At 39.1% G+C, this 72,089-nt stretch overlaps 5 non-coding genes across 5 annotated transcripts; all 5 read left to right on the plus strand.

Annotated features, from left to right (window-relative positions):
• The first annotated feature begins 18,373 nt into the window (after positions 1 to 18,373).
• Positions 18,374 to 18,445, plus strand: TRNAC-ACA (transfer RNA cysteine (anticodon ACA)). The gene has a single exon. It is a non-coding gene; the product is annotated as a tRNA-Cys (tRNA).
• Positions 18,446 to 20,272: 1,827 nt separating this feature from the next.
• Positions 20,273 to 20,344, plus strand: TRNAY-AUA (transfer RNA tyrosine (anticodon AUA)). The gene has a single exon. It is a non-coding gene; the product is annotated as a tRNA-Tyr (tRNA).
• Positions 20,345 to 24,085: 3,741 nt separating this feature from the next.
• On the plus strand, positions 24,086 to 24,157 carry TRNAC-GCA (transfer RNA cysteine (anticodon GCA)). The gene has a single exon. It is a non-coding gene; the product is annotated as a tRNA-Cys (tRNA).
• Positions 24,158 to 35,145: 10,988 nt separating this feature from the next.
• Positions 35,146 to 35,218, plus strand: TRNAC-GCA (transfer RNA cysteine (anticodon GCA)). Its single transcript has one exon. It is a non-coding gene; the product is annotated as a tRNA-Cys (tRNA).
• A 1,834-nt stretch (positions 35,219 to 37,052) lies between these two features.
• Positions 37,053 to 37,124, plus strand: TRNAC-GCA (transfer RNA cysteine (anticodon GCA)). Its single transcript has one exon. It is a non-coding gene; the product is annotated as a tRNA-Cys (tRNA).
• The last annotated feature ends 34,965 nt before the right edge of the window (positions 37,125 to 72,089 follow it).

Below are 72,089 nucleotides of genomic sequence, written 5' to 3' on the forward strand. Positions count from 1 at the left end.
ATATACAAAACAATGAACAATTTGTTTTAACTATGCTCTTAGCACAAAATCAACAAACTGCAGTAGAGAAGCAGTTACATTTTGCGTAATTTGTGCATTTGACAAAGGTTTTTTTTCCATGTTCCAAGATTTACATGTGATACGAAATGTATGAATTCTTGCAATGGAAACCTCACTATATTTTACCAAGGCAGATAAAGGACATCGTGTGTACCCCTTATAGTTATAAGGAGGGTTTGGTGGCTGAAAATGCATTGCTTTGATGGTGATTGCATGTTGCTTCCACTTTGTACATATTACTGAATTAATATAGGTGAACATTTTGGAATGGAGGGTATAGCTCAGTGGTAGAGCATTTGACTGCAGATCAACAGGTCCCTAGTTCAAATCTGGGTGCTCCCTTGTCCAACTGTTTTACCTGTAGAAATCTTTTTTTTAATTAAATAAATTGAAGTAAACATTTACAATCTTAGCATTTTATGTAATGAGCAACACATTTCTACATTTGAAATACTCCTGATCATCACCTGAAACATAGGGTAAACAACATTAAGCTGTTTAGGATTTCTACGTATGATACAAGCTTTGTTTTACATTCACCCACGTTCTACTGGTGTTATTATCAGTTTGAAATAGTCCATTGGAAGCTCATATGAATGTTATAAAACTATGGTGGAAATCAACAATATGCCCTGAAGGAAATGTATTAATTTGTACAGCTGACCAGAAGTGCACTGATGTCATTAGTTCTACAAGTTCCATACAGTCACCCAATCTATCACCTTTTTAAAAAAGGGCAGTTTTCAGCATTCAAGGGTTTATGTCAGTGGTAGAGCGTAGAGGTGCAGTTCAAGAAGTCCCTGTTTCATAACCATATACCCTTTTCAATAGATCCTGTTAAAATGTTTTTCAACCCAATGCACTGTAAGAAACAATAAGATATATCATCATTTCATATACAAAACAATGAACAATTGGGTTTAACCATGCTCTTAGCACAAAATCAACAAACTGCAGTAGAGAAGCAGTTACATTTTGCAGAATTTGTGCATTCGACAAAGGTTTTTTTTCCATGTTCCAAGATCTACATGTGATACGAAATTTATGAATTCTTGCAATGGAAACCTCACTGTATTTTACCAAGGCAGAAAACGGACATCTTGTGTACCCCTTATAGTTATAAGGAGGGTTTGGTGGCTGAAAATGCATTGCTTTGATGGTGATTGCATGTTGCTTCCACTTTGTACATATTACTGAATTAATATAGGTGAACATTTTGGAATGGAGGGTATAGCTCAGTGGTAGAGCATTTGACTGCAGATCAACAGGTTCCTAGTTCAAATCTGGGTGCTCCCTTGTCCAACTGTTTTACCTGTAGAAATCTTTTTTTTAATTAAATAAATTGAAGTAAACATTTACAATCTTAGCATTTTATGTAATGAGCAACACATTTCTACATTTGAAATACTCCTGATCATCACCTGAAACATAGGGTAAACAACATTAAGCTGTTTAGGATTTCTACGTATGATACAAGCTTTGTTTTACATTCACCCACGTTCTACTGGTGTTATTATCAGTTTGAAATAGTCCATTGAAAGCTCATATGAATGTTATAAAACTATGGTGGAAACCAACAATATGCCCTCAAGGAAATGTATTAATTTGTACAGCTGACCAGAAGTGCACTGATGTCATTAGTTCTACAAGTTCCATACAGTCACCCACTCTATCACCTTTTTAATAAAGGGCAGTTTTCAGCATTCAAGGGTTTATGTCAGTGGTAGAGCGTAGGGGTGCAGTTCAAGAAGTCCCTGTTTCATAACCATATACCCTTTTCAATTGATCCTGTTAAAATGTTTTTCAACCCAATGCACTGTAAGAAACAATAAGATATATAATCATTTCATATACAAAACAATGAACAATTGGGTTTAACCATGCTCTTAGCACAAAATCAACAAACTGCAGTAGAGAAGCAGTTACATTTTGCAGAATTTGTGCATTCGACAAAGGTTTTTTTTCCATGTTCCAAGATCTACATGTGATACAAAATTTATGAATTCTTGCAATGGAAACCTCACTGTATTTTACCAAGGCAGAAAACAGACATCTTGTGTACCCCTTATAGTTATAAGGAGGTTTTGGTGGCTGAAAATGCATTGCTTTGATGGTGATTGCATGTTGCTTCCACTTTGTACATATTACTGAATTAATATAGGTGAACATTTTGGAATGGAGGGTATAGCTCAGTGGTAGAGCATTTGACTGCAGATCAACAGGTCCCTAGTTCAAATCTGGGTGCTCCCTTGTCCAACTGTTTTACCTGTAGAAATCTTTTTTTTAATTAAATAAATTGAAGTAAACATTTACAATCTTAGCATTTTATGTAATGAGCAACACATTTCTACATTTGAAATACTCCTGATCATCACCTGAAACATAGGGTAAACAACATTAAGCTGTTTAGGATTTCTACGTATGATACAAGCTTTGTTTTACATTCACCCACGTTCTACTGGTGTTATTATCAGTTTGAAATAGTCCATTGGAAGCTCATATGAATGTTATAAAACTATGGTGGAAATCAACAATATGCCCTGAAGGAAATGTATTAATTTGTACAGCTGACCAGAAGTGCACTGATGTCATTAGTTCTACAAGTTCCATACAGTCACCCAATCTATCACCTTTTTAAAAAAGGGCAGTTTTCAGCATTCAAGGGTTTATGTCAGTGGTAGAGCGTAGAGGTGCAGTTCAAGAAGTCCCTGTTTCATAACCATATACCCTTTTCAATAGATCCTGTTAAAATGTTTTTCAACCCAATGCACTGTAAGAAACAATAAGATATATCATCATTTCATATACAAAACAATGAACAATTGGGTTTAACCATGCTCTTAGCACAAAATCAACAAACTGCAGTAGAGAAGCAGTTACATTTTGCAGAATTTGTGCATTCGACAAAGGTTTTTTTTCCATGTTCCAAGATCTACATGTGATACGAAATTTATGAATTCTTGCAATGGAAACCTCACTGTATTTTACCAAGGCAGAAAACGGACATCTTGTGTACCCCTTATAGTTATAAGGAGGGTTTGGTGGCTGAAAATGCATTGCTTTGATGGTGATTGCATGTTGCTTCCACTTTGTACATATTACTGAATTAATATAGGTGAACATTTTGGAATGGAGGGTATAGCTCAGTGGTAGAGCATTTGACTGCAGATCAACAGGTTCCTAGTTCAAATCTGGGTGCTCCCTTGTCCAACTGTTTTACCTGTAGAAATCTTTTTTTTAATTAAATAAATTGAAGTAAACATTTACAATCTTAGCATTTTATGTAATGAGCAACACATTTCTACATTTGAAATACTCCTGATCATCACCTGAAACATAGGGTAAACAACATTAAGCTGTTTAGGATTTCTACGTATGATACAAGCTTTGTTTTACATTCACCCACGTTCTACTGGTGTTATTATCAGTTTGAAATAGTCCATTGAAAGCTCATATGAATGTTATAAAACTATGGTGGAAACCAACAATATGCCCTCAAGGAAATGTATTAATTTGTACAGCTGACCAGAAGTGCACTGATGTCATTAGTTCTACAAGTTCCATACAGTCACCCAATCTATCACCTTTTTAAAAAAGGGCAGTTTTCAGCATTCAAGGGTTTATGTCAGTGGTAGAGCGTAGGAGTGCAGTTCAAGAAGTCCCTGTTTCATAACCATGTACCCTCTTCAATAGATCCTGTTAAAATGTTTTTCAACCCAATGCACTGTAAGAAACAATAGGATATATCATCATTTCATATGAAAAAACAATGAACAATTGGGTTTAACTATGCTCTTAGGACAAAATCAACAAACTGCATTAGAGAAGCAGTTACGTTTTGCAGAATTTGTGCATTTGACAAACGTTTTTTTTCCATGTTCCAATATCTACATGTGATACGAAATGTATGAATTATTGCAATGGAAACCTCACTGTATTTTACCAAGGCAGATAAAGGACATTGTGTGTACCCCTTATAGTTATAAGGAGGGTTTGGTGGCTGAAAATGCATTGCTTTGATGGTGATTGCATGTTGCTTCAACTTTGTACATATTACTGAATTAATAAAGTTGAACATTTCAGAATTGGGGGTATAGTTCAGTGGTAGAGCATTTGACTGCAGATCAAGAGGTGCTTAGTTCAAATCTGTGTGCCCCCTTGTCCATCTGTTTCACCGTAAAAATATTTTTTTAAATAAATTGAAGAAAACATTCACAATCTTAGCATTTTATGTAATGAGCAACACATTTCTACATTTGAAATACTCCTGATCATCACCTGAAACATAGGGTAAACACCATTAAGCTGTTTAGGATTTCTTCGTATGATACAAGCTGTATTTTACATTCACCCAAGTTCTACTGGTGATATTATCAGTTTGAAATAGTCCATTGGAAGCTCATATGAATGTTATAAAACTGTGGTGGAAACCAATAATATGCCCTTAATGAAATGTATTAATTTGTACAGCTGACCAGAAGTGCACTGATGTCATTAGTTCTACAAGTTCCATACAGTCACCCACTCTATCACCTTTTTAAAAAAGGGCAGTTTTCAGCATTTAAGGGTTTATGTCAGTGGTAGAGCGTAGGAGTGTAGTTCAAGAGATCCCTGTTTCATAACCATATACCCTCTTCAATAGATCCTGTTAAAATGTTTTTCAACCCAATGCACTGTAAGAAACAATAGGATATATCATCATTTCATATACAAAACAATGCACAATTGGGTGTAACTATGCTCTTAGCACAAAATCCAAAAACTGCAGCAGAGAAGCAGTTACGTTTTGCAGAATTTGTGCATTTGACAAAAGTTTTTTTTCCATGTTCCAAGATCTACATGTGATACGAAATGTATGAATTCTTGCACTGGAAACCTCACTGTATTTTACCAAGGCAGATAAAGGACATCGTGTGTACCCCTTATAGTTATGTGGAGGGTTTGGTGGCTGAAAATGCATTGCTTTGATGGTGATTGAATGTTGCTTCCACTTTGTACATATTACTGAATTAATAAAGGTGAACATTTCAGAACTGGGGGTATAGCTCAGTGGTGGAGCACTTAACTACAGATCAAGAAGTCCCTAGTTCAAATCTGGTTGCCCCCTTGTCCAACTGTTTTACCTGTAGAAATATTTTTTTAATTAAATCAATTGAAGAAAACATTTACAATCTTAGCATTTTATGTAATGAGCAACACATTTCTACATTTGAAATACTCCTGATCATCTCCTGAAACATAGGGTAAACACCATGAAGCTGTTTTTGATTTGTTCGTATGATACAAGCTGTGTTTTACATTCACCCAAGTTCTACTGGTGATATTATCAGTTTGAAATAGTCCATTGGAAGCTCATATGAATGTTATAAAACTGTGGTGGAAACCAATAATATGCCCTCAATGAAATGTATTAATTTGTACAGCTGCCCAGAAGTGCACTGATGTCATTAGTTCTACAAGTTCCATACAGTCACCCACTCTATCACCTTTTTTAAAAAGGGCAGTTTTCAGCATTCAAGGGTTTAACTCAGTGGTAGAGCATAGGAGTGCAGTTCAAGAAGTCCCTGTTTCATAACCATGTACCCTCTTCAATAGATCCTGTTAAAATGTTTTTCAACCAAATGCACTGTAAGAAACAAAAGGATATATCATCATTTCATATAAAAAACAATGAACAATTGGGTTTAACTATGCTCTTAGCACAAAATCAACAAACTGCAGTAGAGAAGCAGTTACGTTTTGCAGAATTTGTGCATTTGACAAAAGTTTTTTTTCCATGTTCCAATATCTACATGTGATACGAAATTTATGAATTATTGCAATGGAAACCTCACTGTATTTTACCAAGGCAGATAAAGGACATCGTGTGTACCCCTTATAGTTATAAGGAGGGTTTGGTGGCTGAAATTGCATTGCTTTGATGGTGATTGTATGTTGCTTCTACGTTGAACATATTACTGAATTAATATAGGTGATCATTTCAGACTTGAGTGTATAGCTCAGCGGTAGAGCATTTGACTGCAGATCAAGAGGTCACAAGTTCAAATCTGGGTGCCCCCATTGTCTAACTGTTTTACCTGTAGAAATATTTTTTTAATTAAATAAATTGAAGTAAACATTTACAATCTTAGCATTTTATGTAATGAGCAACACATTTCTACATTTGAAATACTCCTGATCATCACCTGAAACATAGGGTAAACACCATTAAGCTGTTTAGGATTTCTTTGTATGATACAAGCTTTGTTTTACATTCACCCAAGTTCTACTGGTGTTATTATCAGTTTGAAATAGTCCATTGGAAGATCATATGAATGTTATAAAACTGTGGTGGAAACCAATAATATGCCCTCAATGAAATGTATTAATTTGTACAGCTGCCCAGAAGTGCACTGATGTCATTAGTTCTACAAGTTCCATACAGTCACCCACTCTATCACCTTTTTAAAAAAGGGCAGTTTTCAGCATTCAAGGGTTTATGTCAGTGGTAGAGCGTAGGAGTGCAGTTCAAGAAGTTCCTGTTTCATAACCATATACTCTTTTCAATAGATCCTGTTAAAATGTTTTTCAACCCAATGCACTGTAAGAAACAATAAGATATATCATCATTTCATATACAAAACAATGAACAATTGGGTTTAACTATGCTCTTAGCACAACATCAACAAACTGCAGTAGAGAAGCAGTTACATTTTGCAGAATTTGTGCATTTGACAAAGGTTTTTTCCATGTTCCAAGATCTACATGTGATACGAAATGTATGAATTCTTGCAATGGAAACCTCACTGTATTTTACCAAGGCAGATAAAGGACATCCTTCGCACCCCATATACTTATAAGGAGGGTTTGGTGGCTGAAAATGCATTGCTTTGATGGTGATTGCATGTTGCTTCAACTTTGTACATATTACTGAATTAATAAAGTTGAACATTTCAGAAATGGGGGTATCGCTCAGTGGTAGAGCATTTGACTGCAGATCAAAAGCTCCCTAGTTCAAATCTGGGTGCCCTCTTGTCCAACTGTTTTACCTGTAGAAATATTTTTTAAAATAAATTGAAGAAAACATTTACAATCTTAGCATTTTATGTAATGAGCAACACATTGCTACATTTGAAATACACCTGATCATCTCCTGAAACATAGGGTAAACACCATTAAGCTGTTTAGGATTTCTTCGTATGATACAAGCTGTGTTTTACATTCACCCAGGTTCTACTAGTGATATTATCAGTTTGAAATAGTCCAGTGGAAACTCATATGGATGTTATAAAACTGTGGTGGAAACCAATAATATGCCCTCAATGAAATGTATTAATTTGTACAGCTGACCAGAAGTGCACTGATGTCATTAGTTCTACAAGTTCCATACAGTCACCCACTCTATCACCTTTTTAAAAAAGTGCAGTTTTCAGCATTCAAGGGTTTATGTCAGTGGTAGAGCGTAAGAGTGCAGTTCAAGAAGTCCCTGTTTCATAACCATGTACCCTCTTCAATAGATCCTGTTAAAATGTTTTTCAACCAAATGCACTGTAAGAAACACAAGGATATATCATCATTTCATATAAAAAACAATGAACAATTGGATTTAACTATGCTCTTAGCACAAAATCAACAAACTGCAGTAGAGAAGCAGTAACGTTTTGCAGAATTTGTGCATTTGACAAAAGTTTTTTTTCCATGTTCCAATATCTACATGTGATATGAAATTTATGAATTATTGCAATGGAAACCTCACTGTATTTTGCCAAGGCAGATAAAGGACATCGTGTTTACCCCTTGTAGTTATAAGGAGGGTTTGGTGGCTGAAAATCTATTGCTTTAATGGTGATTGCATGTTGCTTCTACTTTGTACATATTACTGAATTAATATAGGTGAACATTTCAGAATTGGGGGTATAGCTCAGTGGTAGAGCATTTGACTGCAGGTCAAGAAGTCCCTCGTCCAAATCTGGGTGCCCCCTTGTCCAACTGTTTTACCTGTAGAAATATGTTTTTAATTAAATAAATTGAAGAAAACATTTACAATCTTAGCATTTTATGTAATGAGCAACACATTTCTACATTTGAAATACTCCTGATCATCTCCTGAAACATAGGGTAAACACCATGAAGCTGTTTTGGATTTTTTCGTATGATACAAGCTGTGTTTTACATTCACCCAAGTTCTACTGGTGATATTATCAGTTTGAAATAGTCCATTGGTAGCTCATATGAATGTTATAAAACTGTGGTGGAAACCAAAAATATGCCCTCAATGAAATGTGTTAATTTGTACAGCTGGCCAGAAGTGCACTGATGTCATTAGTTCTACAAGTTCCATACAGTCACCCACGCTATCACCTTTTTAAAAAAGGGCAGTTTTCAGCATTCAAGGGTTTATGTCAGTGGTACAGCATAGGAGTGCAGTTCAAGAAGTCCCTGTTTCATAACCATATACCCTTTTGAATAGATCCTGTTAAAATGTTTTTCAACCCAATGCACTGTAAGAAACAAAAGATATATCATCATTTCACATACAAAACAATGAACAATTGGGTTTAACTATGCTATTAGCACAAAATCATCAAACTGCAGTAGAGAAGCAGTTACGTTTTGCAGAATTTGTGCATTTGACAAACGTTTTTTTTCCATGTTCCAATATCTACATGTGATACGAAATGTATGAATTATTGCAATGGAAACCTCACTGTATTTTACCAAGGCAGATAAAGGACATTGTGTGTACCCCTTATAGTTATAAGGAGGGTTTGGTGGCTGAAAATGCATTGCTTTGATGGTGATTGCATGTTGCTTCAACTTTGTACATATTACTGAATTAATAAAGTTGAACATTTCAGAATTAGGGGTATAGTTCAGTGGTAGAGCATTTGACTGCAGATCAAGAAGTGCTTAGTTCAAATCTGTGTGCCCCCTTGTCCATCTGTTTCACCTTAAAAATATTTTTTTAAATAAATTGAAGAAAACATTCACAATCTTAGCATTTTATGTAATGAGCAACACATTTCTACATTTGAAATACTCCTGATCATCACCTGAAACATAGGGTAAACACCATTAAGCTGTTTAGGATTTCTTCATATGATACAAGCTGTGTTTTACATTCACCCAAGTTCTACTGGTGATATTATCAGTTTGAAATAGTCCATTGGAAGCTCATATGAATGTTATAAAACTGTGGTGGAAACCAATAATATGCCCTTAACGAAATGTATTAATTTGTACAGCTGACCAGAAGTGCACTGATGTCATTAGTTCTACAAGTTCCATACAGTCACCCACTCTATCACCTTTTTAAAAAAGGGCAGTTTTCAGCATTTAAGGGTTTATGTCAGTGGTAGAGCGTAGGAGTGTAGTTCAAGAGATCCCTGTTTCATAACCATATACCCTCTTCAATAGATCCTGTTAAAATGTTTTTCAACCCAATGCACTGTAAGAAACAATAGGATATATCATCATTTCATATACAAAACAATGAACAATTGGGTTCATCTATGCTCTTAGCACAAAATCAACAAACTGCAGTAGAGAAGCAGTTACGTTTTGCAGAATTTGTGCATTTGACAAAAGTTTTTTTCCATGTTCCAAGATCTACATGTGATACGAAATGTATGAATTCTTGCAATGGAAACCTCACTGTATTTTACCAAGGCAGATAAAGGACATCTTGTGTACCCCTTATAGTTATGTGTAGGGTTTGGTGGCTGAAAATGCATTGCTTTGATGGTGATTGAATGTTGCTTCCACTTTGTACATATTACTGAATTAATAAAGGTGAACATTTCAGAATTGGGGGTATCGCTCAGTGATAGAGCATTTGACTGTAGATCAAGAGGTCCCTAGTTCAAATCGGGGTGCCCTCTTGTCCAACTGTTTTACCTGTAGAAATATTTTTTTAATTACATAAATTGAAGAAAACATTTACAATCCTAGCATTTTATGTAATGAGCAACACATTTCTACATTTGAAATACTCCTGATCATCTCCTGAAACATAGGGTAAACACCATGAAGTTATTTTTGATTTCTTCGTATGATACAAGCTGTGTTTTACATTCACCGAAGTTCTACTGGTGATATTATCAGTTTGAAATAGTCCATTGGAAACTCATATGAATGTTCTAAAACTGTGGTGGAAACCAATAATATTCCCTCAATGAAATGTGTTAATTTGTAGAGCTGGCCAGAAGTGCACTGATGTCATTAGTTCTACAAGTTCCATACAGTCACCCACTCTATCACCTTTTTAAAAAAGGGCAGTTTTCAGCATTCAAGGGTTTATGTCAGTGGTACAGCATAGGAGTGCAGTTCAAGAAGTCCCTGTTTCATAACCATATACCCTTTTGAATAGATCCTGTTAAAATGTTTTTCAACCGAATGCACTGTAAGAAACAAAAGATATATCATCATTTCACATACAAAACAATGAACAATTGGGTTTAACTATGCTCTTAGCACAAAATCAACAAACTGCAGTAGAGAAGCAGTTACGTTTTGCAGAATTTGTGCATTTGACAAAAGTTGTTTTTCCATGTTCCAAGATCTACATGTGATACGAAATGTATGAATTCCTGCAATGGAAACCTCACTGTATTTTACCAAGGCAGATAAAGGACATCTTGTGTACCCCTTAAAGTTATAAGGAGGGTTTGGTGGCTGAAAATGCATTGCTTTGATGGTGATTGCATGTTGCTTCCACTTTGTACATATTACTGAATTAATAAAGGTGAACATTTCAGAACTGGGGCTATAGCTCAGTGGTGGAGCATTTGACTGCAGATCAAGAGGTCGCCAGTTCAAATCTGGGTGCCCCCTTGTCCAACTGTTTTACCTGTAGAAATCTTTTTTTAATTAAATAAATTGAAGTAAAAATGTACAATCTTAGCATTTTATGTAATGAGCAACACATTTATACATTTGAAATACTCCTGATCATCACCTGAAACATAGGGTAAACACCATTAAGCTGTTTAGGATTTCTTCGTATGATACAAGCTGTGTTTTACATTCACCCAAGTTCTTCTGGTGATATTATCAGTTTGAAATAGTCCATTGGAAGCTCATATGAATGTTATAAAACTGTGGTGGAAACCAATAATATGCCCTTAATGAAATGTATTAATTTGTACAGCTGACCAGAAGTGCACTGATGTCATTAGTTCTACAAGTTCCATACAGTCACCCACTCTATCACCTTTTTAAAAAAGGGCAGTTTTCAGCATTCAAGGGTTTATGTCAGTGGTAGAGCGTAGGAGTGCAGTTCAAGAAGTTCCTGTTTCATAACCATATACCGTTTTCAATAGATCCTGTTAAAATGTTTTTCAACCCAATGCACTCTAAGAAACAATAAGATATATCAACATTTCATATACAAAACAATGCACAATGGTGTTTAACTATGCTCTTAGCACAAAATCAAAAAACTGCAGTAGAGAAGCAGTTACATTTTGTAGAATTTGTGCATTTGACAAATGTTTTTTTTTCCATGTTCCAAGATCTACGTGTGATACGAAATTTATGAATTCTTGCAATGGAAACCTCACTGTATTTTACCAAGGCAGAAAACGGACATCTTGTGTACCCCTTATAGTTATAAGGAGGGTTTGGTGGCTGAAAATGCATTGCTTTGATGGTGATTGCATGTTGCTTCCACTTTGTACATATTACTGAATTAATATAGGTAAACATTTTGGAATGGAGGGTATAGCTCAGTGGTAGAGCATTTGACTGCAGATCAACAGGTCCCTAGTTCAAATCTGGATGCTCCCTTGTCCAACTGTTTTACCTGTAGAAATCTTTTTTTTAATTAAATAAATTGAAGTAAACATTTACAATCTTAGCATTTTATGTAATGAGCAACACATTTCTACATTTGAAATACTCCTGATCATCACCTGAAACATAGGGTAAACAACATTAAGCTGTTTAGGATTTCTTCGTATGATACAAGCTTTGTTTTACATTCACCCACGTTCTACTGGTGTTATTATCAGTTTGAAATAGTCCATTGGAAGCTCATATGAATGTTATAAAACTGTGGTGGAAACCAACAATATGCCCTCAAGGAAATGTATTAATTTGTACAGCTGACCAGAAGTGCACTGATGTCATTAGTTCTACAAGTTCCATACAGTCACCCAATCTATCACCTTTTTAAAAAAGGGCAGTTTTCAGCATTCAAGGGTTTATGTCAGTGGTAGAGCGTAGGAGTGCAGTTCAAGAAGTCCCTGTTTCATAACCATATACCCTCTTCAATAGATCCTGTTAAAATGTTTTTCACCCCAATGCACTGTAAGAAACAATAAGATATATCACCATTTCATATACAAAACAATGAACAATTGGGTTTAACTATGCTCTTAGCACAAAATCAACAAACTGCAGTAGAGAAGCAGTTACGTTTTGCAGAATTTGTGCATTTGACAAAAGTTTTTTTCCATGTTCCAAGATCTACATGTGATACGAAATTTATGAATTCTTGCAATGGAAACCTCACTGTGTTTTACCAAGGCAGATAAATGACATCTTGTGTACCCCTTATAGTTATAAGGAGGGTTTGGTGGCTGAAAATGCATTGCTTTGATGGTGATTGCATGTTGCTTCCACTTTGTACATATTACTGAATTAAGAAAGGTGAACGTTTCAGAACTGGGGGTATAGCTCAGTGGTGGAGCATTTGACTGCAGATCAAGAGGTCGCCAGTTCAAATCTGGTTGCCCCCTTGTCAAACTGTTCTACCTGTAGAAATGTTTTTTTAATTAAATAAATTGAAGTAAAAATGTACAATCTTAGCATCTACATTTGAAATACTCCTGATCATCACCTGAAACATAGGGTAAACACCATTAAGCTGTTTAGGATTTCTTCGTATGATACAAGCTGTGTTTTACATTCACCCAAGTTCTACTGGTGATATTATCAGTTTGAAATAGTCCATTGGAAGCTCATATGAATGTTATAAAACTGTGGTGGAAACCAATAATATGCCCTTAACGAAATGTATTAATTTGTACAGCTGACCAGAAGTGCACTGATGTCATTAGTTCTACAAGTTCCATACAGTCACCCACTCTATCACCTTTTTAAAAAAGGGCAGTTTTCAGCATTTAAGGGTTTATGTCAGTGGTAGAGCGTAGGAGTGTAGTTCAAGAGATCCCTGTTTCATAACCATATACCCTCTTCAATAGATCCTGTTAAAATGTTTTTCAACCCAATGCACTGTAAGAAACAATAGGATATATCATCATTTCATATACAAAACAATGAACAATTGGGTTCATCTATGCTCTTAGCACAAAATCAACAAACTGCAGTAGAGAAGCAGTTACGTTTTGCAGAATTTGTGCATTTGACAAAAGTTTTTTTCCATGTTCCAAGATCTACATGTGATACGAAATGTATGAATTCTTGCAATGGAAACCTCACTGTATTTTACCAAGGCAGATAAAGGACATCTTGTGTACCCCTTATAGTTATGTGTAGGGTTTGGTGGCTGAAAATGCATTGCTTTGATGGTGATTGAATGTTGCTTCCACTTTGTACATATTACTGAATTAATAAAGGTGAACATTTCAGAATTGGGGGTATCGCTCAGTGATAGAGCATTTGACTGTAGATCAAGAGGTCCCTAGTTCAAATCGGGGTGCCCTCTTGTCCAACTGTTTTACCTGTAGAAATATTTTTTTAATTACATAAATTGAAGAAAACATTTACAATCCTAGCATTTTATGTAATGAGCAACACATTTCTACATTTGAAATACTCCTGATCATCTCCTGAAACATAGGGTAAACACCATGAAGTTATTTTTGATTTCTTCGTATGATACAAGCTGTGTTTTACATTCACCGAAGTTCTACTGGTGATATTATCAGTTTGAAATAGTCCATTGGAAACTCATATGAATGTTCTAAAACTGTGGTGGAAACCAATAATATTCCCTCAATGAAATGTGTTAATTTGTAGAGCTGGCCAGAAGTGCACTGATGTCATTAGTTCTACAAGTTCCATACAGTCACCCACTCTATCACCTTTTTAAAAAAGGGCAGTTTTCAGCATTCAAGGGTTTATGTCAGTGGTACAGCATAGGAGTGCAGTTCAAGAAGTCCCTGTTTCATAACCATATACCCTTTTGAATAGATCCTGTTAAAATGTTTTTCAACCGAATGCACTGTAAGAAACAAAAGATATATCATCATTTCACATACAAAACAATGAACAATTGGGTTTAACTATGCTCTTAGCACAAAATCAACAAACTGCAGTAGAGAAGCAGTTACGTTTTGCAGAATTTGTGCATTTGACAAAAGTTGTTTTTCCATGTTCCAAGATCTACATGTGATACGAAATGTATGAATTCCTGCAATGGAAACCTCACTGTATTTTACCAAGGCAGATAAAGGACATCTTGTGTACCCCTTAAAGTTATAAGGAGGGTTTGGTGGCTGAAAATGCATTGCTTTGATGGTGATTGCATGTTGCTTCCACTTTGTACATATTACTGAATTAATAAAGGTGAACATTTCAGAACTGGGGCTATAGCTCAGTGGTGGAGCATTTGACTGCAGATCAAGAGGTCGCCAGTTCAAATCTGGGTGCCCCCTTGTCCAACTGTTTTACCTGTAGAAATCTTTTTTTAATTAAATAAATTGAAGTAAAAATATACAATCTTAGCATTTTATGTAATGAGCAACACATTTATACATTTGAAATACTCCTGATCATCACCTGAAACATAGGGTAAACACCATTAAGCTGTTTAGGATTTCTTCGTATGATACAAGCTGTGTTTTACATTCACCCAAGTTCTTCTGGTGATATTATCAGTTTGAAATAGTCCATTGGAAGCTCATATGAATGTTATAAAACTGTGGTGGAAACCAATAATATGCCCTTAATGAAATGTATTAATTTGTACAGCTGACCAGAAGTGCACTGATGTCATTAGTTCTACAAGTTCCATACAGTCACCCACTCTATCACCTTTTTAAAAAAGGGCAGTTTTCAGCATTCAAGGGTTTATGTCAGTGGTAGAGCGTAGGAGTGCAGTTCAAGAAGTTCCTGTTTCATAACCATATACCGTTTTCAATAGATCCTGTTAAAATGTTTTTCAACCCAATGCACTCTAAGAAACAATAAGATATATCAACATTTCATATACAAAACAATGCACAATGGTGTTTAACTATGCTCTTAGCACAAAATCAAAAAACTGCAGTAGAGAAGCAGTTACATTTTGTAGAATTTGTGCATTTGACAAATGTTTTTTTTTCCATGTTCCAAGATCTACGTGTGATACGAAATTTATGAATTCTTGCAATGGAAACCTCACTGTATTTTACCAAGGCAGAAAACGGACATCTTGTGTACCCCTTATAGTTATAAGGAGGGTTTGGTGGCTGAAAATGCATTGCTTTGATGGTGATTGCATGTTGCTTCCACTTTGTACATATTACTGAATTAATATAGGTAAACATTTTGGAATGGAGGGTATAGCTCAGTGGTAGAGCATTTGACTGCAGATCAACAGGTCCCTAGTTCAAATCTGGATGCTCCCTTGTCCAACTGTTTTACCTGTAGAAATCTTTTTTTTAATTAAATAAATTGAAGTAAACATTTACAATCTTAGCATTTTATGTAATGAGCAACACATTTCTACATTTGAAATACTCCTGATCATCACCTGAAACATAGGGTAAACAACATTAAGCTGTTTAGGATTTCTTCGTATGATACAAGCTTTGTTTTACATTCACCCACGTTCTACTGGTGTTATTATCAGTTTGAAATAGTCCATTGGAAGCTCATATGAATGTTATAAAACTGTGGTGGAAACCAACAATATGCCCTCAAGGAAATGTATTAATTTGTACAGCTGACCAGAAGTGCACTGATGTCATTAGTTCTACAAGTTCCATACAGTCACCCAATCTATCACCTTTTTAAAAAAGGGCAGTTTTCAGCATTCAAGGGTTTATGTCAGTGGTAGAGCGTAGGAGTGCAGTTCAAGAAGTCCCTGTTTCATAACCATATACCCTCTTCAATAGATCCTGTTAAAATGTTTTTCACCCCAATGCACTGTAAGAAACAATAAGATATATCACCATTTCATATACAAAACAATGAACAATTGGGTTTAACTATGCTCTTAGCACAAAATCAACAAACTGCAGTAGAGAAGCAGTTACGTTTTGCAGAATTTGTGCATTTGACAAAAGTTTTTTTCCATGTTCCAAGATCTACATGTGATACGAAATTTATGAATTCTTGCAATGGAAACCTCACTGTGTTTTACCAAGGCAGATAAATGACATCTTGTGTACCCCTTATAGTTATAAGGAGGGTTTGGTGGCTGAAAATGCATTGCTTTGATGGTGATTGCATGTTGCTTCCACTTTGTACATATTACTGAATTAAGAAAGGTGAACGTTTCAGAACTGGGGGTATAGCTCAGTGGTGGAGCATTTGACTGCAGATCAAGAGGTCGCCAGTTCAAATCTGGTTGCCCCCTTGTCAAACTGTTCTACCTGTAGAAATGTTTTTTTAATTAAATAAATTGAAGTAAAAATGTACAATCTTAGCATCTACATTTGAAATACTCCTGATCATCACCTGAAACATAGGGTAAACACCATTAAGCTGTTTAGGATTTCTTCGTATGATACAAGCTGTGTTTTACATTCACCCAAGTTCTACTGGTGATATTATCAGTTTGAAATAGTCCATTGGAAGCTCATATGAATGTTATAAAACTGTGGTGGAAACCAATAATATGCCCTTAATGAAATGTATTAATTTGTACAGCTGACCAGAAGTGCACTGATGTCATTAGTTCTACAAGTTCCATACAGTCACCCACTCTATCACCTTTTTAAAAAAGGGCAGTTTTCAGCATTTAAGGGTTTATGTCAGTGGTAGAGCGTAGGAGTGTAGTTCAAGAGATCCCTGTTTCATAACCATATACCCTCTTCAATAGATCCTGTTAAAATGTTTTTCAACCCAATGCACTGTAAGAAACAATAGGATATATCATCATTTCATATACAAAACAATGCACAATTGGGTTTAACTATGCTCTTAGCACAAAATCAAAAAACTGCAGCAGAGAAGCAGTTACATTTTGCAGAATTTGTGCATTTGACAAAAGTTTTTTTTCCATGTTCCAAGATCTACATGTGATACGAAATTTATGAATTCTTGCAATGGAAACCTCACTGTGTTTTACCAAGGCAGATAAAGGACATCTTGTGTACCCCTTATAGTTATAAGGAGGGTTTGGTGGCTGAAAATGCATTGCTTTGATGGTGATTGCATGTTGCTTGCACTTTGTACATATTACTGAATAAATAAAGGTGAACATTTCAGAATTGGGGGTATCGCTCAGTGGTAGAGCATTTGACTGCATATCAAGAGGTCCCTAGTTCAAATCGGGGTGCCCTCTTGTCCAACTGTTTTACCTGTAGAAATATTTTTTTAAATAAATTGAAGAAAACATTTACAATCTTAGCATTTTATGTAATGAGCAACACATTTCTACATTTGAAATACTCCTGATCATCTCCTGAAACATAGGGTAAACACCATGAAGTTATTTTTGATTTCTTCGTATGATACAAGCTGTGTTTTACATTCACCCAAGTTCTACTAGTGATATTATCAGTTTGAAATAGTCCATTGGAAACTCATATGAATGTTCTAAAACTGTGGTGGAAACCAATAATATGCCCTCAATGAAATGTGTTAATTTGTACAGCTGGCCAGAAGTGCACTGATGTCATTAGTTCTACAAGTTCCATACAGTCACCCACTCTATCACCTTTTTAAAAAAGGGCAGTTTTCAGCATTCAAGGGTTTATGTCAGTGGTACAGCATAGGAGTGCAGTTCAAGAAGTCCCTGTTTCATAACCATATACCCTTTTGAATAGATCCTGTTAAAATGTTTTTCAACCCAATGCACTGTAAGAAACAAAAGATATATCATCATTTCACATACAAAACAATGAACAATTGGGGTTAACTATGCTCTTAGCACAAAATCAACAAACTGCAGTAGAGAAGCAGTTACGTTTTGCAGAATTTGTGCATTTGACAAAAGTTGTTTTTCCATGTTCCAAGATCTACATGTGATACGAAATGTATGAATTCCTGCAATGGAAACCTCACTGTATTTTACCAAGGCAGATAAAGGACATCTTGTGTACCCCTTATACTTATAAGGAGGGTTTGGTGGCTGAACATGCATTGCTTTGATGGTGATTGCATGTTGCTTCCACTTTTTACATATTACTGAATTAATAAAGGTGAACATTTCAGAACTGGGGGTATAGCTCAGTGGTGGAGCACTTGACTACAGATCAAGAAGTCCCTAGTTCAAATCTGGTTGCCCCCTTGTCCAACTGTTTTACCTGTAGAAATATTTTTTTAATTAAATCAATTGAAGAAAACATTTACAATCTTAGCATTTTATGTAATGAGCAACACATTTCTACATGTGAAATACTCCTGATCATCTCCTGAAACATAGGGTAAACACCATTAAGCTGTTTAGGATTTCTTCATATGATACAAGCTGTGTTGTACATTCACCCAAGTTCTACTGGTGTTATTATCAGTTTGAAATAATCCATTGGAAGCTCATATGAATGTTATAAAACTGTGGTGGAAACCAATAATATGCCCTTAATGAAATGTATTAATTTGTACAGCTGACCAGAAGTGCACTGATGTCATTAGTTCTACAAGTTCCATACAGTCACCCACTCTATCACCTTTTTAAAAAAGGGCAGTTTTCAGCATTCAAGGGTTTATGTCAGTGGTAGAGCGTAGGAGTGTAGTTCAAGAAGTTCCTGTTTCATAACCATATACTCTTTTCAATAGATCCTGTTAAAATGTTTTTCAACCCAATGCACTGTAAGAAACAATAAGATATATCATCATTTCATATACAAAACAATGAACAATTTGTTTTAACTATGCTCTTAGCACAAAATCAACAAACTGCAGTAGAGAAGCAGTTACATTTTGCGGAATTTGTGCATTTGACAAAGGTTTTTTTTCCATGTTCCAAGATCTACATGTGATACGAAATGTATGAATTCTTGCAATGGAAACCTCACTGTATTTCAGATAAAGGACATCGTGTGTACCCCTTATAGTTATAAGGAGGGTTTGGTGGCTGAAAATGCATTGCTTTGATGGTGATTGCATGTAGCTTCTACTTTGTACATATTACTGAATTAATATAGGTGAACATTTCAGAATTGGGGGAATAGCTCAGCGGTAGAGAATTTGACTGCAGATCAAGAGGTCCCTAGTTCAAATCTGGGTGCCCCCTTTTCCAACTGTTTTACCTGTAGAAATATTGTTTTAATTTCAATAAATTGAAGTAAACATTTACAATCTTAGCATTTTGTGTAATGAGCAAAACATTTCTACATTTGAAATACTTCTGATCATCACCTGAAACATAGGGTAAACACCATTAAGCTGTTTAGGATTTCTTCGTATGATACAAGCTGTGTTTTACATTCACCCAAGTTCTACTGGTGTTATTATCAGTTTGAAATAGTCCATTGGAAGCTCATATGAATGTTATAAAACTGTGGTGGAAACCAATAATATGCCCTCAATGAAATGTATTAATTTGTACAGCTGCCCAGAAGTGCACTGATGTCATTAGTTCTACAAGTTCCATACAGTCACCCACTCTATCACCTTTTTAAAAAAGGGCAGTTTTCAGCATTCAAGGGTTTATGTCAGTGGTAGAGCGTAGGAGTGCAGTTCAAGAAGTTCCTGTTTCATAACCATATACTCTTTTCAATAGATCCTGTTAAAATGTTTTTCAACCCAATGCACTGTAAGAAACAATAAGATATATCATCATTTCATATACAAAACAATGAACAATTTGTTTTAACTATGCTCTTAGCACAAAATCAACAAACTGCAGTAGAGAAGCAGTTCCTTTTTGCCGAATTTGTGCATTTGACAAAAGTTTTTTTTCCATGTTCCAATATCTACATGTGATACGAAATTTATGAATTATTGCAATGGAAACCTCACTGTATTTTACCAAGGCAGATAAAGGACATCGTGTGTACCCCTTATAGTTATAAGGAGGGTTTGGTGGCTGAAAATGCATTGCTTTGATGGTGATTGTATGTTGCTTCTACGTTGTACATATTACTGAATTAATTTAGGTGAACATTTCAGACTTGAGGGTATCGCTCAGTGGTAGAGCATTTGACTATAGATCAAGAGGTCCCTAGTTCAAATCTGGGTGCCCCCTTGTCTAACCGTTTTACCTGTAGAAATATTTTTTTAATTAAATAAATTGAAGAAAACATTTACAATTTTAGCATTTTATGTAATGAGCAACACATTTCTACATTTAAAATGCTCCTGATCATCACCTGAAACATAGGGTAAACACCATTAAGCTGTTTAGGATTTCTTCGTATGATACAAGCTGTGTTTTACATTCACCCAAGTTCTACTGGTGATATTATCAGTTTGAATTAGTCCATTGGAAGCTCATATGAATGTTATAAAACTGTGGTGGAAACCAATAATATGCCCTTAATGAAATGTATTAATTTGTACAGCTGACCAGAAGTGCACTGATGTCATTACTTCTACAAGTTCCATACAGTCACCCACTCTATCACCTTTTTAAAAAAAGGGCAGTTTTCAGCATTCAAGGGTTTATGTCAGTGGTAGAGCGTAGGAGTGCAGTTCAAGAAGTCCCTGTTTCATAACCATATACCCTGTTCAATAGATCTTGTTAAAATGTTTTTCAACCCAATGCACTGTAAGAAACAATAGGATATATCATCATTTCATATAAAAAACAATGAACAATTGGGTTTAACTATGCTCTTAGCACAAAATCAACAAACTGCAGTAGAGAAGCAGTTACGTTTTGCAGAATTTGTGCATTTGACAAAACTTTTTTTTCCATGTTCCAATATCTACATGTGATATGAAATTTATGAATTCTTGCAATGGAAACCTCACTGTATTTTACAAAGGCAGATAAAGGACATCGTGTTTACCCCTTGTAGTTATAAGGAGGGTTTGGTGGCTGAAAATCTATTGCTTTAATGGTGATTGCATGTTGCTTCTACTTTGTACATATTACTGAATTAATATAGGTGAAGATTTCAGAATTGGGGGTATAGCTCAGTGGTAGAGCGTTTGACTGCAGGTCAAGAGGTCCATAGTTCAAATCTGGGTGCCCCCTTGTCCAACTGTTTTACCTGTAGAAATATGTTTTTAATTAAATAAATTGAAGTAAACATTTACAATCTTAGCATTTTATGTAATAAGCAACACATTTCTACATTTGAAATACTCCTGATAATCACCTGAAACATAGGGTAAACACCATTAAGCTGTTTAGGATTTCTTCATATGATACAAGCTGTGTTGTACATTCACCCAAGTTCTACTGGTGATATGATCAGTTTGAAATAGTCCTTTGGAAGCTCATATGAATGTTATAAAACTGTGGTGGAAACCAATAATATTCCCTTAATGAAATGTATTAATTTGTACAGCTGACCAGAAGTGCACTGATGTCATTAGTTCTACAAGTTCCATACAGTCACCCACTCTATCACCTTTTTAAAAAAGGGCAGTTTTCAGCATTCAAGGGTTTATGTCAGTGGTAGAGCGTAGGAGTGCAGTTCAAGAAGTCCCTGTTTCATAACCATATACCCTTTTCAATAGATCCTGTTAAAATGTTTTTCAACCCAATGCACTCTAAGAAACAATAGGATATATCATCATTTCATATAAAAAACAATGAACAAGTGGGTTTAACTATGCTCTTAGCACAAAATCAACAAACTGCAGTAGAGAAGCAGTTACGTTTTGCAGAATTTGTGCATTTGACATTTTTTTTTTTCCATGTTACAATATCTACATGTGATACGAAATGTATGAATTCTTGCAATGGAAACCTCACTGTATTTTACCAAGGCAGATAAAGGACATCCTTCGCACCCTTTATAGTTATAAGGAGGGTTTGGTGGCTGAAAATGCATTGCTTTGATGGTGATTGCATGTTGCTTCTACTTTGTACATATTACTGAATTAATATAGGTAAACGTTTCAGAATTGGGGGTATAGCTCAGCGGTAGAGCATTTGACTGCAGCTCAAGAGGTCCCTAGTTCAAATTTGGGTGCCCCCTTATCCAACTGTTTTACCTGTAGAAATATTTTTTTAATTAAATAAATTGAAGTAAACATTGACAATCTTAGCATTTTATGTAATGAGAAACACATTTCTACATTTTAAATACTCCTGATCATCACCTGAATCATAGGGTAAACACCATTAAGCTGTTTAGGATTTCTTCGTATGATACAAGCTGTGTTTTACATTCACCCAAGTTCTACTGGTGATATTATCAGTTTGAAATAGTCCATTGGAAGCTGATATGAATGTTATAAAACTGTGGTGGAAACCAATAATATGCCCTTAATGAAATGTATTAATTTGTACAGCTGACCAGAAGTGCACTGATGTCATTAGTTCTACAAGTTCCATACAGTCACCCAATCTATCACCTTTTTAAAAAAGGGCAGTTTTCAGCATTCAAGGGTTTATGTCAGTGGTAGAGCGTAGGAGTGTAGTTCAAGAAGTCCCTGTTTCATAACCATGTACCCTCTTCAATAGATCCTGTTAAAATGTTTTTCAACCCAATGCACTGTAAGAAACAATAGGCTATATCATCATTTCATATAAAAAACAATGAACAATTGGGTTAATCTATGGTCTTAGCACAAAATCAACAAACTGCAGTAGAGAAGCAGTTACGTTTTGCAGAATTTGTGCATTTGACAAAAGTTTTTTTCAATGTTCCAAGATCTACATGTGATACGAAATGTATGAATTCTTGCAATGGAAACCTCACTGTATTTTACCAAGGCAGATAAAGGACATCGTGTGTACCCCTTATAGTTATAAGGAGGGTTTGGTGGCTGAAAATGCATTGCTTTGATGGTGATTGCATGTTGCTTGCACTTTGTACATATTACTGAATTGATAAAGGTGAACACATCAAAACTGGGGGTATAGCTCAGTGGTAGCTCATTTGACTGTAAATAAGAGGTCCCTAGTTCAAATCTGGGTGCCCTCTTGTCCAACTGTTTTACCTGTAGAAATATTTTTTTAATTAAATAAATTGAAGAAAACATTTACAATCTTAGCATTTTATGTAATGAGCAACACATTTCTACATTTGAAATACTCCTGCTCATCTCCTCAAACATAGGGTAAACACCATGAAGCTGTTGTGGATTTTTTCGTATGATACAAGCTGTGTTTTACATTCACCCAAGTTCTACTGGTGATATTATCAGTTTGCAATAGTCCATTGGAAGCTCATATGAATGTTATAAAACTGTGGTGGAAACCAATAATATGCCCTCAATGAAATGTGTTAATTTGTATAGCTGACCAGAAGTGCACTGATGTCATTAGTTCTACAAGTTCCATACAGTCACCCACTCTATCACCTTTTTAAAAAAGGGCAGTTTTCAGCATTCAAGGGTTTATGTCAGTGGTAGAGCGTAGGAGTGCAGTTCAAGAAGTCCCTGTTTCATAACCATATACCCTTTTCAATAGATCCTGTTAAAATGTTTTTCAACCCAATGCACTCTAAGAAACAATAAGATATATCACCATTTCATATACAAAACAATGAGCAATTGGGTTTAACTATGCTCTTAGCACAAAATCAACAAACTGCAGTAGAGAAGCAGTTACATTTTGCAGAATTTGTGCATTTGCCAAAAGTTTTTTTTCCATGTTCCAAGATCTACATGTGATACGAAATTTATGAATTCTTGCAATGGAAACCTCACTGTGTTTTACCAAGGCAGATAAAGGACATCTTGTGTACCCCTTATAGTTGTTATAAGGAGGGTTTGGTGGCTGAAAATGCATTGCTTTGATGGTGATTGCATGTTGCTTGCACTTTGTACATATTACTGAATAAATAAAGGTGAACATTTCAGACCTGGGGGTATAGCTCAGTGGTAGAGCATTTGACTGCAGATCAAGAGGTCCCTAGTTCAAATCTGGGTGCCCCCTTGTCCAACTGTTTTACCTGTAGAAATATTTTTTTTAATTAAATAAATTGAAGAACACATTTACAATCTTAGCATTTTATGAAATGAGCAACACATTTCTACATTTGAAATACTCCTGATCATCTCGTGAAACACAGGGTAAACACCATGAAACTGTTTAGGATTTCTTCGTATGATACATGCTGTGTATTACCTTCACCCAAGTTCTACTGGTGATATTATCAGTTTGAAATAGTCCATTGTAAGCGCATATGAATGTTATAAAACTGTGGCGGAAACCAATAATATGCCCTTAATGAAATATATTAATTTGTACAGCTGCCCAGAAGTGCACTGATGTCATTAGTTCTACAAGTTCCATACAGTCACCCACTCTATCACTTTTTTTTAAAAAAGGGCAGTTTTCAGCATTCAAGGGTTTATGTCAGTGGTAGAGGGTAGGAGTGCAGTTCAAGAAGTCCCTGTTTCATAACCATATACCCTCTTCAATAGATCCTGTTAAAATGTTTTTCAACCCAATGCACTGTAAGAAACAATAGGATATATCTGTCACGCTCACCTGATTCCCACGGAGGCGCAGGTCTGGCTTCGAGTGCTGATGCTTCTTCAATGGTGAAGCGCAGGACTCTGATGATGCACAGGAAGGGCCCCTCTACTCTGGCTTTTCTGGCTCGCAGGAATATTCCCCTGTGCGTGAAAAGGGAGTATTACCTACTGACGGAATAATGCTCAAGCCTCCCACTCCCTTCCAACCCTCCTCGATACCCTTCCACGATTCCCTGTGAAGTCTCACCTTAGGGTCTGGAAGGATGAGTTCTCCATCCTGCTTCTGATGCAGGGGCGCGTTGAAACCCAGTTACTTCACTGGATTGAGGTTTGATGGGAGTTCAAAATAAGCTTGACTATTCAGGTGAGGCGCTGTAAGAGTTCTGTTGCAAATTCAAAAGTTCAAGCTTAATAATAATGTTCATTGTCTTATTGCAGCAAGCGCTAATGCTTATGTCTTTTTCCCCTTAGGGGCCGGGGTTCGGAATGCCGGAGATATGGCGCCGACCCGAAGTGTAAGTTCTGGATGAGCATTCAGGTAATGTCTTTGCATTCGCTCATTCAATGTCTTTGTCTTTTTTCCCCATTGGGGCCGGGGTCCGGAATGCCAGGAAGCGGCAGGACCCGAAATGAAATGGGAATGACCCAACAGGTAAGTCTTAGAAGGAAACTGAGCTTTTCCTATTTCCCTTCCTTCTCACACCTTGTTTTCTTGTCTTTTCTCTCTAGGCTCTGCGAAGTGGGTGCGAATCCGGATGATCGCTGCTGAAGATGGAGGCGCCCAGGAAAGGTGAGTGAAATGCAGCGCTGCAGCGATCGAAGCGAAATGCTTTTAAAATGATGTCTTCCCTTTCAGGATCGTCGGCGTGATGTCCCCGTGATGCAGCTTTAGCAGGTAAGGTCTTCTTTCTCTCCAATTCTCTCTTATCTCCCTTTGCAGGCAACCCAGGATGCTGACAGGCGTGGCTGAAGTCCAGATGCAGGAGCTGACACGGTGAGCATCCAGTTGCGAGGAGCAGAACAACGCGAAGCGTGAGTTGCTGATCGGGCGTGGTTTAAATAGCTTTGGAAGAAGTTTCAGGCATGTATCCTTCCACCGATCAGGTATGTATCCTTCCCCGACCACACCCAGGTGGAAAGTAGTCCCACAGGTAAAGTAGTTCCATTCAGGCCTCAAAAGGGCCTGGATGTAGCAGCATGGTCTGCATCAGGTAAGTGCACATTAAAACACTTGAACACATGTCTAGCTTTATGAGCCTGGCGCCTAAGGCGCCAGGACAGGGGACCAACATGAGCCTGGCGCCTAAGGCGCCAGGACTGTGTCCAAAGGGCCCCAGCTTGGGCCCGCTGGCACTTCCCTGGGGGGAATGATGCCTGCCTCTGGGGTTGCTGGGTCGGACCTGGCTCCTTGGAGGTAGGCATCATGACAATATCATCATTTCATATAAAAAACAATGAACAATTGGGTTTAACTATGCTCTTAGCACAAAATCAACAAACTGCATTAGAGAAGCAGTTACGTTTTGCAGAATTTGTGCATTTGACAAAAGTTTTTTTTCCATGTTCCAATATCTACATGTGATACGAAATTTATGAATTATTGCAATGGAAACCTCACTGTATTTTACCAAGGCAGATAAAGGACATCGTGTGTATCCCATATACTTATAAGGAGGGTTTGTTGGCTGAAAATGCATTGCTTTGATGGTGATTGCATTTTGCTTCCACTTTGTACATATTACTGAATTAATAAAGGTGAACATTTAAGACCTGGGGCTATAGCTCAGTGGTAGAGCATTTGACTGCAGATTAAGAGGTCACTAGTTCCAATCTGGGTGCTCCCATTGTCTAACTGTTTTACCTGTAGAAATATTTTTTTAATTAAATAAATTGAAGTAAACATTTACAATCTTAGCATTTTATGAAATGAGCAACACATTTCTACATTTGAAATACTCCTGATCATCTCCTGAAACATAGGGTAAACACCATGTAACTGTTTAGGATTTCTTCGTATGATACAAGCTGTGTTTTACATTCACCCAAGTTCTACTGGTGATATTATCAGTTTGAAATAGTCCATTGGAAGCTCATATGAATGTTATAAAACTGTGGTGGAAACCAATAATATGCCCTTAATGAAATTTATTAATTTGTACAGCTGCCCAGAAGTGCACCGATGTCATTAGTTCTACAAGTTCCACACAGTCACCCACTCTATCACTTTTTAAAAAAAGGGCAGTTTTCAGCATTCAAGGGTTTATGTCATTGGTAGAGCGTATGAGTGCAGTTCAAGAAGTCCCAGTTTCATAACCATATACCCTCTTCAATAGATCCAGTTACAATGTGTTTCAACCCAATGCACTGTAAGAAACAATAGGATATATCATCATTTAGTATAAAAAACAATGAACAATTGGGTTTAACTATGCTCTTAGCACAAAATCAACAAACTGCAGTAGAGAAGGATTTACGTTTTGCAGAATTTGTGCATTTGAAAAAGGTTTTTTTTCCATGTTGCAAGATCTACATGTGAGACGAAATGTATGAATTCTTGCAATGGAAACCTCACTGTATTTTACCAAGACAGATAAAGGACATCTTGTGTACCCCTTATAGTTATAAGGATGGTTTGGTGGCTGAAAATGCATTGCTTTGATGGTGATTGCATGTGGCTTCCACTTTGTACATATTACTGAATTAATATAGGGGAACATTTCACAATTGGGGTATAGCTCCGTGGTAGAGCATTTTACTGCAAATCAAGAGGTCCCTAGTTCAAATCTGGGTGCCCCTTTCTCCAACTGTTTTACCTGTAGAAATATATTTTTAATTAAATAATTTGAAGAAAACATTTACAATCTTAGCATTTTATGTAATGAGCAACACATTTATACATTTGAAATACTCCTGATCATCTCCTGAAACATAGGGTAAACACCATGAAACTGTTTAGGATTTCTTCGTATGATACAAGCTGGGTTTTACATTCACCCAAGTTCTACTGGTGATATTATCAGTTTGAAATAGTCCATTGGAAGCTCATATGAATGTTATAAAACTGTGGTGGAAACCAATAATATGCCCTTAATGAAATGTATTAATTTGTACAGCTGACCATAAGTGAACTGATGTCATTAGTTCTACAAGTTCCATACAGTCACCCACTCTATCACCTTTTTAAAAAAGGTCAGGGGCTGCAGCAGGTGAGTGCCTTGGCTCCTCCTGGGCCACCTAAATTGAATCCAGCCGTTTTCGGCTGCCAGAGCCCCTTTGCGAGGCCTTCTTTTCTCCCCGCCTCCCTCCCGCTTGCACTTCGTGGTTCCCTCCTCCTCCCGCCAGCTGATTGGCCTTCCCCACGTGTTGCTGCAGGGCCTAGCGACCCGCAGAGGCTCCCGCTCGCCCATTCCTGAAGGGGCTGCAGCAGGTGAGTGTCTTGGCTCCTCCTGGGCCACCTAATTCGAATCCAGCCGTTTTCGGCTGCCAGAGCCCCTTTGCGAGGCCTTCTTTTCTCCCCGCCTCTCTCCCGCTTGCACTTCGTGGTTCCCTCCTCCTCCTGCCAGCTGATTGGCCTTCCCCATGTGTTGCTGCAGGGCCTAGCAACCCGCAGAGGCTCCCGCTCGCCCATTCCTGAAGGGGCTGCAGCAGGTGAGTGCCTTGGCTCCTCCTGGGCCACCTAATTCGAATCCAGCCGTTTTCGGCTGCCAGAGCCCCTTTGCGAGGCATTCTTTTCTCCCCGCCTCCCTCCCGCTTGCACTTCGTGGTTCCCTCCTCCTCCCGCCAGCTGATTGGCCTTCCCCACGTGTTGCTGCAGGGCCTAGCGACCCGCAGAGGCTCCCGCTCGCCCATTCCTGAAGGGGCTGCAGCAGGTGAGTGCCTTGGCTCCTCCTGGACCACCTAATTCGAATCCAGCCGTTTTCGGCTGCCAGAGCCCCTTTGCGAGGCCTTCTTTTCTCCCCGCCTCCCTCCCGCTTGCACTTCGTGGTTCCCTCCTCCTCCCGCCAGCTGATTGGCCTTCCCCACGTGTTGCTGCAGGGCCTAGCGACCCGCAGAGGCTCCCGCTCGCCCATTCCTGAAGGGGCTGCAGCAGGTGAGTGCCTTGGCTCCTCCTGGGCCACCTAATTCGAATCCAGGCGTTTTCGGCTGCCAGAGCCCCTTTGCGAGGCCTTCTTTTCTCCCCGCCTCCCTCCCGCTTGCACTTCGTGGTTCCCTCCTCCTCCCGCCAGCTGATTGGCCTTCCCCACGTGTTGCTGCAGGGCCTAGCGACCCGCAGAGGCTCCCGCTCGCCCATTCCTGAAGGGGCTGCAGCAGGTGAGTGCCTTGGCTCCTCCTGGGCCACCTAATTCGAATCCAGCCGTTTTCGGCTGCCAGAGCCCCTTTGCGAGGCCTTCTTTTCTCCCCGCCTCCCTCCCGCTTGCACTTCGTGGTTCCCTCCTCCTCCCGCCAGCTGATTGGCCTTCCCCACGTGTTGCTGCAGGGCCTAGCGACCCGCAGAGGCTCCCGCTCGCCCATTCCTGAAGGGGCTGCAGCAGGTGAGTGCCTTGGCTCCTCCTGGGCCACCTAATTCGAATCCAGCCGTTTCCGGCTGTCAGAGCCCCTTTGCGAGGCCTTCTTTTCTCCCTGCCTCCCTCCCGCTTGCACTTCGTGGTTCCCTCCTCCTCCCGCCAGCTGATTGGCCTTCCCCACGTGTTGCTGCAGGGCCTAGCGACCCGCAGAGGCTCCCGCTCGCCCATTCCTGAAGGTGCTGCAGCAGGTGAGTGCCTTGGCTCCTCCTGGGCCACCTAATTCGAATCCAGCCGTTTTCGGCTGCCAGAGCCCCTTTGCGAGGCCTTCTTTTCTCCCCGCCTCCCTCCCGCTTGCACTTCGTGGTTCCCTCCTCCTCCCGCCAGCTGATTGGCCTTCCCCACGTGTTGCTGCAGGGCCTAGCGACCCGCAGAGGCTCCCGCTCGCCCATTCCTGAAGGGGCTGCAGCAGGTGAGTGCCTTGGCTCCTCCTGGGCCACCTAATTCGAATCCAGCTGTTTTCGGCTGCCAGAGCCCCTTTGCGAGGCCTTCTTTTCTCCCCGCCTCCCTCCCGCTTGCACTTCGTGGTTCCCTCCTCCTCCCGCCAGCTGATTGGCCTTCCCCACGTGTTGCTGCAGGGCCTAGCGACCCGCAGAGGCTCCCGCTCGCCCATTCCTGAAGGGGCTGCAGCAGGTGAGTGCCTTGGCTCCTCCTGGGCCACCTAATTCGAATCCAGCCGTTTTCGGCTGCCAGAGCCCCTTTGCGAGGCCTTCCTTTCTCCCCGCCTCCCTCCCGCTTGCACTTCGTGGTTCCCTCCTCCTCCCGCCAGCTGATTGGCCTTCCCCACGTGTTGCTGCAGGGCCTAGCGACCCGCAGAGGCTCCCGCTCGCCCATTCCTGAAGGGGCTGCAGCAGGTGAGTGCCTTGGCTCCTCCTGGACCACCTAATTCGAATCCAGCCGTTTTCGGCTGCCAGAGCCCCTTTGCGAGGCCTTCCTTTCTCCCCGCCTCCCTCCCGCTTGCACTTCGTGGTTCCCTCCTCCTCCCGCCAGCTGATTGGCCTTCCCCACGTGTTGCTGCAGGGCCTAGCGACCCGCAGAGGCTCCCGCTCGCCCATTCCTGAAGGGGCTGCAGCAGGTGAGTGCCTTGGCTCCTCCTGGGCCACCCAATTCGAATCCAGCCGTTTTCGGCTGCCAGAGCCCCTTTGCGAGGCCTTCCTTTCTCCCCGCCTCCCTCCCGCTTGCACTTCGTGGTTCCCTCCTCCTCCCGCCAGCTGATTGGCCTTCCCCACGTGTTGCTGCAGGGCCTAGCGACCCGCAGAGGCTCCCGCTCGCCCATTCCTGAAGGGGCTGCAGCAGGTGAGTGCCTTGGCTCCTCCTGGACCACCTAATTCGAATCCAGCCATTTTCAGCTGCCAGAGCCCCTTTGCGAGGCCTTCTTTTCTCCCCGCCTCCCTCCCGCTTGCACTTCGTGGTTCCCTCCTCCTCCCGCCAGCTGATTGGCCTTCCCCACGTGTTGCTGCAGGGCCTAGCGACCCGCAGAGGCTCCCGCTCGCCCATTCCTGAAGGGGCTGCAGCAGGTGAGTGCCTTGGCTCCTCCTGGACCACCTAATTCGAATCCAGCCGTTTTCGGCTGCCAGAGCCCCTTTGCGAGGCCTTCTTTTCTCCCCGCCTCCCTCCCGCTTGCACTTTGTGGTTCCCTCCTCCTCCCGCCAGCTGATTGGCCTTCCCCACGTGTTGCTGCAGGGCCTAGAGACCCGCAGAGGCTCCCGCTCGCCCATTCCTGAAGGGGCTGCAGCAGGTGAGTGCCTTGGCTCCTCCTGGGCCACCTAATTCGAATCCAGCCGTTTTCGGCTGCCAGAGCCCCTTTGCGAGGTCTTCTTTTCTCCCCACCTCCCTCCCGCTTGCACTTCGTGGTTCCCTCCTCCTCCCGCCAGCTGATTGGCCTTCCCCACGTGTTGCTGCAGGGCCTAGCGACCCGCAGAGGCTCCCGCTCGCCCATTCCTCAAGGGGCTGCAGCAGGTGAGTGCCTTGGCCCCTCCTTGGCCACCTTTTTCTCCAAAAATGCCCCCAGGCCCCTGCGTGCCCCGAGCTCCCCAGCCCGCTTCCTGTTTCTTCCCCTCTCGCTCCCGCCTCCCATCCCGCCCCTGATTGGTTGTTTTGGCCGAGGCAGCGTCGGTGTACCGACCCGCTTCCTGCACCTGCTCCTATTTCCCATCCTAGGAGCAGGTGAGTCGGTCCCCACTTCCCCTCCTCTAAAACCTCCTCATGGTCCCACCCCCCCTCTGATAGGCCCCTCGACTTTTATCACTGGCCCGCCCAGGGCAGCCCTCTGCCCGGCAGCCCCCAGCGGCTAAGGGCCCCGAGGCCAAGGGCGGCTCCAACAGAGGCGGCTCCAAGATGTGTCTGCAGGTGTCCGCAGGGGAAGCCAATGAAGCCAGCAACTAACAGACACCACCAAAACCGTGAGTGTGGTATGGGTGGAGAGTAGAGCAATCACTCCACTGCAGAAAGCCCATGCCACTCTATCTTACCTCCAAATAACACAGACTGCCATAATGTTAGCATGTCCACTCTTAGATGGAACTGTGAAAGTTAGCATGTCCACTCTTAGATGGAATTGTGAAAGTTAGCATGTCCACTCTTAGATGAAATTGTGAAAGTTAGCATGTCCACTCTTAGATGGAATTGTGAAAGTTAGCACGTCCACTCTTAGATGGAATTGTGAAAGTTAGCATGTCCACTCTTAGATGGAATAGTGAAAGTTAGCATGTCCACTCTTAGATGGAATTGTGAAAGTTAGCATGTCCACTCTTAGATGGAATTGTGAAAGTTAGCATGTCCACTCTTAGATGGAATTGTGAAAGTTAGCATGTCCACTCTTAGATGGAATTGTGAAAGTTAGCATGTCCACTCTTAGATGGAATTGTGAAAGTTAGCATGTCCACTCTTAGATGGAATTGTGAATATTGACCTGCGTCGCATCTAGATGGAACTGTGAATATTAGCATGTGAAAGTTGCATTCACAAAGTGTCCCCTACAGCCTCTCCGTCAAGTCTGGAAATGTGCCCAATAGCCTCTCGGGTAAATGGAATTTAGAAGTGTGCCCAAGATCCCCCGTGAAAGTTGCATTTAGAAGTGCTACCACCTGTGAAAGTTGTTTAGAAGTGTGCCCAATAGCCACTCTGGAAAAATGAATTTAGAAATGTGCCCAGTAGACGCTCTGTGAAAATTGCTTTTAGAAGTGTGCACAATAGACACTCTGGAAAGTTGCACTTAGAAATGTACCCAATAACCTCGCTGTGAGATTTAGAAGTGTACCCATTAGCCCCTGTGAAAGATGCATCTAGAAGCGCTACCAATGGCTCCTGTGAAAGTTGATTTTAGAAGTGTATCCAATAGACACTCTGGAAAATTGCATTTAGAAGTGTGCCCAGTAGACGCTCTGTGAAAATTGCACTTAGACGTGTGCCCAATAACCTCGCTGTGAATTTAGTAGTGCTCCCAATAAACCACTCTGTGAAAGTTGCATTTAGAAGTGTGCCCAATAGCATCTCTGGTAAATTGAATTTAGAAGTGTTCCCAATAGCCTCGCTGGAAAAATGAATTTAGAAGTATTCCCAATAGCCTCGCTGGAAAATTGATTTTATAGTGCGCCCAGTAGCCTCTCTGTAGAAAATTGAATTTAGATACGAGTCCAATATCCTCTGTGAAAGCTGCATTTAGAAGTGCTACCAATAGCATCTGTGAAAGTTGATTTTAGAAGTGTATCCAATAGACACTCTGGAAAGTTGCATATAGAAGTTTGCCCAATAGCCTCTCTGGAAAACTGAAGTTAGAGTGCCCAGTAGACGCTCTATGAAAAATTGCGTTTAGAAGTGTACCCAATAGCCTCTGCAAGAGTTACACTTGAAGTGTGCCAATAGCATCTCTGATGAAATGAATTTAGAAGTGTTCCCAATAGACTCTGTATGGAAAATTGCACTTAGAAGTTCGCCCAGTTCCCTCTCTGGGAAAGTTGCATTCAGAAGTTTACACACTGAAAGAGCATATAACCCATCACACCACACCCCACGCTTACTCTCTCCTTTACATCACCACTCAACTAGAACACAGAGATACTATGACACCATTCGGTATAACTGTTCTCATACGAACATCCACCGCTTACTCCACATCATTCTATGTAAACACTGCTGGTCCCACACCCCCAGCCAGGCATTTTCCTCAGGCCTAACGCAGCCACATCCGTTCCGGATAAATCCTGCCAGAACAAACACATTCTCCTGATCTCTCAACCACCACACCTACCGATAAGAAGCAGCTATTACACGTGTACCGCACAAGCTGCACACATATCCGGTGCTCACACGCACCTTTTGACTCTCCCTACTCTCTCTACTGATCTGAACTTCGGTTCCCAAGGGCGTTCAACCTACCAGCGCCTTTAGACCATACCAATGGTATATAAGGCGCTATATAAGTGCAAAATAACAATAACAATAACAATAACAATTCAAGGGTTTAACTCAGTGGTAGAGCGTAGGAGTGCAGTTCAAGAAGTCCCTGTTTCATAACCATATACCCTCGTCAATAGATCCTGTTAAAATGTTTTTCAACCCAATGTACTTTAAGAAACAAAAGGATATATCATCATTTCATATAAAAAACAATGAACAATTGGGTTTAACTATGCTCTTAGCACAAAATCAACAAACTGCAGTAGAGAAGCAGTTACGTTTTGCAGAATTTGTGCATTTGACAAAAGTTTTTTTTCCATGTTCCAAGATCTACATGTGATACGAAATGTAGGAATTCTTGCAATGGAAACCTCACTGTATTTTACCAAGGTAGATAAAGGACATCTGTTGTACCCCTTATACTTATAAGGAGGGTTTGGTGGCTGAAAATGCATTGCTTTGATGGTGATTGCATGTTGCTTCCACTTTGTACATATTACTGAATAAATAAAGGTGAACATTTCAGAAATGGGGGTATAGCTCAGGGGTAGAGGATTTCACTGCAGATCAAAAGGACTCTAGTTCAAATATGGGTGCCCCCTTGTCCATCTGTTTTACCTGTAGAAATATTTTTTTAATTAAATAAATTGAAGTAAACATTTACAATCTTAGCATTTTATGTAATAAGCAACACATTTCTACATTTGAAATACTCCTGATCATCACCTGAAACATAGGGTAAACACCATTAAGCTGTTTAGGATTTCTTCATATGATACAAGCTGTGTTTTACATTCACCCAAGTTCTACTGGTGATATTATCAGTTTGAAATAGTCCATTGGAAGTTCATATGAATGTTATAAAACTGTGGTGGAAACCAATAATATGCCCTTAATGAAATGTATTAATTTGTACAACTGACCAGAAGTGCACTTATGTCATTAGTTCTACAAGTTCCATACAGTCACCCACTCTATCACCTTTTTAAAAAAGGGCAGTTTTCAACGTTGAAGGGTTTATGTCAGTGGTAGAGCGTAGGAGTGCCTTTCAAGAAGTTCCTGTTTCATAACCATATACCCTCTTCAATAGATCCTGTTAAAATGTTTTTCAACCCAATGCACTGTAAGAAACAATAGGATATATCATCATTTCATATACAAAACAATGAACAATTGGGTTTAACTATGCTCTTAGCACAAAATCAACAAACTGCAGTAGAGAAGCAGTTACATTTTGCAGAATGTGTGCATTTGACAAAAGATTTTCTTTCCATCTTCCAAGATCTACATGTGATACGAAATGTATGACTTCTTGCCATGGAAACCTCAATGTATTTTACCAAGGCAGATAAAGGACATCCTTTGCACCCCATATACTTATAAGGAGGGTTTGGTGGCTGAAAATGCATTGCTTTGATGGTGATTGCATGTTGCTTGCACTTTGTACATATTACAGAATAAATAAATGTGAATTTCTCAGAACTGGGGGTATAGCTCAGTGGTAGAGCATTTGACTGCAGATCAAGAGGTCCCTAGTTCAAATCTGGGTGCCCCATTGTCCATCTGTTTTAATTGTAGAAATATTTTTTTAATTAAATAAATTGAAGAAAACATTTACAATCTCAGCATTTTATGTAATGAGCTACACATTTCTACATTTGAAATACTCCTGATCATCTCCTGAAACATAGGGTAAACACCATTAAGCTGTTTCGGATTTCTTCGTATGATACAAGCTGTGTATTACATTCACCCAAGTTCTACTGGTGATATTATCAGTTTGAATTAGTCCATTGGAAGCTCATATGAATGTTATAAATCTGTGGTGGAAACCAATAATATGCCCTTAATGAAATGTATTAATTTGTACAGCTGACCAGAAGTGCACTGATGTCATTAGTTCTACAAGTTCCATACAGTCACCCACTCTATCACTTTTTTAAAAAAGGGCAGTTTTCAGCATTCAAGGGTTTATGTCAGTGGTAGAGGGTAGGAAGCAGTTCAAGAAGTCCCTGTTTCATAACCATATACCCTCTTCAATAGATCCTGTTAACATGTTTTTCAACCCAATGCACTGTAAGAAACAATAGGATATATCATCATTTCATATACAAAACAATGAACAAATGGGTTTAACTATGCTCTTAGCACAAAATCAACAAACTGCAGTAGAGAAGCAGTTACATTTTGCAGAATTTGTGCATTTGACAAAACATTTTTTTTCCATGTTCCAAGATCTACATGTGATACCAAATGTATGACTTCTTGCAATGGAAACCTCACTGTATTTTACCAAGGCAGATAAAGGACATCTTGTGTACCCCTTATAGTTATGAGGAGGGTTTGCTGGCTGAAAATGCATTGCTTTGATGGTGATTGCATGTTGCTTCCACTTTGTACATATTACTGAATTAATTTAGGTAAACATTTCAGAATTGGGGGTATAGCTCTGTGGTAGAGCGTTTCATTGCATAACAAGAGGTCCCTCGTTCAAATCTGGGTGCCCCCATGTCCACATGTTTTACCTGTAGAAACATTTTTTTAATTAAATAAATTGAAGTAAACATTTACAATCTTAGCATTTTATGTAATGAGCAACACATTTCTACATTTGAAATACTTTTGATCATCACCTGAAACATAGGGTGAACACCATTAAGCTGTTTAGGATTTCTTCATATGATACAAGCTGTGTTTTACATTCACCCAAGTTCTACTGGTGATATTATCAGTTTGAAATAGTCCATTGGAAGCTCATATGAATGTTATAAAACTGTGGTGGAAACCAATAACATGCCCTTAATTAAATGTATTAATTTGTACAGCTGACCAGAAGTGCACTGATGTCATTAGTTCTACAAGTTCCATACAGTCACCCACTCTATCACCTTTTTAAAAAAGGGCAGTTTTCAGCATTCAAGGGTTTAACTCAGTGGTAGAGCGTAGGAGTGCAGTTCAAGAAGTCCCTCTTTCATAACCATATACCCTTGTCAATATATCCTGTTAACATGTTTTTCAACCAAATGCTCTGTAAGAAACAATAAGATATATCATCATTTCATATAAAAAACAATGAACAATTGGGTTTAACTATGCTCTTAGCAGAAAATCAACAAACTGCAGTAGAGAAGCAGTTACGTTTTGCAGAATTTGTGCATTTGACAAAAGTTTTTTTTCCATGTTCCAAGATCTACATGTGATACGAAATGTATGAATTCTTGCAATGGAAACCTCACTGTATTTTACCAAGGCAGATAAAGGACATCTTTTGTACCCCTTATACTTATAAGGAGGGTTTGGTGGCTGAAAATGCATTGCTTTGATGGTGATTGAATGTTGCTTCCACTTTGTACATATTACTGAATAAATAAAGTGGAAAATTTCAGAAGTGGGGCTATAGCTCAGTGGTAGAGCATTTGACTGCAGATCAAGAGGTCCCTAGTTCAAATCTGGGTGCCCCCTTATCCAACTGTTTTACCTGTAGAAATATTTGTTTAATTAAATAAATTGAAGAAAACATTTACAATATTATCATTTTATGTAATGAGCAACACATTTCTACATTTGAAATACTCCTGATCATCTCCTGAAACATAGGGTAAACACCATGAAACTGTTTAGGATTTCTTCATATGATACAAGCTGTGTTTTACATTCACCCAAGTTCTACTGGTGATATTATCAGTTTGAAATAGTCCATTGGAAGCTCATATGAATGTTATAAAACTATGGTGGAAACCAATAATATGCCCTTAATGAAATGTATTAATTTGTACAGCTGACCAGAAGTGCACTGATGTCATTAGTTCTACAAGTTCCATACAGTCACCCACTCTATCACCTTTTTTAAAAAAGTGCAGTTTTCAGCATTCAAGGGTTTAACTCAGTGGTAGAGCATAGGAGTGCAGTTCAAGAAATCCCTGTTTCATAATCATATACCCTCGTCAATAGATCCTGTTAAAATGTTTTTCAACCCAATGTACTGTAAGAAACAAAAGGATATATCATCATTTCATATAAAAAACAATGAACAATTGGGTTTAACTATGCTCTTAGCACAAAATCAACAAACTGCAGTAGAGAAGCAGTTACGTTTTGCAGAATTTGTGCATTTGACAAAAGTTTTTTTTTCCATGTTCCAAGATCTACATGTGATACGAAATGTATGAATTCTTGCAATGGAAATCTCACTATATTTTACCAAGGCAGATAAAGGACATCGTTTGTACCCCTTATACTTATAAGGAGGGTTTGGTGGCTGAAAATGCATTGCTTTGATGGTGATTGCATGTTGCTTCCACTTTGTACATATTACTGAATAAGTAAAGGTGAACATTTCAGAAATGGGGTTATAGCTCAGGGATAGAGCATTTCACTGCAGATCAAGAGGTCCCTAGTTCAAATCTGGGTGCCCCCTTATCCAACTGTTTTACCTGTAGAAATATTTTTTTAATTAGATAAATTGAAGTAAACATTTACAATCTTAGCATTTTATGTAATGAGCAACACATTTCTACATTTGAAATACTCCTGATCATCACCTGAAACATAGGGTAAACACCATTAAGATGTTTAGGATTTCTTCATATGATACAAGCTGTGCTTTACATTCACCCAAGTTCTACTGGTGATATGATCAGTTTGAACTAGGCCATTGGAAGCTCATATGAATGTTATAAAACTGTGGTGGAAACAAATAATATGCCCTTAATGAAATGTATTAATTTGTACTGCTGACCAGAAGTGCTCTGATGTCATGAGTTCTACAAGTTCCGTAGAGTCACCCAGTCTATCACCTTTTTAAAAAAGGGCAGTTTTCAACATTGAAGGGTTTATGTCAGTGGTAGAGCGTAGGAGTGTAGTTCAAGAAGTCCCTGTTTCATAACCATATACCTTCTTCAATAGATCCTGTTAAAATGTTTTTCAACCCAATGCACTGTAAGAAACAATAGGATATATCATCATTTCATATACAAAACAATGAACAATTGGGTTTAACTATGCTCTTAGCACAAAATCACCAAACTGCAGTAGAGAAGCAGTTACATTTTGCAGTATTTGTCCATTTGACAAAAGATTTGTTTTCCATGTTCCAAGATCTACATGTGATACGAAATGTATGAATTCCTGCAATGGAAACCTCACTGTATTTTACCAAGGCAGATAAAGGACATCTTTTGTACCCCTTATACTTATAAGAAGGGTTTGGTGGCTGAAAATGCATTGCATTGATGGTGATTGCATGTTGCTTCCACTTTGTACATATTACTGAATAAATAAAGGTGAACATTTCAGAAATGGGGGTATAGCTCAGGGGTAGAGCATTTCACTGCAGATTAAAAGGTCCCTAGTTCAAATCAGGGTGCCCCCTTGTCCAACTGTTTTACCTGTAGAAATATGTTTTTAATTAAATAAATTGAAGTAAACATTTACAATCTTAGCATTTTATGTAATGAGCAACAGATTTCTACATTTGAAATACTCCTGATCATCATCTGAAACATAGGGTAAACACCGTTAAGTTGTTTAGAATTTCTTCATATGATAGAAGCTGTGTTTTACATTCACCCAAGTTCTACTGGTGATATGATTAGTTTGAAATAGTCCATTGGAAGCTCATATGAATGTTATAAAACTGTGGTGGAAACCAATAATATGCCCTTAATGAAATGTATTAATTTGTGCAGCTGACCAGAAGTGCACTGATGTCATTAGTTCTACAAGTTCCATACAGTCACCCACTCTATCACCTTTTTAAAAAAGGGCAGTTTTCAGCATTCAAGGGTTTATGTCAGTGGTAGAGCGTGGGAGTGCTTTTCAAGAAGTTCCTGTTTCATAACCATATACCCTCTTCAATAGATCCTGTTAAAATGGTTTTCAACCCAATGCACTGTAAGAAACTATAGGATATATCATCATTTCATATACAAAACAATGAACAATTGGGTTTAACTATGCTCTTAGCACAAAATCAACAAACTGCAGTAGAGAAGCAGTTACATTTTGCAGAATTTGTGCATTTGACAAAAGATTTTTTTCCATGTTCCAAGATCTACATGTGATACGAAATGTATGAATTCTTGCAATGGAAACCTCACTGTATTTTACCAAGGCAGATAAGGACATCCTTCGCACCCCACATACTTATAAGGAAGGTTTGGTGGCTGAAAATGTATTGCTTTGATGGTGATTGCATGTTGCTTGCACTTTGTACATATTACTGAATTAATAAAAGTGAACTTTTCAGAACTGGGGGTATAGCTCCGTGGTAGAGCATTTGCCTGCAGATTAAGAGGTCTCTAGCCCAAATCTGGGTGCTCCCTTGTTCAACTGTTTTACCTGTAGAAATATTTTTTTAATTAAATAAATTGAAGAAAACATTTACAATCTTAGCATTTTATGTAATGAGCAACACATCTCTACATTTGAATTACTCCTGAAACATAGGGTCAACACCATGAAACTGTTTAGGATTTCTTCATATGATACAAGCTGTGTTTTACATTCACCCAATTTCTACTGGTGATATTATCAGTTTGAAATAGTCCATTGGAAGCTCATATGAATGTTATAAAACTGTGGTGGAAACCAATAACATGCCCTTAATTAAATGTATTAATTTGTACAGCTGACCAGAAGTGCACTGATGTCATTAGTTCCACAAGTTCCATACAGTCACCCACTCTATCACCTTTTTAAAAAAAGGCAGTTTTCAGCATTCAAGGGTTTAACTCAGTGGTAGAGCGTAGGAGTGCAGTTCAAGAAGTCCCTCTTTAATAACCATATACCCTTGTCAATATATCCTGTTAAAATGTTTTTCAACCCAATGCACTGTAAGAAACAATAAGATATATCATCATTTCATATAAAAAACAATGAACAATTGGGTTTAACTATGCTCTTAGCAGAAAATCAACAAACTGCAGTAGAGAAGCAGTTACGTTTTGCAGAATTTGTGCATTTGACAAAAGTTTTTTTTCCATGTTCCAAGATCTACATGTGATACGAAATGTATGAATTCTTGCAATGGAAACCTCACTGTATTTTACCAAAGCAGATAAAGGCCATCTTTTGTACCCCTTATACTTATAAGGAGGGTTTGGTGGCTGAAAATGTATTGCTTTGATGGTGATTGCATGTTGCTTCCACTTTGTACATATTACTGAATAAATAAAGGTGAACATTTCGGAAATGGGGTTATAGCTCAGGGATAGAGCATTTCACTGCAGATCAAGAGGTCCCTAGTTCAAATCTGGGTGCCCCCTTATCCAACTGTTTTACCTGTAGAAATATTTTTTTAATTAGATAAATTGAAGTAAACATTTACAATCTTAGCATTTTATGTAATGAGCAACACATTTCTACATTTGAAATACTCCTGATCATCACCTGAAACATAGGGTAAACACCATTAAGATGTTTAGGATTTCTTCATATGATACAAGCTGTGCTTTACATTCACCCAAGTTCTACTGGTGATATGATCAGTTTGAACTAGTCCATTGGAAGCTCATATGAATGTTATAAAACTGTGGTGGAAACCAATAGTATGCCCTTAATGAAATTTATTAATTTGTACTGCTGACCAGAAGTGCTCTGATGTCATGAGTTCTACAAGTTCCGTAGAGTCACCCAGTCTATCACCTTTTTAAAAAAGGGCAGTTTTCAACATTGAAGGGTTTATGTCAGTGGTAGAGCGTAGGAGTGTAGTTCAAGAAGTCCCTGTTTCATAACCATATACCTTCTTCAATAGATCCTGTTAAAATGTTTTTCAACCCAATGCACTGTAAGAAACAATAGGATATATCAACATTTCATATACAAAACAATGAACAATTGGGTTTAACTATGCTCTTAGCACAAAATCACCAAACTGCAGTAGAGAAGCAGTTACATTTTGCAGTATTTGTCCATTTGACAAAAGATTTGTTTTCCATGTTCCAAGATCTACATGTGATACGAAATGTATGAATTCTTGCAATGGAAACCTCACTGTATTTTACCAAGGCAGATAAAGGACATCTTTTGTACCCCTTATACTTATAAGGAGGGTTTGGTGGCTGAAAATGCATTGCTTTGATGGTGATTGCATGTTGCTTCCCCTTTGTACATATTACTGAATAAATAAAGGTGAACATTTCAGAAATGGGGGTATAGCTCAGGGGTAGAGCATTTCACTGCAGATCAAAAAGTCCCTAGTTCAAATCTGGGTGCCCCCTTGTCCAACTGTTTTACCTGTAGAAATATTTTTTAATTAAATAAATTGAAGTAAGCATTTACAATCTTAGCATTTTATGTAATGAGCAACACATTTCTACGTTTCAAATACTCCTGATCATCACCTGAAACATAGGGTAAACACCATTAAGCTGTTTAGGATTTCTTTGTATGATACAAGCTGTGTTTTACATTCACCCAAGTTCTACTGGTGATATTATCAGTTTGAAATAGTCCATTGGAAGCTCATATGAATGTTATAAAACTGTGGTGGAAACCAATATTATGCCCTTAATGAAATGTATTAATTTGTACTGCTGACCAGAAGTGCTCTGATGCCATTAGTTCTACAAGTTCCGTAGAGTCACCCAGTCTATCACCTTTTTAAAAAAGGGCAGTTTTCAACATTGAAGGGTTTATGTCAGTGGTAGAGCGTAGGAGTGTAGTTCAAGAAGTCCCTGTTTCATAACCATATACCCTCTTCAATAGATCCTGTTAAAATGTTTTTCAACCCAATGCACTGTAAGAAACAATAGGATATATCATCATTTCATATACAAAACAATGAACAGTTGGGTTTAACTATGCTCTTAGCACAAAATCACCAAACTGCAGTAGAGAAGCAGTTACATTTTGCAGAATTTGTGCATTTGACAAAAGTTTTTTTCCATGTTCCAAGATCTACATGTGATACGAAATGTATGATTCTTGCAATGGAAACCTCACTGTATTTTACCAAGGCAGATAAAGGACATCTTTTGTACCCCTTATACTTACAAGGAGGGTTTGGTGGCTGAAAATGCATTGCTTTGATGGTGATTGCATGTTGTTTCCACTTTATACATATTACTGAATAAATAAAGATGAAAAAATTCAGAAATGGGGGTATAGCTCAGGGGTAGACCATTTCACTGCAGATCAAAAGGTCCCTAGTTCAAAACTGGGTGCCCCCTTGTCCAACTGTTTTACCTGTAGAAATATTTTTTTAATTAAATAAATTGAAGTAAACATTTACAATCTTAGCATGTTATGTAATGAGCAACACATTTCTACATCTGAAATACTCCTGATCATCACCTGAAACATAGGGTAAACACCACTAAGCTGTTTAGGATTTCTTCATATGATACAAGCTGTGTTTTACATTCCCCCAAGTTCTACTGGTGATATGATTAGTTTGAAATAGTCCATTGGAAGCTCATATGAATGTTATAAAACTGTGGTGGAAACCAATAATATGCCCTTAATGAAATGTATTAATTTGTACAGCTGACCAGAAGTGCACTGATGTCATTAGTTCTACAAGTTCCATACAGTCACCCACTCTATCACCTTTTTAAAAAAGGGCAGTTTTCAGCATTCAAGGGTTTATGTCAGTGGTAGAGCGTAGGAGTGCTTTTCAAGAAGTCCCTGTTTCATAACCATATACCCTCTTCAATAGATCCTGTTAAAATGTTTTTCAACCCAATGCACTGTAAGAAACAATAGGATATATCATCATTTCATATACAAAACAATGAATAATTGGGTTAAACTATGCTCTTAGCACAAAATCAACAAAATGCAGTAGAGAAGCAGTTACATTTTGCAGAATGTGTGCATTTGACAAAAGATTTTTATTTTCCATGTTCGAAGATCTACATGTGATACGAAATGTATGAATTATTGCAATGGAAACCTCACTGTATTTTACCAAGGCAGATAAAGGACATCTTTTGTACCCCATTCACTTATAAGGAGGGTTTGGTGGCTGAAAATGCATTGCTTTGATGGTGATTGCATGTTGCTTCCACTTTGTACATATTACTGAATAAATATAGGGGAAAATTTCAGAAATGGGGGTATAGCTCAGTGGTAGAGCATTTGACTGCAGATCAAGAGGTACCAAGTTCAAATCTAGGTGCCCCTTTGATCAACTGTTTTACCTGTAGAAATATTTTTTTAATTATATAAATTGAAGAAAACATTTACAATCTCAGCATTTTATGTAATGAGCAACACATTTCTACATTTGAAATACACCTGATCATCTCCTGAAACATGGGGTAAACACCATGAAACTGTTTAGGATTTCTTCATATGATACAAGCTGTGTTTTACATTCACCCAAGTTCTACTGGTGATATTATCAGTTTAAAATAGTCCATTGGAAGCTCATATGAATGTTATAAAGCTGTGGTGGAAACCAATAATATGCCCTTAATGAAATGTATTAATTTGTACAGCTGACCAGAAGTGCACTGATGTCATTAGTTCTACAGGTTCCATACCGTCACCCACTCTATCACCTTTTTAAAAAAGGGCAGTTTTCAGCATTCAAGGGTTTAACTCAGTGGTAGAGAATAGGAGTGCAGTTCAAGAAGTCCCTGTTTCATAACCATATACCCTTGTCAATAGATCCTGTTAAAATGTGTTTCAACCCAATGCACTGTAAGAAACAATAGGATATATCTTCATTTCATATAAAAAAAAATGAACAATTGGGTTTAACTATGCTCTTAGCACAAAATCAACAAACTGCAGTAGAGAAGTAGTTAAGTTTTGCAGAATTTGTGCATTTGACAAAAGTTTTTTTTCCATGTTCCAAGATCTACATGTGATACGAAATGTATGATTCTTGCAATGGAAACCTCACTGTATTTTACCAAGGCAGATAAAGGACGTCTTTTGTACCCCTTATACTTACAAGGAGGGTTTGGTGGCTGAACATGCATTGCTTTGATGGTGATTGCATGTTGCTTCCACTTTATACATATTACTGAATAAATAAAGATGGACAATTCTGAAATGGTGGTATAGCTCAGGGGTAGAGCATTTCACTGCAGATCAACAGGTCCCTAGTTCAAATCTGGGTGCCCCCTTATCCAACTTTTTTACCTGTAGAAATATGTTTTTAATTAAATAAACTGAAGTAAACATTTACAATCTTAGCATTTTATGTAATGAGCAACACATTTCTACATTTGAAATACTCATGATCATCACCTGAAACATAGGGTAAACACAATTAACATGTTTAGGATTTCTTCATATGATACAAGCTGTGCTTTACATTCACCCAAGTTCTACTGGTGATATGATCAGTTTGAACTAGTCCATTGGAAGCTCATATGAATGTTATAAAACTGTGGTGGAAACCAATAATATGCCCTTAATGAAATGTATTAATTTGTACTGCTGACCAGAAGTGCTCTGATGTCAAGAGTTCTACAAGTTCCGTAGAGTCACCCAGTCTATCACCTTTTTAAAAAAGGGCAGTTTTCAACATTGAAGGGTTTATGTCAGTGGTAGAGCGTAGGAGTGTAGTTCAAGAAGTCCCTGTTTCATAACCATATACCTTCTTCAATAGATCCTGTTAAAATGTTTTTCAACCCAATGCACTGTAAGAAACAATAGGATATATCATCATTTCATATACAAAACAATGAACAATTGGGTTTAACTATGCTCTTAGCACAAAATCACCAAACTGCAGTAGAGAAGCAATTACATTTTGCAGTATTTGTCCATTTGACAAAAGATTTGTTTTCCATGTTCCAAGATCTACATGTGATACGAAATGTATGAATTCTTGCAATGGAAACCTCACTGTATTTTACCAAGGCAGATAAAGGACATCTTTTGTACCCCTTATACTTATAAGGAGGGTTTGGTGGCTGAAAATGCATTGCTTTGATGGTGATTGCATGTTGCTTCCACTTTGTACATATTACTGAATAAATATAGGTGAACATTTCAGAAATGGGGGTATAGCTCAGGGGTAGAGCATTTCACTGCAGATCAAAAAGTCCCTAGTTCAAATCTGGGTGCCCCCTTGTCCAACTGTTTTACCTGTAGAAATATTTTTTAATTAAATAAATTGAAGTAAGCATTTACAATCTTAGCATTTTATGTAATGAGCAACACATTTCTACGTTTCAAATACTCCTGATCATCACCTGAAACATAGGGTAAACACCATTAAGCTGTTTAGGATTTCTTTGTATGATACAAGCTGTGTTTTACATTCACCCAAGTTCTACTGGTGATATTATCAGTTTGAAATAGTCCATTGGAAGCTCATATGAATGTTATAAAACGGTGGTGGAAACCAATAATATGCCCTTAATGAAATGTATTAATTTGTACTGCTGACCAGAAGTGCTCTGATGCCATTAGTTCTACAAGTTCCGTAGAGTCACCCAGTCTATCACCTTTTTAAAAAAGGGCAGTTTTCAACATTGAAGGGTTTATGTCAGTGGTAGAGCGTAGGAGTGTAGTTCAAGAAGTCCCTGTTTCATAACCATATACCCTCTTCAATAGATCCTGTTAAAATGTTTTTCAACCCAATGCACTGTAAGAAACAATAGGATATATCATCATTTCATATACAAAACAATGAACAGTTGGGTTTAACTATGCTCTTAGCACAAAATCACCAAACTGCAGTAGAGAAGCAGATACATTTTGCAGAATTTGTGCATTTGACAAAGGTTTTTTTCCATGTTCCAAGATCTACATGTGATATGAAATGTATGATTCTTGCAATGGAAACCTCACTGTATTTTACCAAGGCAGATAAAGGACATCTTTTGTACCCCTTATACTTACAAGGAGGGTTTGGTGGCTGAACATGCATTGCTTTGATGGTGATTGCATGTTGCTTCCACTTTATACATATTACTGAATAAATAAAGAAGAACAATTCAGAAATGGGGGTATAGCTCAGGGGTAGAGCATTTCACTGCAGATCAAAAGGTCCCTAGTTCAAATCTGGGTGCCCCCTTGTCCAACTGTTTTACCTGTAGAAATATGTTTTTAATTAAATAAACTGAAGTAAACATTTACAATCTTAGCATTTTATGTAATGAGCAACACATTTCTACATTTGAAATACTCCTGATCATCATCTGAAACATAGGGTAAACACCATTAAGCTGTTTAGGATTTCTTCATATGATACAAGCTGTGTTTTACATTCACCCAAGTTCTACTGGTGATATGATTAGTTTGAAATAGTCCATTGGAAGCTCATATGAATGTTATAAAACTGTGGTGGAAACCAATAATATGCCCTTAATGAAATGTATTAATTTGTACATCTCACCAGAAGTGCACTGATGTCATTAGTTCTACAAGTTCCATACAGTCACCCACTCTATCACCTTTTTAAAAAAGGGCAGTTTTCAACATTGAAGGATTTATGTCAGTGGTAGAGCGTAGGAGTGTAGTTCAAGAAGTCCCTGTTTCATAACCATATACCCTCGTCAATAGATCCTGTTAAAATGTTTTTCAACCCAATGCACTGTAAGAAACAATAGGATATATATTCATTTCATATACAAAACAATGAACAATTGGGTTTAACTATGCTCTTAGCACAAAATCAACAAACTGCAGTAGAGAAGCAGTTACATTTTGCAGTATTTGTCCATTTGACAAAAGATTTGTTTTCCATGTTCCAAGATCTACATGTGATACGAAATGTATGAATTCCTGCAATGGAAACCTCACTGTATTTTACCAAGGCAGATAAAGGACATCTTTTGTACCCCTTATACTTATAAGGAGGGTTTGGTGGCTGAAAATGCATTGCTTTGATGGTGATTGCATGTTGCTTCCACTTTGTACATATTACTGAATAAATAAAGGTGAACTTTTCAGAAATGGGGTTATAGCTCAGGGGTAGAGCATTTCACTGCAGATCAAAAAGTCCCTAGTTCAAATCTGGGTGCCCCTGTGTCCAACTGTTTTACCTGTAGAAATATTTTTTTAATTAAATAAATTGAAGTAAGCATTTACAATCTTAGCATTTTATGTAATGAGCAACACATTTCTACATTTGAAATACTCCTGATCATCACCTGAAACATAGGGTAAACACCATTAAGCTGTTTAGGATTTCTTTGTATGATACAAGCTGTGTTTTACATTCACCCAAGTTCTACTGGTGATATTATCTGTTTGAAATAGTCCATTGGAAGCTCATATGAATGTTATAAAACTGTGGTGGAAACCAATAATATGCCCTTAATGAAATGTATTAATTTGTACAGCTGACCAGAAGTACACTGATGTCATTAGTTCTACAAGTTCCATACAGTCACCCACTCTATCACCTTTTTAAAAAAAGTGCAGTTTTCAGCATTCAAGGGTTTAACTCAGTGGTAGAGCATAGGAGTGCAGTTCAAGAAATCCCTGTTTCATAACCATATACCCTCGTCAATAGATCCTGTTAAAATGTTTTTCAACCCAATGTACTGTAAGAAACAAAAGGATATATCATCATTTCATATAAAAAACAATGAACAATTGGGTTTAACTATGCTCTTAGCACAAAATCAACAAACTGCAGTAGAGAAGCAGTTACGTTTTGCAGAATTTGTGCATTTGACAAAAGTTTTTTTTTCCATGTTCCAAGATCTACATGTGATACGAAATGTATGAATTCTTGCAATGGAAACCTCACGGTATTTTACCAAGGCAGATAAAGGACATCGTTTGTACCCCTTATACTTATAAGGAGGGTTTGGTGGCTGAAAATGCATTGCGTTGATGGTGATTGCATGTTGCTTCCACTTTGTACATATTACTGAATAAGTAAAGGTGAACATTTCAGAAATGGGGTTATAGCTCAGGGATAGAGCATTTCACTGCAGATCAAGAGGTCCCTAGTTCACATCTGGGTGCCCCCTTATCCAACTGTTTTACCTGTAGAAATATTTTTTTAATTAGATAAATTGAAGTAAACATTTACAATCTTAGCATTTTATGTAATGAGCAACACATTTCTACATTTGAAATACTCCTGATCATCACCTGAAACATAGGGTAAACACCATTAAGATGTTTAGGATTTCTTCATATGATACAAGCTGTGCTTTACATTCACCCAAGTTCTACTGGTGATATGATCAGTTTGAACTAGTCCATTGGAAGCTCATATGAATGTTATAAAACTGTGGTGGAAACCAATAATATGCCCTTAATGAAATGTATTAATTTGTACTGCTGACCAGAAGTGCTCTGATGTCATTAGTTCTACAAGTTCCGTAGAGTCACCCAGTCTATCACCTTTTTAAAAAAGGGCAGTTTTCAACATTGAAGGGTTTATGTCAGTGGTAGAGCGTAGGAGTGTAGTTCAAGAAGTCCCTGTTTCATAACCATATCCCCTCTTCAATAGATCCTGTTAAAATGTTTTTCAACCCAATGCACTGTAAGAAACAATAGGATATATCATCATTTCATATACAAACCAATGAACAATTGGGTTTAACTATGCTCTTAGCACAAAATCACCAAACTGCAGTAGTGTAATAATTCAGACTGATTACGAGAGATGTGAATGACCGAAAGGTTACCTTAGAGAAACACTCGTCGTTCTCCCTCCTTCGCCTCCTTCTTCGGAAATGGTTCCGACAGGGGTAGAGAATGAGTGCCTCCCTGAGACCCTTCCTCCGCCTCAAATACAAAGATTAAGGAAGGGAAGGATTCCAGGGAAACCCTCTGGGGAAGAAAACCCTGTGTCGATGTCCACTGGATGGATGTCGTCTGTCCGGAGAAGTTCTTGGTAACCAGAACGTCTGCTGGAGTGGGCCGTCTGATTGGAGACAGAGGAAAGCGGTAAGTTGGAGCAAGGAAACTAGAAAGCAGAATATAGGTTGAGGAAATGAGGAGTACCTGATGGGAAGGGGGAAGCACCTATAAGGCTATATTGCAGGTCTTCCGAAGAGCCGCGGACAGAAGTAACTTCGAGGACGTTCCCGAAAGAAAATGGTTCTCAGATCTTTCTGCACAGGTAAGAGAATATTAGGTGTAACTTCTGGTCTATTTCTAACCTTTGATATATTACGGATTGAATGGCAATATTCACGTACCGCACGCCAGGCAGGGAGTCTCACTAGCGAACCGGTCAGTGAGCTTCAATTCAGAACGAGTGATGCAGAGGGAAACCACTCGAGACTTAGATGTCTTGTATGAGTTGGGAGAAGGAAGCGAGCCTGAAAACAGGGGAGAGGAAAGGGTAGAGTTATACGGAAGAAATTACAAACAAACGAGCCTATAATAGATCCTAGTATCGAACTCACGAAGCGTTGTTGTTGAAGAGTAGCAACGCATCCGCGCGTTGTTCGCAGGACCAGATGAACCGGCTCCGGAGTCGGGGGGCGGTCCTTCCAGCGCGCGGCAATGGTGCAAGCCTAGACCCACACATTCTGTAGCGGCGGCCATCTTGGGAGTAAAGATGGCCGCAACCCGTCTAATCGACCATCTATGCCACAGTGACCAAGGTCTCCGTAGGGGCGTGACAGTATGCCCCCTCCGAAGGGCAGGGCCCCCCGGCTTCCCCGGATGATTACGGAAGAAACGGCGAATAAGGGCCGGTGCATGCACTGCAGATGCAGGTTCCCAGGAACGGTCCGCCGGAGAATAACCTTGCCAGTCAATCAGAAACTGCAGGCGACCCCGAAAGATGCGAGAGTCACAAATACCCGCCACCTCATATTCAGGACCCGACGGGGTAGACACCGGAGGAGGGTGAGCATTCCTTAATCTTGAAAATCGATCACACACATCCTTCTTAAATTGGGACACGTGAAACACGGGATGAATACGGGACCGAGAAGGGGGAAGCCTGATTTTGAAAGCAGAGGAGCCCAGCACCCGTAAAATGGGAAAAGGTCCGAAATATCTAGGAGACAGCTTGGACGGGACCAGATGCCGTGGTAAGAAACGAGAGGCAAGCCACACCATATCTCCCGCCTTCAGGGAGGGTGCTGGAGAACGGTGCCTGTCCGCAAACCGTTTGACTCTATCCTGAGCCTCAAGTAGCGAAGATTTCGCCGCCAAATGACCTGTCTGGATAGCTCGAAGTAGGTTATCCGCATCAGGAAATCGTGACGAAGAAGGAAGTCCAGTAGGAAAACAAGAAGGGTGAAATCCATAGGAACAAAAAAAAGGACTGGAACCCAGGGCGGAATGACGGGAGTTGTTGTAGGCAAACTCCGCCAATGGTAATAGAGAAACCCAGTTGTCCTGTGAAGCTGAAATGTAGCAGCGTAAATAGCCCTCCAATGTCTGGTTCAGGCGTTCCGTCTGGCCATTAGTTTGAGGATGGAAGCCAGAACTCAAAGCCCGCGAGATTTTGAGGCTTTTACATATCTGTTGCCAATAACGTGAAGTATATTGGGGACCACGATCGGAGACGATAGTTTCTGGAAGCCCATGGAGCGTGAAGATCCGCGAAAGGAAAATTTTCGCCATCTGAGCTGCAGTGGGAATGCAAGGTAAAGGAATAAAGTGTGCCATCTTCGTGAAGTAGTCTATGGTAACCATGATTACTGTACAACCTTTCCGATATAGGGAGTTCGACTATAAAATCTGTCGAAATTATCTGCCAGGGTCGATCAGGAATCGGCATCAATGATAGGAGACCCACTGGGGCAGACCGAGAGGTCTTTGTCTGTAAACAAATGGCACATGCCGTCACATAGTCTCTGATATCTCGGCTCAGCTCTGGCCACCAAAAATGGCGTTGAAACAATTCCTTGGTATTAGCCATACCGCGATGTCCAGCCATCGGAGAATCATGACAGAGTTGAAGTACCACTTTTCTCAGTTCTTCGGAGGGAATGAATAACTGTTTGTTTCTATAGAAACATCCCTGAGATGAGTTAAGCTTCCAGATAGCGGCAAACCGAGGATTGGTCTGTATAAATCGAGAGGTATCCGTAGCTACTAGTTGAAGAAAGGTGGTGACTTCCTGCAAAAATCTGGCCTTGGGAAACAAGGGTTCAGAACGGAAAGGATTGGTAGAGTTGTAATCCTTTCTGGATAATGCATCTGCCTTGAGGTTAACTCTTCCCGGTATGAAGGAGAAGATGATATTATAGGGTGAAAAAAAATGAGCCCAACGAGCTTGGCGACTATTTCGTGTTTGAGAGTATTGTAAGACTCGGAGATTGCTGTGATCGGTCCGTACTTCGATGGCATGTTTGGCCCCTAGCAGCAGATGTCGCCACTCCTCAAAGGCTCTCTTAATAGCCAATAATTCTTTTTCGAGGACCGAGTAGTTGATCTCCGAAGGCGAGAGCGTCTTAGATAGATAGGCCACAGGACACTCGTCTCCTTGTTCATTTTCTTGCAGTAGAACGGCACCTATAGCATGATGCGAGGCGTCTGATTCTACGATGAACTTCTTGTTTTGGTCCGGGGTCAGGAGTATAGGTTCCTTGGTGAATTCTTCCTTGAGACTCTCAAAGGCTATTAGAGCCCTGTCTGACAAAAAGAACCTTGCATTCTTCTTAAGGAGAGTCGTCATCGGGAGAATCTTCTCCGAATAGTGGGTAATGAAACGCCTATAAAAATTGGCGAATCCTAAGAATCTCTGCAGATCTTTAACACATAGTGGAATTGGCCATTCCTTTATAGCAGAGACTTTTCGGGGATCCATGGCAACTCCTTCAGCGGATAGTATATAACCCAAATACGCCACTTTATCCTTGTGAAACTCACACTTGTCAGGTTTACAAAAAAGATGATTCTCCTCCAGTCTCTGTAATACTTCCTTCACATGTCGGATATGGTCCGACATGGAAACTGAGAAGACCAATATGTCGTCCAAATAGACAATGACGGTGTGTAGAAGGATATCCGAGAATATGTGATCCAGGAAACGTTGGAAAACAGCTGGCGCATTGGAAAGTCCGAATGGCATCACTTTATATTCATAGTGGCCCAAGGGAGTACGAAAGGCGGTTTTCCATTCATCTCCTGCGCGGATTCAGATAAGATGGTAAGCTCCGCGTAGGTCTAGCTTGGTAAATATCTTGGCTCCCTTTACTGCCTCAAGAATATCTGGGATTAATGGCATCGGGTAGCGATCTGGAGTAGTGATTTTGTTCAAACCCCGATAGTCTACACATGGTCTGAGTTCTGTCGAATCCTTCTTAGGGATAAAGAACAGCGAGGCGCCAGCAGGAGAAGTGGATTCCTGAATGAGGCCGTTATGTAAGTTCTTCTGGAGATACTCCTTCAGGACTTCCCGTTCACGTGCTGATAGTATATACATGCGACCAAAAGGGATTGGAACACCCTGATCTAGTTCTAGGGCGCAATCATCTCTACGATGGGGAGGTAATTCAGCAAACTCTGAATTGGAGAATACTACTTGGAACTCTTGGTAGTCAGGAGGAATCTCCTGTATGTTATGTAACACTGAAGTAGTGCTATTCCTTTCTTGGACGGGGTGTGTAGAACAGAACCCCAACGCTCCACCAGAAAGGCAATGTGTAATGCAATGTTCTGATCCTAGAAAAATGGTGCCGGCCTTCCAATTTATGTATGGATTGTGAGCTCTAAGCCACGGTAAACCCAGTATTAAGGGGTAATGTGCGGTGCGAATGACATCGAATACGATGGTCTCGTGATGAGAAGCAATCTTCATTCGAATAGGTCTTGTTTGTTCCCGGATAGGACCGGAAGTCAATGGACTTCCATCAACCGATTCTACTGGAACAGCAATGGTCTTAAGGGAACATGGTATACTTCTGTCATTCTTCCAATGGGTGTCTACAAAATTCCCTGCAGCTCCGCAATCAATCAATGCTGGAACCAAAATTGGTTCGGAGGTGCCCCATTCCATTGAAACCTGTATGACAATCATGAGAGGATCAGGAGTGTCTGTGACTTGAGAAGACACTGACATGGATGAGGAACCCGTTATTGGCTCCCTAGCCGCGGTTCCCCGTGCGGTTGGGAAGAAGCGTTTCCCTGTCGTTTGATAGGGGTGATGGGGCAGTCCTGTACTCGGTGGTCCTTGGAACCACAATACATACACAAGTCTTTCGCCCTCCGTCGATTACGTTCTTCCAAGGTGAGTCTACCTCTTCCTCTTGTGATTCCTATCTGCATAGGTTCATCAATTGGGGTTTTCATAGGACTAGAAGGCTGCATAGTAAATGGTCTCACAGAACGATTACGACGTCGTTCTCTGAGTCTTTCCTGTAGACGGTAGTCCATCTGCATCACTAATGTAATCATTTCCGCTAGGTTTGGGGGTCGAGACACCCTAGACACCTCGTCTTTAAGTTCCTCATTCAAACCCCTGCGAAATAGTGTTATCAGAGCATCATCAGCCCAAGAGGTTCCAGCAGCAAGCTGCTTAAATGAGGTGATATACGACATTAGATCCTGTGATCCCTGTTTGAAGTCTAATAATTGCTCTTGGGAAAAAACAGTGATCTCTTGTCTATTAAACATGGACCTAAGACTGTTCAGAAAGGCAGGATAGGAGTCTAGCAGAGCATTGTTTGTCACAACCAGTGGTGTAGCCCATGCTAATGCCGGTCCAGTCAGGTTAGCTATCATATGTCCCACCTTATCTCGATCGTTCGGAAAGAATGCCGTTTTAAATGAGAACTGGACCGTACATGCTTCGATAAAGGCATTAAGCTTGTGAGGATTCCCATCATATAAACCCCCTGGAATGGGACCTGGAGGTAGTTCTGAACAACTAGGTACCCTTCCAACCTGTTGCCGCAAAAAGGCATTTTCCTGTTTTAATGCCTGAACTTCCGCAGTCAGAGACTGGACTGCAGAAACCAATTGCTGCTGTTGGGCAGCGTCCATGGTATCACCTAGAACTATCGAGTTCTCCAAGGCAACCGTTCAGCACCGGGGAAGCCCCAGTATTCCTTCTTATATTCGGGCGTTGCTAACTGTAATAATTCAGACTGATTACGAGAGATGTGAATGACCGAAAGGTTACCTTAGAGAAACACTCGTCGTTCTCCCTCCTTCGCCTCCTTCTTCGGAAATGGTTCCGACAGGGGTAGAGAATGAGTGCCTCCCTGAGACCCTTCCTCCGCCTCAAATACAAAGATTAAGGAAGGGAAGGATTCCAGGGAAACCCTCTGGGGAAGAAAACCCTGTGTCGATGTCCACTGGATGGATGTCGTCTGTCCGGAGAAGTTCTTGGTAACCAGAACGTCTGCTGGAGTGGGCCGTCTGATTGGAGACAGAGGAAAGCGGTAAGTTGGAGCAAGGAAACTAGAAAGCAGAATATAGGTTGAGGAAATGAGGAGTACCTGATGGGAAGGGGGAAGCACCTATAAGGCTATATTGCAGGTCTTCCGAAGAGCCGCGGACAGAAGTAACTTCGAGGACGTTCCCGAAAGAAAATGGTTCTCAGATCTTTCTGCACAGGTAAGAGAATATTAGGTGTAACTTCTGGTCTATTTCTAACCTTTGATATATTACGGATTGAATGGCAATATTCACGTACCGCACGCCAGGGAGGGAGTCTCACTAGCGAACTTCAATTCGGAACGAGTGATGCAGAGGGAAACCACTCGAGACTTAGATGTCGTGTATGAGTTGGGAGAAGGAAGCGAGCCTGAAAACAGGGGAGAGGAAAGGGTAGAGTTATACGGAAGAAATTACAAACAAACGAGCCTATAATAGATCCTAGTATCGAACTCACGAAGCGTTGTTGTTGAAGAGTAGCAACGCATCCGCGCGTTGTTCGCAGGACCAGATGAACCGGCTCCGGAGTCGGGGGGCGGTCCTTCCAGCACGCGTCAATGGTGCAAGCCTAGACCCACACATTCTGTAGCGGCGGCCATCTTGGGAGTAAAGATGGCCGCAACCCGTCTAATCGACCATCTATGCCACAGTGACCAAGGTCTCCGTAGGGGCGTGACAAGTAGAGAAGCAGTTACATTTTGCAGTATTTGTCCATTTGACAAAAGATTTGTTTTCCATGTTCCAAGATCTACATGTGATACGAAATGTACGAATTCTTGCAATGGAAACCTCACTGTATTTTACCAAGGAAGATAAAGGACATCTTTTGTACCCCTTATACTTATAAGGAGGGTTTGGTGGCTGAAAATGCATTGCTTTGATGGTGATTGCATGTTGCTTCCACTTTGTACATATTACTGAATAAATAAAGGTGAACATTTCAGAAATGGGGGTATAGCTCAGGGGTAGAGCATTTCACTGCAGATCAAAAAGTCCCTAGTTCAAATCTGGGTGCCCCCTTGTCCAACTGTTTTACCTGTAGGAATATTTTTTTAATTAAATAAATTGAAGTAAGCATTTACAATCTTAGCATTTTATGTAATGAGCAACACATTTCTACATTTGAAATACTCCTGATCATCACCTGAAACATAGGGTAAACACCATTAAGCTGTTTAGGATTTCTTTGTATGATACAAGCTGTGTTTTACATTCACCCAAGTTCTACTGGTGATATTATCAGTTTGAAATAGTCCATTGGAAGCTCATATGAATGTTATAAAACTGTGGTGGAAACCAATAATATGCCCTTAATGAAATGTATTAATTTGTACAGCTGACCAGAAGTGCACTGATGTCATTAGTTCTACAAGTTCCATACAGTCACCCACTCTATCACCTTTTTAAAAAAAGTGCAGTTTTCAGCATTCAAGGGTTTAACTCAGTGGTAGAGCATAGGAGTGCAGTTCAAGAAATCCCTGTTTCATAACCATATACCCTCGTCAATAGATCCTGTTAAAATGTTTTTCAACCCAATGTACTGTAAGAAACAAAAGGATATATCATCATTTCATATAAAAAACAATGAACAATTGGGTCTAACTATGCTCTTAGCACAAAATCAACAAACTGCAGTAGAGAAGCAGTTACGTTTTGCAGAATTTGTGCATTTGACAAAAGTTTTTTTTTCCATGTTCCAAGATCTACATGTGATACGAAATGTATGAATTCTTGCAATGGAAACCTCACTGTATTTTACCAAGGCAGATAAAGGACATCTTTTGTACCCCTTATACTTATAAGGAGGGTTTGGTGGCTGAAAATGCATTGCTTTGATGGTGATTGCATGTTGCTTCCACTTTGTACATATTACTGAATAAATAAAGGTGAACATTTCAGCAATGGGGGTATAGCTCAGGGGTAGAGCATTAAACTGCAGGTCAAAAAGTCCCTAGTTCAAATCTGGGTGCCCCCTTGTCCAACTGTTTTAACTGTAGAAATATTTTTTTAATTAAATAAATTGAAGTAAGCATTTACAATCTTAGCATTTTATGTAATGAGCAACACATTTCTACATTTGAAATACTCCTGATCATCACCTGAAACATAGGGTAAACACCATTAAGCTGTTTAGGATTTCTTTGTATGATACAAGCTGTGTTTTACATTCACCCAAGTTCTACTGGTGATATTATCAGTTTGAAATAGTCCATTGGAAGCTCATATGAATGTTATAAAACTGTGGTGGAAACCAATAATATACCCTTAATGAAATGTATTAATTTGTACAGCTGACCAGAAGTGCACTGATGTAATTAGTTCTACAAGTCCCGTACAGTCACCCACTCTATCACTTTTTTAAAAAAAGTGCAGTTTTCAGCATTCAAGGGTTTAACTCAGTGGTAGAGCATAGGAGTGCAGTTCAAGAAATCCCTGTTTCATAACCATATACCCTCGTCAATAGATCCTGTTAAAATGTTTTTCAACCCAATGTACTGTAAGAAACAAAAGGATATATCATCATTTCATATAAAAAAACAATGAACAATTGGGTTTAACTATGCTCTTAGCACAAAATCAACAAACTGCAGTAGAGAAGCAGTTACGTTTTGCAGAATTTGTGCATTTGAGAAAAGTTTTTTTTTCCATGTTCCAAGATCTACATGTGATACGAAATGTATGAATTCTTGCAATGGAAACCTCACTGTATTTTACCAAGGCAGATAAAGGACATCGTTTGTACCCCTTATACTTATAAGGAGGGTTTGGTGGCTGAAAATGCATTGCTTTGATGGTGATTGCATGTTGCTTCCACTTTGTACATATTACTGAATAAGTAAAGGTGAACATTTCAGAAATGGGGTTATAGCTCAGGGATAGAGCATTTCACTCCAGATCAAGAGGTCCCTAGTTCAAATCTGGGTGCCCCCTTATCCAACTGTTTTACCTGTAGAAATATTTTTTTAATTAGATAAATTGAAGTAAACATTTACAATCTTAGCATTTTATGTAATGAGCAACACATTTCTACATTTGAAATACTCCTGATCATCACCTGAAACATAGGGTAAACACCATTAAGATGTTTAGGATTTCTTCATATGATACAAGCTGTGCTTTACATTCACCCAAGTTCTACTGGTGATATGATCAGTTTGAACTAGTCCATTGGAAGCTCATATGAATGTTATAAAACTGTGGTGGAAACCAATAATATGCCCTTAATGAAATGTATTAATTTTTACTGCTGACCAGAAGTGCTCTGATGTCATTAGTTCTACAAGTTCCATACAGTCACCCAGTCTATCACCTTTTTAAAAAAGGGCAGTTTTCAACATTGAAGGGTTTATGTCAGTGGTAGAGCATAGGAGTGCAGTTCAAGAAATCCCTGTTTCATAACCATATACCCTCGTCAATAGATCCTGTTAAAATGTTTTTCAACCCAATGTACTGTAAGAAACAAAAGGATATATCATCATTTCATATAAAAAACAATGAACAATTGGGTTTAACTATGCTCTTAGCACAAAATCAACAAACTGCAGTAGAGAAGCAGTTACGTTTTGCAGAATTTGTGCATTTGACAAAAGTTTTTTTTTCCATGTTCCAAGATCTACATGTGATACGAAATGTATGAATTCTTGCAATGGAAACCTCACTGTATTTTACCAAGGCAGATAAAGGACATCGTTTGTACCCCTTATACTTATAAGGTGGGTTTGGTGGCTGAAAATGCATTGCTTTGATGGTGATTGCATGTTGCTTCCACTTTGTACATATGACTGAATAAATAAAGGTGAACATTTCAGAAATGGGGATATAGCTCAGGGGTAGAGCATTTCACTGCAGATCAAAAAGTCCCTAGTTCAAATCTGGGTGCCCCCTTGTCCAACTGTTTTACCTGTAGAAATATTTTTTTAATTAAATAAATTGAAGTAAGCATTTACAATCTTAGCATTTTATGTAATGAGCAACACATTTCTACATTTGAAATACTCCTGATCATCACCTGAAACATAGGGTATACACCATTAAGCTGTTTAGGATTTCTTTGTATGATACAAGCTGTGTTTTACATTCACCCAAGTTCTACTGGTGATATTATCAGTTTGAAATAGTCCATTGGAAGCTCATATGAATGTTATAAAACTGTGGTGGAAACCAATAATATGCCCTTAATGAAATGTATTAATTTGTACAGCTGACCAGAAGTGCACTGATGTCATTAGTTCTACAAGTTCCATACAGTCACCCACTCTATCACCTTTTTTAAAAAAAGTGCAGTTTTCAGCATTCAAGGGTTTAACTCAGTGGTAGAGCATAGGAGTGCAGTTCAAGAAATCCCTGTTTCATAACCATATACCCTCGTCAATAGATCCTGTTAAAATGTTTTTCAACCCAATGTACTGTAAGAAACAAAAGGATATATCATCATTTCATATAAAAAACAATGAACAATTGGGTTTAACTATGCTCTTAGCACAAAATCAACAAACTGCAGTAGAGAAGCAGTTACGTTTTGCAGAATTTGTGCATTTGACAAAAGTTTTTTTTTCCATGTTCCAAGATCCTCATGTGATACGAAATGTATGAATTCTTGAATGGAAACCTCACGGTATTTTACCAAGGCAGATAAAGGACATCGTTTGTACCCCTTATACTTATAAGGAGGGTTTGGTGGCTGAAAATGCATTGCTTTGATGGTGATTGCATGTTGCTTCCACTTTGTACATATTACTGAATAAGTAAAGGTGAACATTTCAGAAATGGGGTTATAGCTCAGGGATAGAGCATTTCACTGCAGATCAAGAGGTCCCTAGTTCACATCTGGGTGCCCCCTTATCCAACTGTTTTACCTGTAGAAATATTTTTTTAATTAGATAAATTGAAGTAAACATTTACAATCTTAGCATTTTATGTAATGAGCAACACATTTCTACATTTGAAATACTCCTGATCATCACCTGAAACATAGGGTAAACACCATTAAGCTGTTTAGGATTTCTTTGTATGATACAAGCTGTGTTTTACATTCACCCAAGTTCTACTGGTGATATTATCAGTTTGAAATAGTCCATTGGAAGCTCATATGAATGTTATAAAACTGTGGTGGAAACCAATAATATACCCTTAATGAAATGTATTAATTTGTACAGCTGACCAGAAGTGCACTGATGTAATTAGTTCTACAAGTCCCGTACAGTCACCCACTCTATCACTTTTTTAAAAAAAGTGCAGTTTTCAGCATTCAAGGGTTTAACTCAGTGGTAGAGCATAGGAGTGCAGTTCAAGAAATCCCTGTTTCATAACCATATACCCTCGTCAATAGATCCTGTTAAAATGTTTTTCAACCCAATGTACTGTAAGAAACAAAAGGATATATCATCATTTCATATAAAAAAACAATGAACAATTGGGTTTAACTATGCTCTTAGCACAAAATCAACAAACTGCAGTAGAGAAGCAGTTACGTTTTGCAGAATTTGTGCATTTGAGAAAAGTTTTTTTTTCCATGTTCCAAGATCTACATGTGATACGAAATGTATGAATTCTTGCAATGGAAACCTCACTGTATTTTACCAAGGCAGATAAAGGACATCGTTTGTACCCCTTATACTTATAAGGAGGGTTTGGTGGCTGAAAATGCATTGCTTTGATGGTGATTGCATGTTGCTTCCACTTTGTACATATTACTGAATAAGTAAAGGTGAACATTTCAGAAATGGGGTTATAGCTCAGGGATAGAGCATTTCACTCCAGATCAAGAGGTCCCTAGTTCAAATCTGGGTGCCCCCTTATCCAACTGTTTTACCTGTAGAAATATTTTTTTAATTAGATAAATTGAAGTAAACATTTACAATCTTAGCATTTTATGTAATGAGCAACACATTTCTACATTTGAAATACTCCTGATCATCACCTGAAACATAGGGTAAACACCATTAAGCTGTTTAGGATTTCTTTGTATGATACAAGCTGTGTTTTACATTCACCCAAGTTCTACTGGTGATATTATCAGTTTGAAATAGTCCATTGGAAGCTCATATGAATGTTATAAAACTGTGGTGGAAACCAATAATATGCCCTTAATGAAATGTATTAATTTGTACAGCTGACCAGAAGTGCACTGATGTCATTAGTTCTACAAGTTCCATACAGTCACCCACTCTATCACCTTTTTAAAAAAAGTGCAGTTTTCAGCATTCAAGGGTTTAACTCAGTGGTAGAGCATAGGAGTGCAGTTCAAGAAATCCCTGTTTCATAACCATATACCCTCGTCAATAGATCCTGTTAAAATGTTTTTCAACCCAATGTACTGTAAGAAACAAAAGGATATATCATCATTTCATATAAAAAACAATGAACAATTGGGTCTAACTATGCTCTTAGCACAAAATCAACAAACTGCAGTAGAGAAGCAGTTACGTTTTGCAGAATTTGTGCATTTGACAAAAGTTTTTTTTTCCATGTTCCAAGATCTACATGTGATACGAAATGTATGAATTCTTGCAATGGAAACCTCACTGTATTTTACCAAGGCAGATAAAGGACATCTTTTGTACCCCTTATACTTATAAGGAGGGTTTGGTGGCTGAAAATGCATTGCTTTGATGGTGATTGCATGTTGCTTCCACTTTGTACATATTACTGAATAAATAAAGGTGAACATTTCAGCAATGGGGGTATAGCTCAGGGGTAGAGCATTAAACTGCAGGTCAAAAAGTCCCTAGTTCAAATCTGGGTGCCCCCTTGTCCAACTGTTTTAACTGTAGAAATATTTTTTTAATTAAATAAATTGAAGTAAGCATTTACAATCTTAGCATTTTATGTAATGAGCAACACATTTCTACATTTGAAATACTCCTGATCATCACCTGAAACATAGGGTAAACACCATTAAGCTGTTTAGGATTTCTTTGTATGATACAAGCTGTGTTTTACATTCACCCAAGTTCTACTGGTGATATTATCAGTTTGAAATAGTCCATTGGAAGCTCATATGAATGTTATAAAACTGTGGTGGAAACCAATAATATACCCTTAATGAAATGTATTAATTTGTACAGCTGACCAGAAGTGCACTGATGTAATTAGTTCTACAAGTCCCGTACAGTCACCCACTCTATCACTTTTTTAAAAAAAGTGCAGTTTTCAGCATTCAAGGGTTTAACTCAGTGGTAGAGCATAGGAGTGCAGTTCAAGAAATCCCTGTTTCATAACCATATACCCTCGTCAATAGATCCTGTTAAAATGTTTTTCAACCCAATGTACTGTAAGAAACAAAAGGATATATCATCATTTCATATAAAAAAACAATGAACAATTGGGTTTAACTATGCTCTTAGCACAAAATCAACAAACTGCAGTAGAGAAGCAGTTACGTTTTGCAGAATTTGTGCATTTGAGAAAAGTTTTTTTTTCCATGTTCCAAGATCTACATGTGATACGAAATGTATGAATTCTTGCAATGGAAACCTCACTGTATTTTACCAAGGCAGATAAAGGACATCGTTTGTACCCCTTATACTTATAAGGAGGGTTTGGTGGCTGAAAATGCATTGCTTTGATGGTGATTGCATGTTGCTTCCACTTTGTACATATTACTGAATAAGTAAAGGTGAACATTTCAGAAATGGGGTTATAGCTCAGGGATAGAGCATTTCACTCCAGATCAAGAGGTCCCTAGTTCAAATCTGGGTGCCCCCTTATCCAACTGTTTTACCTGTAGAAATATTTTTTTAATTAGATAAATTGAAGTAAACATTTACAATCTTAGCATTTTATGTAATGAGCAACACATTTCTACATTTGAAATACTCCTGATCATCACCTGAAACATAGGGTAAACACCATTAAGATGTTTAGGATTTCTTCATATGATACAAGCTGTGCTTTACATTCACCCAAGTTCTACTGGTGATATGATCAGTTTGAACTAGTCCATTGGAAGCTCATATGAATGTTATAAAACTGTGGTGGAAACCAATAATATGCCCTTAATGAAATGTATTAATTTTTACTGCTGACCAGAAGTGCTCTGATGTCATTAGTTCTACAAGTTCCATACAGTCACCCAGTCTATCACCTTTTTAAAAAAGGGCAGTTTTCAACATTGAAGGGTTTATGTCAGTGGTAGAGCATAGGAGTGCAGTTCAAGAAATCCCTGTTTCATAACCATATACCCTCGTCAATAGATCCTGTTAAAATGTTTTTCAACCCAATGTACTGTAAGAAACAAAAGGATATATCATCATTTCATATAAAAAACAATGAACAATTGGGTTTAACTATGCTCTTAGCACAAAATCAACAAACTGCAGTAGAGAAGCAGTTACGTTTTGCAGAATTTGTGCATTTGACAAAAGTTTTTTTTTCCATGTTCCAAGATCTACATGTGATACGAAATGTATGAATTCTTGCAATGGAAACCTCACTGTATTTTACCAAGGCAGATAAAGGACATCGTTTGTACCCCTTATACTTATAAGGTGGGTTTGGTGGCTGAAAATGCATTGCTTTGATGGTGATTGCATGTTGCTTCCACTTTGTACATATGACTGAATAAATAAAGGTGAACATTTCAGAAATGGGGATATAGCTCAGGGGTAGAGCATTTCACTGCAGATCAAAAAGTCCCTAGTTCAAATCTGGGTGCCCCCTTGTCCAACTGTTTTACCTGTAGAAATATTTTTTTAATTAAATAAATTGAAGTAAGCATTTACAATCTTAGCATTTTATGTAATGAGCAACACATTTCTACATTTGAAATACTCCTGATCATCACCTGAAACATAGGGTATACACCATTAAGCTGTTTAGGATTTCTTTGTATGATACAAGCTGTGTTTTACATTCACCCAAGTTCTACTGGTGATATTATCAGTTTGAAATAGTCCATTGGAAGCTCATATGAATGTTATAAAACTGTGGTGGAAACCAATAATATGCCCTTAATGAAATGTATTAATTTGTACAGCTGACCAGAAGTGCACTGATGTCATTAGTTCTACAAGTTCCATACAGTCACCCACTCTATCACCTTTTTTAAAAAAAGTGCAGTTTTCAGCATTCAAGGGTTTAACTCAGTGGTAGAGCATAGGAGTGCAGTTCAAGAAATCCCTGTTTCATAACCATATACCCTCGTCAATAGATCCTGTTAAAATGTTTTTCAACCCAATGTACTGTAAGAAACAAAAGGATATATCATCATTTCATATAAAAAACAATGAACAATTGGGTTTAACTATGCTCTTAGCACAAAATCAACAAACTGCAGTAGAGAAGCAGTTACGTTTTGCAGAATTTGTGCATTTGACAAAAGTTTTTTTTTCCATGTTCCAAGATCCTCATGTGATACGAAATGTATGAATTCTTGAATGGAAACCTCACGGTATTTTACCAAGGCAGATAAAGGACATCGTTTGTACCCCTTATACTTATAAGGAGGGTTTGGTGGCTGAAAATGCATTGCTTTGATGGTGATTGCATGTTGCTTCCACTTTGTACATATTACTGAATAAGTAAAGGTGAACATTTCAGAAATGGGGTTATAGCTCAGGGATAGAGCATTTCACTGCAGATCAAGAGGTCCCTAGTTCACATCTGGGTGCCCCCTTATCCAACTGTTTTACCTGTAGAAATATTTTTTTAATTAGATAAATTGAAGTAAACATTTACAATCTTAGCATTTTATGTAATGAGCAACACATTTCTACATTTGAAATACTCCTGATCATCACCTGAAACATAGGGTAAACACCATTAAGCTGTTTAGGATTTCTTTGTATGATACAAGCTGTGTTTTACATTCACCCAAGTTCTACTGGTGATATTATCAGTTTGAAATAGTCCATTGGAAGCTCATATGAATGTTATAAAACTGTGGTGGAAACCAATAATATACCCTTAATGAAATGTATTAATTTGTACAGCTGACCAGAAGTGCACTGATGTAATTAGTTCTACAAGTCCCGTACAGTCACCCACTCTATCACTTTTTTAAAAAAAGTGCAGTTTTCAGCATTCAAGGGTTTAACTCAGTGGTAGAGCATAGGAGTGCAGTTCAAGAAATCCCTGTTTCATAACCATATACCCTCGTCAATAGATCCTGTTAAAATGTTTTTCAACCCAATGTACTGTAAGAAACAAAAGGATATATCATCATTTCATATAAAAAAACAATGAACAATTGGGTTTAACTATGCTCTTAGCACAAAATCAACAAACTGCAGTAGAGAAGCAGTTACGTTTTGCAGAATTTGTGCATTTGAGAAAAGTTTTTTTTTCCATGTTCCAAGATCTACATGTGATACGAAATGTATGAATTCTTGCAATGGAAACCTCACTGTATTTTACCAAGGCAGATAAAGGACATCGTTTGTACCCCTTATACTTATAAGGAGGGTTTGGTGGCTGAAAATGCATTGCTTTGATGGTGATTGCATGTTGCTTCCACTTTGTACATATTACTGAATAAGTAAAGGTGAACATTTCAGAAATGGGGTTATAGCTCAGGGATAGAGCATTTCACTCCAGATCAAGAGGTCCCTAGTTCAAATCTGGGTGCCCCCTTATCCAACTGTTTTACCTGTAGAAATATTTTTTTAATTAGATAAATTGAAGTAAACATTTACAATCTTAGCATTTTATGTAATGAGCAACACATTTCTACATTTGAAATACTCCTGATCATCACCTGAAACATAGGGTAAACACCATTAAGATGTTTAGGATTTCTTCATATGATACAAGCTGTGCTTTACATTCACCCAAGTTCTACTGGTGATATGATCAGTTTGAACTAGTCCATTGGAAGCTCATATGAATGTTATAAAACTGTGGTGGAAACCAATAATATGCCCTTAATGAAATGTATTAATTTTTACTGCTGACCAGAAGTGCTCTGATGTCATTAGTTCTACAAGTTCCATACAGTCACCCAGTCTATCACCTTTTTAAAAAAGGGCAGTTTTCAACATTGAAGGGTTTATGTCAGTGGTAGAGCATAGGAGTGCAGTTCAAGAAATCCCTGTTTCATAACCATATACCCTCGTCAATAGATCCTGTTAAAATGTTTTTCAACCCAATGTACTGTAAGAAACAAAAGGATATATCATCATTTCATATAAAAAACAATGAACAATTGGGTTTAACTATGCTCTTAGCACAAAATCAACAAACTGCAGTAGAGAAGCAGTTACGTTTTGCAGAATTTGTGCATTTGACAAAAGTTTTTTTTTCCATGTTCCAAGATCTACATGTGATACGAAATGTATGAATTCTTGCAATGGAAACCTCACTGTATTTTACCAAGGCAGATAAAGGACATCGTTTGTACCCCTTATACTTATAAGGTGGGTTTGGTGGCTGAAAATGCATTGCTTTGATGGTGATTGCATGTTGCTTCCACTTTGTACATATGACTGAATAAATAAAGGTGAACATTTCAGAAATGGGGATATAGCTCAGGGGTAGAGCATTTCACTGCAGATCAAAAAGTCCCTAGTTCAAATCTGGGTGCCCCCTTGTCCAACTGTTTTACCTGTAGAAATATTTTTTTAATTAAATAAATTGAAGTAAGCATTTACAATCTTAGCATTTTATGTAATGAGCAACACATTTCTACATTTGAAATACTCCTGACATTCACCTGAAACATAGGGTATACACCATTAAGCTGTTTAGGATTTCTTTGTATGATACAAGCTGTGTTTTACATTCACCCAAGTTCTACTGGTGATATTATCAGTTTGAAATAGTCCATTGGAAGCTCATATGAATGTTATAAAACTGTGGTGGAAACCAATAATATGCCCTTAATGAAATGTATTAATTTGTACAGCTGACCAGAAGTGCACTGATGTCATTAGTTCTACAAGTTCCATACAGTCACCCACTCTATCACCTTTTTAAAAAAAAGTGCAGTTTTCAGCATTCAAGGGTTTAACTCAGTGGTAGAGCATAGGAGTGCAGTTCAAGAAATCCCTGTTTCATAACCATATACCCTCGTCAATAGATCCTGTTAAAATGTTTTTCAACCCAATGTACTGTAAGAAACAAAAGGATATATCATCATTTCATATAAAAAACAATGAACAATTGGGTTTAACTATGCTCTTAGCACAAAATCAACAAACTGCAGTAGAGAAGCAGTTACGTTTTGCAGAATTTGTGCATTTGACAAAAGTTTTTTTTTCCATGTTCCAAGATCCTCATGTGATACGAAATGTATGAATTCTTGAATGGAAACCTCACGGTATTTTACCAAGGCAGATAAAGGACATCGTTTGTACCCCTTATACTTATAAGGAGGGTTTGGTGGCTGAAAATGCATTGCTTTGATGGTGATTGCATGTTGCTTCCACTTTGTACATATTACTGAATAAGTAAATGTGAACATTTCAGAAATGGGGTTATAGCTCAGGGATAGAGCATTTCACTGCAGATCAAGAGGTCCCTAGTTCACATCTGGGTGCCCCCTTATCCAACTGTTTTACCTGTAGAAATATTTTTTTAATTAGATAAATTGAAGTAAACATTTACAATCTTAGCATTTTATGTAATGAGCAACACATTTCTACATTTGAAATACTCCTGATCATCACCTGAAACATAGGGTAAACACCATTAAGATGTTTAGGATTTCTTCATATGATACAAGCTGTGCTTTACATTCACCCAAGTTCTACTGGTGATATGATCAGTTTGAACTAGTCCATTGGAAGCTCATATGAATGTTATAAAACTGTGGTGGAAACCAATAATATGCCCTTAATGAAATGTATTAATTTGTACTGCTGACCAGAAGTGCTCTGATGTCATTAGTTCTACAAGTTCCATAGAGTCACCCAGTCTATCACCTTTTTAAAAAAGGGCAGTTTTCAACATTGAAGGGTTTATGTCAGTGGTAGAGCGTAGGAGTGTAGTTCAAGAAGTCCCTGTTTCATAACCACATACCCTCTTCAATAGATCCTGTTAAAATGTTTTTCAACCCAATGCACTGTAAGAAACAATAGGATACATCATCATTTCATATACAAAACAATGAACAATTGGGTTTAACTATGCTCTTAGCACAAAATCACCAAACTGCAGTAGTGTAATAATTCAGACTGATTACGAGAGATGTGAATGACCGAAAGGTTACCTTAGAGAAACACTCGTCGTTCTCCCTCCTTCGCCTCCTTCTTCGGAAATGGTTCCGACAGGGGTAGAGAATGAGTGCCTCCCTGAGACCCTTCCTCCGCCTCAAATACAAAGATTAAGGAAGGGAAGGATTCCAGGGAAACCCTCTGGGGAAGAAAACCCTGTGTCGATGTCCACTGGATGGATGTCGTCTGTCCGGAGAAGTTCTTGGTAACCAGAACGTCTGCTGGAGTGGGCCGTCGGATTGGAGACAGAGGAAAGCGGTAAGTTGGAGCAAGGAAACTAGAAATCAGAATATAGGTTGAGGAAATGAGGAGTACCTGATGGGAAGGGGGAAGCACCTATAAGGCTATATTGCAGGTCTTCCGAAGAGCCGCGGACAGAAGTAACTTCGAGGACGTTCCCGAAAGAAAATGGTTCTCAGATCTTTCTGCACAGGTAAGAGAATATTAGGTGTAACTTCTGGTCTATTTCTAACCTTTGATATATTACGGATTGAATGGCAATATTCACGTACCGCACGCCAGGGAGGGAGTCTCACTAGCGAACCGGTCAGTGAGCTTCAATTCGGAACGAGTGATGCAGAGGGAAACCACTCGACACTTAGATGTCGTGTATGAGTTGGGAGAAGGAAGCCAGCCTGAAAACAGGGGAGAGGAAAGGGTAGAGTTATACGGAAGAAATTACAAACAAACGAGCCTATAATAGATCCTAGTATCGAACTCACGAAGCGTTGTTGTTGAAGAGTAGCAACGCATCCGCGCGTTGTTCGCAGGACCATATGAACCGGCTCCGGAGTCGGGGGGCGGTCCTTCCAGCGCGCGGCAATGGTGCAAGCCTAGACCCACACATTCTGTAGCGGCGGCCATCTTGGGAGTAAAGATGGCCGCAACCCGTCTAATCGACCATCTATGCCACAGTGACCAAGGTCTCCGTAGGGGCGTGACAGTATGCCCCCTCCGAAGGGCAGGGCCCCCCGGCTTCCCCGGATGATTACGGAAGAAACGGCGAATAAGGGCCGGTGCATGCACTGCAGATGCAGGTTCCCAGGAACGGTCCGCCGGAGAATAACCTTGCCAGTCAATCAGAAACTGCAGGCGACCCCGAAAGATGCGAGAGTCACAAATACCCGCCACCTCATATTCAGGACCCGACGGGGTAGACACCGGAGGAGGGTGAGCATTCCTTAATCTTGAAAATCGATCACACACATCCTTCTTAAGTTGGGACACGTGAAACACGGGATGAATACGGGACCAAGAAGGGAGAGCCTGATTTTGAAAGCAGAGGAGCCCAGCACCCGTAAAATGGGAAAAGGTCCGAAATATCTAGGAGACAGCTTGGACGGGACCAGATGCCGTGGTAAGAAACGAGAGGCAAGCCACACCATATCTCCCGCCTTCAGGGAGGGTGCTGGAGAACGGTGCCTGTCCGCAAACCGTTTGACTCTATCCTGAGCCTCAAGTAGCGAAGATTTCGCTGCCAAATGACCTGTCTGGATAGCTCGAAGTAGGTTATCCACATCAGGAAATCGTGACGAAGAAGGAAGTCCAGTAGGAAAACAAGAAGGGTGAAATCCATAGGAACAAAAAAAAGGACTGGAACCCAGGGCGGAATGACGGGAGTTGTTGTAGGCAAACTCCGCCAATGGTAATAGAGAAACCCAGTTGTCCTGTGAAGCTGAAATGTAGCAGCGTAAATAGCCCTCCAATGTCTGGTTCAGGCGTTCTGTCTGGCCATTAGTTTGAGGATGGAAGCCAGAACTCAAAGCCCGGGAGATTTTGAGGCTTTTACATATCTGTTGCCAATAACGTGAAGTATATTGGGGACCACGATCGGAGACGATAGTTTCTGGAAGCTCATGGAGCGTGAAGATCCGCGAAAGGAAAATTTTCGCCATCTGAGCTGCAGTGGGAATGCAAGGTAAAGGAATAAAGTGTGCCATCTTCGTGAAGTAGTCTATGGTAACCATGATTACTGTACAACCTTCCGAGATAGGGAGTTCGACTATAAAATCTGTCAAAATTATCTGCCAGGGTCGATCAGGAATCGGCATCAATGATAGGAGACCCACTGGGGCAGACCGAGAGGTCTTTGTCTGTAAACAAATGGCACATGCCGTCACATAGTCTCTGATATCTCGGCTCAGCTCTGGCCACCAAAAATGGCGTTGAATCAATTCCTTGGTATTAGCCATACCGCGATGTCCAGCCATCGGAGAATCATGACAGAGTTGAAGTACCACTTTTCTCAGTTCTTCGGAGGGAATGAATAACTGTTTGTTTCTATAGAAACATCCCTGAGATGAGTTAAGCTTCCAGATAGCGGCAAACCGAGGATTGGTCTGTATAAATCGAGAGGTATCCGTAGCTACTAGTTGAAAAAAGGTGGTGACTTCCTGCAAAAATCTGGCCTTGGGAAACAAGGGTTCAGAACGGAAAGGATTGGTAGAGTTGTAATCCTTTCTGGATAATGCATCTGCCTTGAGGTTAACTCTTCCCGGTATGAAGGAGAAGATGATATTATAGGGTGAAAAAAAATGAGCCCAACGAGCTTGGCGACTATTTCGTGTTTGAGAGTATTGTAAGACTCGGAGATTGCTGTGATCGGTCCGTACTTCGATGGCATGTTTGGCCCCTAGCAGCAGATGTCGCCACTCCTCAAAGGCTCTCTTAATAGCCAATAATTCTTTTTCGAGGACCGAGTAGTTGATCTCCGAAGGCGAGAGCGTCTTAGATAGATAGGCCACAGGACACTTGTCTCCTTGTTCATTTTCTTGCAGTAGAACGGCACCTATAGCATGATGCGAGGCGTCTGATTCTACGATGAACTTCTTGTTTTGGTCCGGGGTCAGGAGTATAGGTTCCTTGGTGAATTCTTCCTTGAGACACTCAAAGGCTATTAGAGCCCTGTCTGACCAAAAGAACCTTGCATTCTTCTTAAGGAGAGTCGTCATCGGGAGAATCTTCTCCGAATAGTGGGGAATGAAACGCCTATAAAAATTGGCGAATCCTAAGAATCTCTGCAGATCTTTAACACATAGTGGAATTGGCCATTCCTTTATAGCAGAGACTTTTCGGGGATCCATGGCAACTCCTTCAGCGGATAGTATATAACCCAAATACGCCACTTTATCCTTGTGAAACTCACACTTGTCAGGTTTACAAAAAAGATGATTCTCCTCCAGTCTCTGTAATACTTCCTTCACATGTCGGATTTGGTCCGACATGGAAACTGAGAAGACCAATATGTCGTCCAAATAGACAATGACGGTGTGTAGAAGGATATCCGAGAATATGTGATCCATGAAACGTTGGAAAACAGCTGGCGCATTGGAAAGTCCGAATGGCATCACTTTATATTCATAGTGGCCCAAGGGAGTACGAAAGGCGGTTTTCCATTCATCTCCTGCGCGGATTCGGATAAGATGGTAAGCTCCGCGTAGGTCTAGCTTGGTAAATATCTTGGCTCCCTTTACTGCCTCAAGAATATCTGGGATTAATGGCATCGGGTAGCGATCTGGAGTAGTGATTTTGTTCAAACCCCGATAGTCTACACATGGTCTGAGTTCTGTCGAATCCTTCTTAGGGATAAAGAACAGCGAGGCGCCAGCAGGAGAAGTGGATTCCTGAATGAGGCCGTTATGTAAGTTCTTCTGGAGATACTCCTTCAGGACTTCCCGTTCACGTGCTGATAGTATATACATGCGACCAAAAGGGATTGGAACACCCTGATCTAGTTCTAGGGCGCAATCATCTCTACGATGGGGAGGTAATTCAGCGAACTCTGAATTGGAGAATACTACTTGGAACTCTTGGTAGTCAGGAGGAATCTCCTGTATGTTATGTAACACTGAAGTAGTGCTATTCCTTTCTTGGACGGGGTGTGTAGAACAGAACCCCAACGCTCCACCAGAAAGGCAATGTGTAATGCAATGTTCTGATCCTAGAAAAATGGTGCCGGCCTTCCAATTTATGTATGGATTGTGAGCTCTAAGCCACGGTAAACCCAGTATTAAGGGGTAATGTGCGGTGCGAATGACATCGAATACGATGGTCTCGT

The sequence above is a fragment of the Ambystoma mexicanum genome, chromosome 4q, assembly GCF_040938575.1.
Source record: "Ambystoma mexicanum isolate Mex_15411 chromosome 4q, UKY_AmexF1_1, whole genome shotgun sequence".
Lineage (NCBI taxonomy): Eukaryota > Metazoa > Chordata > Amphibia > Caudata > Ambystomatidae > Ambystoma > Ambystoma mexicanum.